General features: G+C 40.1%; 1 protein-coding gene and 1 long non-coding RNA gene across 4 annotated transcripts; both read left to right on the top strand.

The window, feature by feature from the left end:
• Positions 1-56,895: 56,895 nt before the first annotated feature.
• On the top strand, positions 56,896-60,553 carry LOC122029487. 3 transcript variants are annotated; one of them, XR_006125081.1, is made up of 4 exons: positions 56,896-59,061; positions 59,308-59,419; positions 59,675-59,897; positions 60,142-60,553. It is a non-coding gene; the product is annotated as an uncharacterized LOC122029487 (long non-coding RNA). The 3 variants fall into 3 exon arrangements; XR_006125080.1 differs by having other exon boundaries at positions 59,224-59,419; positions 59,675-60,553; XR_006125079.1 differs by having other exon boundaries at positions 56,899-59,061; positions 59,675-60,553.
• Positions 60,554-65,237: 4,684 nt separating this feature from the next.
• LOC122029986 (pumilio homolog 2-like) lies at positions 65,238-70,295 on the top strand. Its single transcript, XM_042589132.1, has 4 exons — positions 65,238-65,720; positions 68,813-69,454; positions 69,749-69,923; positions 70,027-70,295. The coding sequence occupies exons 2-4, from the start codon at positions 69,299-69,301 to the stop codon at positions 70,062-70,064; spliced, it is 369 nt and encodes a 122-aa protein (XP_042445066.1). The 5' UTR covers positions 65,238-65,720; positions 68,813-69,298; the 3' UTR covers positions 70,065-70,295.
• The last annotated feature ends 1,794 nt before the right edge of the window (positions 70,296-72,089 follow it).

Below are 72,089 nucleotides of genomic sequence, written 5' to 3'. Positions count from 1 at the left end.
ATTGTCAGTCGATTGAAAAATCTGTCCGCTCAGGAAAATGAACAAAGAAGTAATTATCTCTCCAATGCTTATTGGAGGACAACATTTTATCAAAGAAGACTAAGCCCACTCGGGCTTAGAAGAGGAAAATCCTCAGCTCGAATAACTTAGGGTAATAAAAATAATGGAAGAGCCAAGGAGTTAAAGGAATGTTGTGTAGGTGGAACAGGACAACGACCCCGCACAACAGCCGAAAGGAGTTTGACACTAATTGAATACGAGAAATATGAAAATATTTATAGATCGTGAAAAAAAGGATGAACAAGGAATCATAGATTGGCAATAAACTAGTCCTTAAAGAAACATAAAAAATCTGGTGGAGGTGCGTGTGACCGATCGTACGCGGAAGGAATGGCAATTTCATGGTCAGGTGAAAACTCATAGATGGATTTCAAGCTTTCAATATCGTCCCCGTCGAACCTAGACTCAGTGAAAGTATACTAGAGCCCATGGACAGGGACAGGAGGCTGCGAGGAGTTGGCCATTGAAAACAGAGGCGAGGAGGAACAATGAATAGATTCAAATGAGAAAAAGTAAAGGAGTTTACAGGAAAGATTGTCGAAGAAGAAGAAGAACCGAGGCACCACGGAGATAGCTCGAAGATGAAAGTGTGAGGAAGGAAGAAGACGATAATGCACGCGAGTTTATAAGCCTCGAGGCTGATCAACCTGAGCCGTCCGATCCAGGGTTGTGAAAAACTAGGAGACAATCTAGCCATTGAATTCAAAAAGGCACTTGTAGTATCGCCAGTGGGTATACGCCTGTCACGTCAAACATGCAGCGACAGAGAGGACACGTGGTGTCCAATCATCGAGAGTCATTAACGAGGCTTAATTAAAAGGTATGGCCGCATGCTCGTCCATAATGATCGAAGATTTGCATTGTCTTCAAGAAATATGGATGACGTCAAGACGTTCAGCCAAGGAGGCACAAGGAATGAAGAAAATTCGCCAAGTGTAGTCGCTTATCGTCTCGACCGGGCACAGATAACGAATTATCATATAGTCGAGCGGCCGAGGCACAATTCTCTTCGAAAGGCGTGGTTCGAGCAGCAGTTACGAGCTCATCTTGGCGATACGTATCCAAACGGTGAAATAGTGGAAGCCACCAAAGACTCTACTAGTCTATTCAGTCAGAGTTGTAGCCTCCTTCAACTAGACTTAAGGGGGATACTTGTGATGCAGCGATAGAGGGAGGCCCACTTGGCACGGGATTAACTGCCAAGGTGGAGGTCAAAGTCAGGGGGTTAACGCCTAGGTGTCAAAGGGTCGAACGGAGGATAATTGTAACGGGCGGTTGGGTCAATCAGGGCCCGACTGGCGAGAGACATGCCCGAGCATACCACCTATCTAGATCGAGATGATATATAAGATAGTTGATGCTCAATACAAAATAGTAGGACACCAAAGGAGACCGAATAGCTTGTCTGAACGTAGGAGGGCATATTACTACATAGTCACGCACGGAAGAGCAACTGAGGTCGGCAGAGTGAAGGGATCCTGGCCGAGTGACTACCCCTCTCGGCCAAGCAATGGGACCTAATCAAGGACGGACCAGAGTCCCAACCGAGTGGCTATCCCACTCAGCCAAGTAATGGGACCACTGCAGTATCTCTTGACATCCTTTTGAGAGATAGTGTCGCTGACACGAGGCATGATCGATAGGCAGATCGTACCATGGAAGCTTCTACTGTCTTATCAGGGATATACATGCCCTGTTAAGGTATGGTGTCAAAGGAACTTTCCTGACAAGTCCTTTCATAGGATGTATCGGAGAACGCACCCATGCCTCAAGAAGCATGCACGTTGCCCACCATGGCTCCATATAAAGGGGGCCATCACCGGTGGAGGTACGCGTGACTACTGTTTGGTGCTAGTTCTACTATTGCTCCACTTCTTCTACAAGTTCCAGTAACTGACTTGAGCATCAGAGAGCCAATGCTAGGGACCCCTTTCCTGGCTCAGCACTGACATTACTTGTTTGGCATAGCGAAGTGAGGTCTACACCCGGTCAGCGAAGCCGCCACGTCCCCAGCTTTCCACCTCCCCACTTTCGGACAGGATCAGTGATCAAATATGGACAACAAAAGATAATATTTTCAAATTTATTATATTCACTACTACGATTATTATTATTATAATTGAATGTCATATTTAATATTTTCATTATTAGTTAGACAATTTATATAAATAAGCTTTTGGCTTCATCAATAACATCTTCCAGAAATAATTTTTTTCTATTTTCTTTATTTCTATCACGATATCAGAGCTATGATCCATTATACCTATTTCTTTCCGCCTGTTCCTCAACGTTCATTTCTCCCCTTGAATCCTTGAATCCCTCTTTTACTAATTCTCTTCTTTCAATTTTTTTTTCTCTTTTATTTTTTCTCCTCCACATTGCTTTTTCTTTCTTTATCTTTTTCTTTTCTTTTCTCTATCTTTTTTCCTTCCTCTGTTTTTCACTTCCATGTTTTTTTCTTTTTCTCTCCTCCTTTCTGTGTTTCTTTTCCTTTTTTTTCCTTCCCCTATTTTTCACTTTGACATTTCTTTTTCTTTTTCTTTTTCTCTCCTCCTTTCCGCGTTTCTTTTCTTTTTCTTTTTTTCCCTCTGCCACTTTCTTTCCTCTGTCGTCGACACCAAACAATAAGGGGTTTTATCACCACCCCTTCTCCGGTCGTCTAGCTCCATAGATGAGTTGCCCCATCAGTTACCTTCCTCCTCCAATAAGATTGTTGGATTTTTCGAGCGGCAAAAACCGCTTTTTGCGTTGCGAAAACCCCGAAACCCAGCAACCAGATTCGTGCGAAAAAATAAAATTTGCGTAAAACTTCGAGTACGAGTTTCTAACCTAGATCTAAACTAGATCTACAAAGGAGAAGAGCTTTACCCTTGATGTGATGCCCTTCGCTTAATCCCGCTCGTCCAAGGTTTGCCGAATCTCGAGAGTATCAAAGTAGATACTCCTCTATGTGTATCCACACAAGCAAGAGATGGAGAAACCAAAAAAAAAGGTGTGCTAGCACCTTTGAATGGTTCGGCCAAGGTGGAGGAGAGGGAGAGAAGAAAGAGCTTGAGGAAGAAAATGAGAGTTACACTAACACATTCAACACCCTTGAATGTGGTCGGCCACTAAAGGAGGAGTTTTATACTCCATGGGATATCAAGAGTCACAACTCTTGATCTCCCTCATGAGGTGGCACACACACATAAGCAACCATGATGATGTGGAGCATCAACATTGGTCCACTCTTTGCCAACTCGCCAATGAGATGGCAAATGGTCAAGTCAAACTTGACTCTTCATCTTCTTCTCAAGTCAAGTCAAACTTAAACACTTTTCTCCCATGGTTGATCAAATCTAACCATTGGTTCAAGTCAATTTAAATTTAATGAATCTCTATTCATTGAATTAAATTGACTCAATGAGTCTAAGTCCAAATTAGACTCATCTAACACATGAACCAAATTGAGTCCAACTCAATTAGCCTAATTTGGATTACTCTTAATCCAATTTGGTTCATCATATGGACATAATCCTTTAGGTTCATCAAATGAACCTAATCTCCATCTAATTGCCCTTTGTGTGTGACCCTATAGGTTCTTATAACATTGGCAATGCTCCTAACCCCATTTAGAAGCATAAGTAATGAGCGGTATCTAGCAACACATCATTACTACCCAAGTTATAAGAATGTTGAGATCCAACATCACCTTGTGACTACTAATTGTGACTCTTCACAATATATGACAAGTGTCCTTCTATCCTTGACATCTAGATTGATCAATATGAGGCATAGACCGTGTCATCCTCTAATCAATCTAAATCTTGAATCCCAAGTAGACTCACTTAATCAAATGAGCTCAACATCTCATATTGACTCATTTGGGCATGGTCATGCACTTAGTGGTCTCACTCTATCAAGAATATCGATGTCTCTCCCGTCATATTGGAGGGATAGATCTCATCTACATCACTCACATCCCTCCGCATAATTTATTACATACCCAGTAATCGCCTTTATAGTCCACCCAGTTACGGGTGACGTTTGACGAAGCTAAAGTATGTAACTCCTTATGTAGGGAACCATAGTGACTTCAGGTCCAAGGACTAATAGTCATACTAGTAGCCACATGAGAAAGTATATGACACACATATAACGATCCATGATACTTTCTCAGGGCGGGTCATTCAGTATACATTCTCCAATGCATACCCATGTGTCAACTTGATATCTCCATATCCATGACTTGTGAGATCAAGTCATCGAGTTGACCTACATTCTAGTCTCGTCGTATTAACATTGTCCCTGAATGTTAATACTTGACTAGGATGATTAAGTGTAGTATTCCCTATTGTTAGCTAGAGCCCTAGAGCCAATCATTTGATGATTGTATATTGGACTTATTATATCATATTCTATATATAAATAAAGGCATTTGGATTTTGGTTATTATACTTACTTGTATTGGTGCCAAATAAACTAAGTATAATAACGTCCTTGAGTAGAAGGTTCTTACCTATATCAATCGGTTAGCTGAACCGATAGTGAGATGATATAGGGAACACTACTCTTAATCATTCCTAGTCGAGTATTAACATTCAGGGACAATGTTAATGCAATAAGACTAGCAAGTAGGTCAACTCGATGACTTGATCTCACAAGTCATGGATATAGAGATATCAAGTTGACACATGAGTATGCATTAGAGAATGTATACTGAATGACCCGCCATGAGAAAGTATCATGGATCATTATATGAGTGTCATATACTTTCTCATGTGACTATTAGTATGACTACTAGTCCTTAGACCTGAAGTCACCATGGATCCCTACATAAGGAGTTATGTACTTTTGTTTCGTCAAACGTCACCGGTAACTGGGTGGACTATAAAGGCGATTACTGGGTATGTAACGAATTATGCAGAGGGATGTGAGTGATGTAGATGGGATCTATCCCTCCTATATGACGGGAGAGACATCAGTATTCTTGATAGAGTGAGACCACGAAGTGCATGGCCATGCCCAAATGAGTCAATATAGGATATTGAGCTCATTTGATTTAGTGAGTCTACTTGGAGTTCAAGATTTAGATTGGTCAGAGGATGACACGGTCTATGCCTCACATTGACCATTCTAGATGTCTAGGATAGAAGGACACTTGTCATATATTGTGAGGAGTCACAATTAGTAGTCACAAGGTGATGTCGGATCTCGACATTCTTGTAACTTGGGTAGTAATGATGTATTGCTAGATACCGCTCATTACTTATGCTTCTAAATGAGTTTAGGGGCATTGCCAACGTTACAAGAACCTATTGGGTCACACACAAAGAACAAGTGGATGGAGATTAGGTTCATATGATGAACCAAAAAGGATTAGATTCATTTGATGAATCAAATTGGATTAAGAGTAATCCTAATTGGGCTAATTGAGTTGGACTCAATTTGATTCATGTGTTCAATGAGTCTAATTTAGATTATGACTCATTGAATCAATTTAATTAAATGAATTAGATTCATTATATTAAATTTGTTTGAATCAAGTGGTTGGATTAGATCAACCATTAGAGAGATTAAGTCAAGTTTGACTTGACTTGAGAGGAAGAGTAAGAGTCAAGTTTGACTTGACCCTTTTGCTACATCATTAGTGAGTTGGTAAGATGTGGACCAATCATAAAGTGCCACATCATCAAGAGAATGCCACCTAATGGAAGTTACATTCTCTCCTTTGCTTTAATGTGGCCGGCCACATTAATGAAGGGGGTTACACTTGGTGTGGCCGGCCACTAAGGGAGTAAAGAAAATTGATTTTCATTCAAGGTGAGAATTGATTCCATCTTCTCCAAGCTCTCTTCCTCAAGCTCTCCCTCTCCTCTTCTCTTGACCAAAAGTTTTCAAGCAAGAAAGAAGGAGAATGTGTTTGAGTTTCATGAAGAAAAGGTAGAGTGATTGTCACATAGAATTCTCTTATCTATCTTTTCTTTTCCCAAATCCTTCCCGAGAGCCCTAGAAAGTGCTAGCACACTTGGGGTACTCTTTTCTCCATCCTTGAGTGTTAGAGAACACCTCTTGTTCGTGTGGATATCACTAGAGAGTTGTCTACGTTGACAACTTCGAGATCCGGTGTACCGTTGGACGAGCGGGATTTGCGAGGGCACGCTTCAAAGGTATAAATGTTTTTCCTTTGTAGATCTACTGTAGATTGTAGTTTGAAACTCGTATTCGTGTTTTTGAAATTTTTCTTCGCACGAGATCCAATGGCTAGGGTGATTCGGGGTTTCCGCGACGCGAAAACGCGGTTTTCGCGGCCCGAAAACCCCAACAGTGGTATCAGAGCCACGTGCGAAGCGAGTACGAGTTTAGATTCATATTTTTATGAAAAATATAGATCTGTAAACATTCTGTGAATTTTCTAATTTTTATGATTTTATGGGTATTTTTCTCGTAGAAGCGAAGCACAAGTGTTTTTACACTTGTAGGCTTCGACTACCGCAATGTTTCGACCCAAATTGTTTTGGGACAGTGGACTTAGGCGCTATAGGATCGCTTAGAAGCAACTCGCGATGGTTAGATCGTATGTAGGGGTACTGCCCCTAACCCCGCAAGGGGATTTGCTCCGCGATTGCGCCAAAATCGCTAATCGAGACGCCGGGAAAATTTACTCATAAAATCTGTAAAATTATGAAAAATTACAGAAAAATTATGAAAATATATAATTTTGAATTATATATTATTTTTGTGATAGTCATGGCCCAAAGACCCAATTCTATTGGACAATTGTGTTGTAATTCATAATACGGCCTGCGTGCCGTTATGTGATGTGCGTGCTTGTACTTTTTTTTTTTCTCGCGACCTGCGCGTCGTGCCTTTCTTTTATTCTGGTTGTAAATTAGATTTAGACTCGAATGTAACTCGAGTTTCAAAATTGTAATGTTTAAAAATTGGAGCTGTGGAAGGTCCACTCGAGACGGAGTTACGAGGAAGGCGCGAGCAGCACAAGGTGGTCAAAAGGAAGGCGCTTGAGAAGTTGACCTTAGGTTGACCATCCGATCTTCTCATTGGCTTGAGAAGATCGTAGTAGGGCCATGACTAATCATAAAATTTAATTAATTACTTATATGTATGTGATGCATGTTTAATTAAGTAGTTAATTAGTGCCTAGCGATTAGATTAGATCTAAATCGTGCACATGATGCACCCTTCGATTAGATTGGATCTATCGAGTATATGATACGCATCATCGTTTAGATTAGATCTAAAACGCGTCAACTCGTAATGCCTACCATGCCGTGATACCTACCACTACCTCGATCGCATGCTATTGTTGAATCTGCCAAAGCAGAGCAACACATACTATCTTGGTAGGGTACGGAGGGACAATCTTGGTCCTGCCTATCAACGCATGGGTGAGTACAACTCAATTAGATTGAGTATTCCTAGTTAACTCGGTTGGATCGAGTAAAACTATAGGCATTCTTCCAACAGTTGGAAAGATAGGTCAAAATCACATATATATTAACTCTCGGATGTATTAGCCAAAGCTAACTTGAGTTTTAATATAAATGCGGATATTGATCCTATAAACAAGAGTTGCATAGAGATGTAATTGGTAATCGTTACCTACCAATCATACTAAATCTTGGGCGTATTAGCCAAAGCTAACTCAAGGGTTAGTATGATGTGGATCTTGTCCCACGTAAATTATAGAATTCAGTGGGAGCATCATTTAGTTAAAGGCCTAATTAAATGATTAAGAATATGATACTTATTTCTGCATTTATTTCTGTTGTAGAATTGTCATGACGTCAAACACGAACATCTTCTCTCTGCATTCTGTCCTTAAGAAGGACAAGCTCAACGGATCAAATTTCCTGGACTGGTACAGGAACCTGAGAATAGTTCTCACCCAAGAACGTAAACTGTACATTCTGGAGCAGCCCATTCTGGAGGCTCGCGAGCTGATCGAGATGCTTACAAGAAGCATCAAGATGACGCATTAGATGTGTCATGTCTTATGCTCGCAACCATGAACTCAGAGCTTCAGAAGCAACATGAGTTGATGAGCGCTTACGATATGGTTGAACATCTTTGTCACCTATATCAAGGACAAGCAAGGCACTGGAAGAGGAACTCCAAAGAATACCTGGAAGATCTTAAGAAGAAGAGAAATAAGATTTCTAGTTCAGGTATACATGTTATAGAAGTCAACCTCTCTATTTCTTCATCGTGGGTATTAGATACCGGATGTGCTTCGAACATTTGTACTAATGTACAAGCGCTGAGAAATAACAGGGCATTGACGAAGAGTGAGATAGACCTACGAGTAGGCAATGGAGCACGGGTTGCTGCTGTTGCTGTAGGGACTTACTTTCTATCTCTGCCCTCTGGGCTTGTACTAGAGTTAGTCGATTGTTGTTATGTGCCTGCATTAACTAAGAACATTATATCAGTTTCTTGTTTGGACAAGAAAGGTTTCTCGTTTACTATAAAGAACAAATGTTGTTCCGTCTATTTAAACGATATGTTATATTGTAGTGCACCTCTGATAAACGGACTCTATATTCTAGACCTTGAGAGCCCTATCTATAACATAAATACCAAGAGGTTCAAGTCAAATGACCTGAACCAAACCTATATCTGGCACTGTCGCTTAGGTCATATAAATGACAAGCGCTTATCCCAGCTCCATAAGGATGGTTTGCTGGACTCATTTGATTTTGAATCATATGAGATACGCGAGTCATGCCTACGAGGCAAGATGACCAAGACTCCCTTTAGTGGGCATAGCGAAAGAGCGACTGATTTGTTAGGACTTATACATAGTGATGTATGTGGCCCTTTCAATGTCGCTGCTAGAGGAGGTTATAGGTACTTCATCACATTTACTGATGACTTCAGTAGATATGGTTATGTGTACTTGATGACACATAAGTCAGAATCCTTTGAAAAGTTCAAAGAATTCAAGAATGAAGTACAAAACCAGCTTGGCAAGAGTATTAAGATACTTCGATCAGATCGAGGTGGAGAATACCTTAGCCATGAGTTTCGTGATTACCTAGCTGAGTGTGGGATTCTATCCCAACTCACTCCTCCTGGAACACCACAGTGGAATGGTGTATCCGAAAGGAGGAATCGTACCCTATTAGATATGGTACGATCGATGATGAGTCACACAGATCTTCCAACATACCTTTGGGGCTATGCTCTAGACACGGCAGCTTTTATACTCAACCGAGTTCCATCAAAGGTCGTGATAAAGACACCATATAGGATATGGACTGGGAGAGATGCCCAGGTGTCTTTTATGAGGATTTGGGGTTGTGAGGCTTACGTACGACATCAAGTCCCAGACAAATTAGGACCCAAATCTGACAAGTGCTATTTCATTGGATATCCCAAGGAAACTAAGGGATATTACTTCTACATTCCCATTCAGCACAAGGTAGTTGTGGCAAAGACTGGGGTCTTTCTAGAAAGGGACTTTGTTTCTAGAAAGACTAGTGGGAGCACGTTCGATCTTGAAGAAGTTCAAGATGCAGATCTTAGCACTGTTGCCTCGATGGAAGTTGAACTGGAACCACAAAGTGTTGTGGATGATGTTGTTCCACAAAGAGTTGAGGAACAACAACCAGTTCAAGTAGACATACCTCTTCGCAGGTCTGATAGGGTACGTCGTCAGCCTGAGAGATACTCATTTCTCTTGTCTGACCATGATGACGTTGTGCTCATAGAGGATGAGCCTACCACCTATCAGGAAGCTGTGATGAGACCAGATTCCGAGAAATTGCTAGAAGTCATGAGATCCGAAATGGATTCCATGTACACCAACCAAGTATGGACTTTGGTTGATCCACCTGAAGGGGTAAAACCCATTGGGTGTAAGTGGGTCTTTAAGAGAAAGACTGACATGGATGGACTTATCTATAAGGGCCGCTTGGTAGCTAAAGGTTTCAAGCAGATTCATGGTATTGATTATGATGAAACCTTTTCTCCAGTAGCGATGTTTAAGTCCATTCGGATCATGCTTGCTATTGCAGCTTACCACGATTACGAGATCTTGCAGATGGACGTCAAAACCGCGTTTCTGAATGGAAACATACTCGAGGATGTGTACATGACACAACCTGAGGGTTTTGTCGATCCACAACATACTAGCAGAGTATGCAAGCTGCATAGGTCCATTTATGGACTAAAGCAAGCTTCTCGGAGCTGGAATCTTCGATTCGATGATGCAATCAAACAGTTTGGTTTCATCAAGAATGAAGATGAGCCTTGTGTCTACAAGAAGGTTGTAGGGGATATAGTTGTCTTCCTCATATTGTATGTGAATGACATACTACTCATTGGGAAGGACATCCCTATGCTTCAGTCTGTCAAGACCTGGCTAGGGAGTTGCTTCTCAATGAAGGACTTAGGTGAAGCATCTCGGATTTTAGGGATACAGATCTATAGAGATAGATCTAAGAGATTGTTGGAAAGTACATATATTGATAAGGTACTCCTTGGTTTGCCATGCAGAACTCAAGAAGGGATTTCTGAGATGTCACATGGCGTGAGTCTTCGAAGACTCAAGGTCCCTCTTCTAGAGAGGAGAGACCGCATGGATCAGATTCCTTATGCCTCGACCATAGGATCGATCATGTCGCCATGCTATGTACTCGACCTGATGTCTCGTACGCTTTGAGTATTACGACGGATACGGTCGGATCCGGTGAAAGTCCTTTGGATAGCGGTCAAGAATATTCTTAAGTACTTAAGAAGGACTAAAGAATATTTCTTGATATATGGAGGCAATGATGAGCTAGGTGTAAAGGGTTACGGTGATGCTAGCTTCCAGACCGTCAGGATGATTATAGATTGCGATCGGGGTTCGTATTTTGCATTAATGGTGGTCTTGTGGTGGAAGAGTTGAAGCAAAACACGATGTGATTCTCTGACGAGGCGAGTATATTCTTGCATCGAGGCGGCAAAAGCGATTTGGATCCATGAAGTTCATCAGAACTTGGGGTGGTTCTAACATTCTTGACCCATTGAGCTCTATTGTGACAACAATGGAGCTATAGCTGAAGGCCCGATCACACAGCGGACCAAACACATACTACGACGCTTCCATCTCATTCGAGAGATTATCGAGAGAGGAGATGTGAAGATTTACAGAGTACCTACAGAGGCTAACATCGCAGATCCCTTGACCAAGACTTTGGCACAGAGGAAGCATGATGGTCACACTAGGTCATTTGGGCTTAGAGCCTACACTGATTGGCACTAGTGCTAGTGGGAGATTGTTAGCTAGAGCCCTAGAGCCAATCATTTGATGATTGTATATTGGACTTATTGTATCATATTCTATATATAAATAAAGGCATTTGGATTTTGGTTATTATACTTACTTGTATTGGTGCCAAATAAACTAAGTATAATAACGTCCTTGAGTAGAAGGTTCTTACCTATATCAATCGGTTAGCTGAACCGATAGTGAGATGATATAGGGAACACTACTCTTAATCATTCCTAGTCGAGTATTAACATTCAGGGATAATGTTAATGCAATAAGACTAGCATGTAGGTCAACTCGATGACTTGATCTCACAAGTCATGGATATAGAGATATCAAGTTGACACATGGGTATGCATTAGAGAATGTATACTGAATGACCCGCCATGAGAAAGTATCATGGATCGTTATATGAGTGTCATATACTTTCTCATGTGACTATTAGTATGACTACTAGTCCTTAGACCTGAAGTCACCATGGATCCCTACATAAGGAGTTATGTACTTTAGTTTCGTCAAACGTCACCCGTAATTGGGTGGACTATAAAGGCGATTACTGGGTATGTAACGAATTATGCAGAGGGATGTGAGTGATGTAGATGGGATCTCTCCCTCCTATATGACGGGAGAGACATCAGTATTCTTGATAGAGTGAGACCACGAAGTGCATGACCATGCCCAAATGAGTCAATATAGGATATTGAGCTCATTTGATTTAGTGAGTCTACTTGGAGTTCAAGATTTAGATTAGTCAGAGGATGACACGGTCTATGCCTCACATTGACCAATCTAGATGTCTAGGATAGAAGGACACTTGTCATATATTGTGAGGAGTCACAATTAGTAGTCACAAGGTGATGTCGGATCTCGACATTCTTGTAACTTGGGTAGTAATGATGTATTGCTAGATACCGCTCATTACTTATGCTTCTAAATGAGTTTAGGGGCATTGCCAACGTTACAAGAACCTATTGGGTCACACACAAAGAACAAGTGGATGGAGATTAGGTTCATATGATGAACCAAAAAGGATTAGATTCATTTGATGAATCAAATTGGATTAAGAGTAATCCTAATTGGGCTAATTGAGTTGGACTCAATTTGATTCATGTGTTCAATGAGTCTAATTTAGATTATGACTCATTGAATCAATTTAATTAAATGAATTAGATTCATTATATTAAATTGGTTTGAATCAAATGGTTGGATTAGATCAACCATTAGAGAGATTAAGTCAAGTTTGACTTGACTTTAGAGGAAGAGTAAGAGTCAAGTTTGACTTGACCCTTTTGCTACATCATTAGTGAGTTGGTAAGATGTGGACCAATCATAAAGTGCCACATCGTCAAGAGAATGCCACCTAATGGAAGTTACATTCTCTCCTTTTCTTTAATGTGGTCGGCCACATTAATGAAGGGGGTTACACTTGGTGTGGCCGGCCACTAAGGGAGTAAAGAAAATTGATTTTCATTCAAGGTGAGAATTGATTCCATCTTCTCCAAGCTCTCTTCCTCAAGCTCTCCCTCTCCTCTTCTCTTGACCGAAAGTTTTCAAGCAAGAAAGAAGGAGAATGTGTTTGAGTTTCATGAAGAAAAGGTAGAGTGATTGTCACATAGAATTCTCTTATCTATCTTTTCTTTTCCCAAATCCTACCCCAGAGCCCTAGAAAGTGCTAGCACACTTGGGGTACTCTTTTCTCCATCCTTGAGTGTTAGAGAACACCTCTTGTTCGTGTGGATATCACTAGAGAGTTGTCTACGTTGACAACTTCGAGATCCGGTGTACCGTTGGACGAGCGGGATTTGCAAGGGCACGCTTCAAAGGTATAAATGTTTTTCCTTTGTAGATCTACTGTAGATCGTAGTTTGAAACTCATATTCATGTTTTCGAAATTTTTCTTCACACGAGATCGAATGGCTAGGGTGATTCGGGGTTTCCGCGACGTGAAAACGCGGTTTTCGCGGCCCGAAAAACCCAACACCTATATCATCTCACTATCGATTCAACCAATCGATTGATATAGGTAAGAACCTTCTACTCAAGGACGCTATTATACTTAGTTATTTGGCACCAATACAAGTAAGTATAATAACCAAAAACAAATGTCTTTATTTATATACAAGAATATGATACAACGAGTCCATATAGCAATCATCAAATGATTGGCTCTAGGGCTCTAACTGACAATCTCCCACTAGCACTAGTGTCAATCAGTATAGGCTCTAAGGCCCAATGACCTAGTGTGATCATCATGCTTTCTCTATGCCAAAGCCTTGGTCAAGGGATTTACGATGTTAGCCTCAGTGGGTACTCTGCAAATCTTCACATCTCCTCTATCAATGATCTCTCGAATGAGATGGAAGCGCCGTAGTATGTGTTTGGTCCGCTGGTGTGAGCGAGGTTCCTTGGCCTGTGCTATTGCTCCATTGTTGTCACAATAAAGCTCTATGGGATCAACTATGTTAGGAACCACCCCAAGCTCAGTAATGAACTTACGGATCCAAACTGCCTCCTTTGCTGCTTCTGATGCAGCAATATACTCGGCCTCTGTTGTAGAATCAGCTACTGTGTCCTGTTTCAAACTCTTCCAACTCACAGCACCACCATTTATGCAAAACACGAACCCTGACTGCGATCGATAATCATCCTGATCAGTTTGGAAGCTGGCATCACTATAACCCTTTACAGCTAGCTCATCATCGCCTCCATATATCAAGAAATATTCTTTAGTCTTTCTCAAGTACTTAAGAATATTCTTGACCGCTATCCAGTGACTTTCACCTAGATCTGACTGGTATCTGCTCGTCATGCTCAAAGCATACGAGACATCAGGACGAGTACATAGCATGGCGTACATGATAGATCCTATGGTCGAAGCATAAGGGATCTGACCCATGCGGTCTCTCTCCTCTCTAGAAGAGGGACCTTGAGTCTTCGAAAGACTCACACCATGTGACATCGGCAGAAATCCCTTCTTGGAGTTCTGCATGGCAAACAGAAGTAATACCTTGTCAATGTATGTACTCTGACTTAGTCCAAGCAATCTCTTAGATCTATCTCTATAGATTTGTATGCCAAGAATGCGGGTGTTGGGTTTTTCGGGCCACGAAAACCGCGTTTTCGCGTCGCGGAACCCCCGAAAGCTCCAGCCACCGAATCCGTGCAAAGAAAAATCTTTCGAAAAATATGAGTACGAGTTTCAAAACTTCGATCTACAGTAGATCTACAAAGGGGAAACCTTTTATACCTTCGATGCATGCCCTTTTCGTATCTCGCTCGTCCAACGGCTTGCCGGATCTCAAGATTGTCAACGTAGACAATCCTCTACACGTATCCACACGAACACACTAGATGGAGAAGGACCAAACAAGGTGTGCTAGCACCTAGGGTGTTCGGCCAACTTAGGAGAAGGAGAGCAAGAAGAGAGAGCTCAAGGAAGAAGATGATGGAATGAATGAGAAATAATTCACAAAATGAAACTTATTCCTCCCATTCATGCGGCCGGCCACATTAAGAGCATGTGTAACTCCCATGGAATGCCAAGAGTCACAACTCTTGGTAACTCCCATGAGGTGTCATCCCACTTAAGCAACCATGATGATGTGGAGCGTCATCATTGGCCCACTCAATGCCAACTCACCAATGAGGTGGCATAAAGTCAAGTCAAACTTAACTCTTCATCTTCCTCCCAAGTCAAGTCAAACTTGACTTAATCTCTCTCATGGTTGATCTAATCCAACCATTTAATTCAAGCTAATTTAATATAATGAATCTAATTCATTTAATTAAATTGATTCAATGAGTCATAATCTAAATTAGACTCATTGAACACATGAATCAACTTGAGTCTAACTCAATTAGCCCAATTAGGATTACTCTTAATCCAATTTGATTCATCAAATGAATCTAATCCTCTTGGTTCATCATATGAACCTAATCTCCATCTAATTGTCCTTAGTGTGTGACCCTATAGGTTCTTGTAACGTTGGCAATGCCCCTAAACCCATTTAGGAGTATAAGTAATGAGCGGTATCTAGCAACACATCATTACTACTCAATGTTACAAGAATGTTGAGATCCAACATCACCTTGTGACTACTAATTGTGACTCCTCACAATATATGACAAGTGTCCTTCTATCCTAGACATCTAGATTGATCAATGTGAGGCATAGACCGTGTCATCCTCTGATCAATCTAAATCTTGAACTCCAAGTAGACTCACTAAATCAAATGAGCTAAATATCTCATATTGACTCATTTGGGCATGGCCATGCACTTCGTGGTCTAACTCTATCAAGAATATTGATGTCTCTCCCATCATATAGGAGGGATAGATCCCATCTACATCACTCACATCCCTCTACATAATTCGTTACATACCCAGTAATCGCCTTTATAGTCCACCCAGTTACGGGTGACGTTTAACGAAATCAAAGTACATAACTCCTTATGGAGGGAACCATGGTGACTTCAGGTCTAAGGACTAATAGTCATACTAATAGCCACATGAGAAAGTATATGACACTCATATAACGATCCATGATACTTTCTCATGGCGGGTCATTCAGTATACATTCTCCAATGCATACCCATGTGCCAACTTGATATCTCTATATCCATGACTTATGAGATCAAGTCATCGAGTTGACCTACATGCTAGTCTTATTACATTAACATTGTCCCTGAATGCCAATACTCGACTAGGAATGATTAAGAATAGTGTTCCCTATATCATCTCACTATCGGTTCAACTAACCGATTGATATAGGTGAGAACCTTCTACTCAAGGGCGCTATTATACTTAGTTTATTTGGCACCAATACAAGTAAGTATAATAACCAAAACAAATGCCTTTATTTATATATAAGAATATGATACAATAAGTCCATAATACAATCATCAAATGATTGGCTCTAGGGCTCTAACTAACAGCAGGATGCTTCACCTAAGTCCTTCATTGAGAAACAAGTCCCTAGCCAAGTCTTGACAGACTGCAGTAAAGGGATGTCTTTCCCAATGAGTAGTATGTCATCCACATACAATATAAGGAAGACAACTGTGCTCCCAACAACCTTCTTGTAGACACAAAGTTCATCTTCATTCTTGATGAAACCAAACTGTTTAATTGCATCATCGAATCGAAGATTCCAGCTCCGAGAAGCTTGCTTTAGTCCATAAATGGACCTATGCAGCTTGCATATTCTGCCAGTATGCTGTGGATCTACAAAACCCTCAGGTTGTATCATATACACATCCTCGAGCAGGTTTCCATTCAGAAATATGGTTTTGACATCCATCTGCCAGATCTGATAATCGTGGTACGCTGCAATAGCAAGCATGATCCGAATGGACTTAAACATCGCTATTTGAGAAAAGATTTCATCATAGTCAATACCATGAATTTGCTTGAAACCTTTAGCTACCAAGCAACCCTTATAAATAATTCCATCTATGTCAGTCTTTCTCTTAAAGACTCACTTACACCCAATGGGTTTGACCCCTTCAGGTGGATCAACCAAAGTCCATACTTGGTTAGTGTACATGGATTCCATCTCGGATCTCATGGCCTCTAGCCATTTCTCAGAATCTGGTCTCATCACAGCTTCCTGATAGGAGGTAGGCTCATCCTCAATGAGCACAATGTCATCATGGTCAGACAAGAGAAATGAATATCTCTCAGGCTGACGATGTACCCTATCAGACCTGCAAAGAGGTAGGTCTACTTGAACTGGTTGTTGTTCCTCAACTCCTTGTGGAACAACATCATCCACAACACTTTGTGGTTCCAGTTCAACTTCCATCGAGGCTTCAGTGTTATGGTTCACATCTTGAACTTCTTCAAGATCGAACGTACTCCCACTAGTCTTTCTAGAAACAAAGTCCCTTTCTAGAAATACCCCGGTCTTAGCCACAGCTACCTTATGTTGGCTGGGAATGTAGAAGTAATATCTCTTCGTTTCCTTGGGATATCCAATGAAATAGCACTTGTCAGATTTGGGTCCCAGTTTGTCCGAGACTTGATGTCTAACGTAAGCCTCACAACCCCAAATCCTCATAAAAGACACTTGGGCATCTCTCCCAGTCAATATCCTATATGGTGTCTTTATTACAGCCTTGGATGGAAGTCGGTTGAGTATGAAGGTTGTTGTGTCTAGAGCATAGCCCCAAAGATACATAGGAAGATCTGTGTGACTCATCATAGACCGTACCATATCTAATAAGGTACGATTCCTCCTTTCGGATACACCATTCCACTGTGGTGTTCCAGGAGGAGTGAGTTGGGATAGGATCTCACACTCAGCTAGATAGTCACGAAACTCATGGCTAAGGTATTCTCCACCTCGATCTGATCAAAGTATCTTAATACTCTTGCCAAGCTGGTTTTGTACTTCATTCTTGAATTCTTTGAACTTTTCAAAGGATTCTGACTTATGTGTCATCAGGTACACATAACCATATCTACTGAAGTCATCAGTAAATGTAATGAAGTACCTATAACCACCTCTAGCAGTGACATTGAAAGGGCCACATGCATCACTATGTATAAGACCTAACAAGTCAGTCGCTCTCTCACTGTGCCCTCTAAAGGGAGTCTTGGTCATCTTGCCTAGAAGGCATGACTCGCATGTCTCATATGATTCAAAATCAAATGAGTCCAGCAAACCATCTTTATGAAGTTGGGATAAGCGTTTGTCATTTATATGACCTAAGCGACAGTGTCAGAGATAGGTTTGGTTCATGTCATTTGACTTGAATCACTTGGTACTTATGTTATAGATAGGGTTCTCAAGGTCTAGAATATAGAGTCTGTTCATCAGAGGTGCACTACAATAGAACATATCATTTAAATAAACTGAACAACATTTGTTCTTTATTATAAATGAAAAACCTTTCTTGTCCAAACAAGAAACTGAAATTATGTTCTTAGTTAAAGCAGGCACACAACAACATTCATCTAATTCTAATACAAGCCCAGAAGGTAGAGATAGATGATAAGTTCCTACAGCAACAGCAGCAACCCGTGTTCCATTGCCTATGCATAGGTCCACCTCGCCCTTCGTCAATGCCCTGCTATTTCTCAACGCCTGCACATTAGTACAAATGTGAGAAGCACATCCGGTATCTAATACCCATGATGAAGAAATAGATAGATTGACTTCTATAACATATATACCTGAAGTGGAAGTCTCACTTCTCTTCTTCTTAAGATCTTCCAGGTAGATTTTGCAGTTCCTCTTCCAGTGCCCAGTCTGACCGCAGTGGAAGCAGGTAGCATCCTTGGCGACCCCTTCTTTGGGTTTCAGTGCCTTGCCTTTGCCCTTGGCTTGGGACTTTCCCTTACCTTTAGGCTTGCCCTTGCCTTTTCCCTTTTATACCATTAAAATGGAGTTGGCCTTAACCTTCTTAAGGTTGATCTCAGCAGTTCTCAACATACTCAAAAGCTCAGGCAGTGGTTTGTCAATTTTATTCATGTTGTAGTTCATGACGAATTGACTGTAGCTCTCTGGCAAGGATTGCAAGACCAAATCAGTGGCCAGCTCTTGGCCAAGGGGGAATCCCAACCTCTGTAGGTTTTTTTTGTACCCAATCATCTTGAGTACATATAGACCTACGGGAGTCCCGTCTTGCATCTTACACTGAAATAGTGCCTTAGAGATCTTGAATCTCTCATGCCTAGCTTATCCTTGATATAGTTGACGAAGATGTTCAACCATATCATAAGCTCCCATCAACTCGTGTTGCTTCTGAAGCTCAGAGTTCATGGTCGCGAGCATGAGACAGGACACATCTAATGCGTCATCCTGATGCTTCTTATAAGCATCACGGTCAGCTCGCGTAGCAGTGGCAGGAGGTGCCTCAGGAATGGGCTGCTCCAGGACGTACAGTTTTTGTTCCTGTGTGAGAACTATTCTCAGGTTCCTGTACCAGTCCAAGAAGTTAGCTCCATTGAGCTTGTCCTTATCGAAGACAGAACGCAGGGAGAAGGAGTTCGTGTTTGACGACATGATAATCTACAATAGAAAAATGCAGAAAATAAATATCATATTCCAATTAATCATCTAATTAGGCCTTTAATTAAATGATGCTCCCACTGAATTCTATAATTCATGTGGGTCAAGATCCACATCATACTACGCCTTGAGTTAGCTTTGTCTAAATCGCCCAAGACTTAGTATGATCGGTAGGTAACTAATTACCAATTACATCTCTATGCAACTCTTGTATATATGATCAAGATCCGCATTTATATTAAAGCTCGAGTTAGCTTTGGCTAATACGCCCAAGAGTTAATATAAACGTGATTTTGTCCCATCTTCCAACTATTGGATAAATGCCTACAGTTAAACTTGATTTAACTAGTTGTACTCAATCTAATTGAGTTTTACTCACGCATGCATTGATAGGCGGGACCAAGATTGTCCCTCCATACCCTACCAAGATAATATGTGTTTCTCTGCTTTGGCATATTCAACAACAACATGTGATCGAGGTAGTGATAGGTATCACGGCATGGTAGGCATTTTTGAGTTGACACGATTGAGATCTAATCTAATCGACGATGTGTATCATATAATCGATTTAGATCTAATCTAATCATGGAGGTGCATCATGTGCGTGACTTAGATCTAATCTAATCGTTAAGGCACTAATTAATTACTAATCTAGCATGCATCACATATACACACACAAGAAATTAATTAATTTTGTGATTATTCATGGCCCTACTACGATCTTCTCAAGCTAATGAGAAGATCGGATGGTCAACCTAAGGTCAACAGCTTCTCAAGCTCCTTCTTTTGACCACCTTGTGTTGCTCGCACCCTCCTCGTAACTCCGTCTCGAGTGAACCTTCCACCGCCTCATTTTGTACATTACAAAAGGTGAAACTCGAGTTACATTTGAGTCTAAACTATTTACAACAGTAATAAATAAATAGAAAGTCACGATGCGCAGGTCGCGTATCAAATATACAACATGCACAATCACATGACGATACGCAGGCCGTATTATGAATTACAACACAATATCCAATCAAATTGGGGTCTTTTGGGCCATGATCATCACAAAATAATACACAATTCTAAATTATGTAATTTCTATAAATTTCTATAAATTTTCCCACAATGTTTACAATCTTATGAGTAAAAATTCCCAGCGGTCCCGTTTAGCGATTTTCGGGCACAATCGCAGAACGAAGCCCCTTGCAGGGTTAAGGGCAGCACCCCTACCAGTGATATAACCATCGCGAGTGTTCCTTAGCGATCCTACAGCGCCTTAGCCCGCTGTCCCAAAACGATTTGGGGCGAAACATTGCCGTTTCGGAAAAATTTTCTCGGTAGTCGAAGCCTACAAGTGTCTAAACTCTTGTGCTTCGCTTCTACGAGAAAAATACCCATAAAATCTATAAAATTAGTAAATTTACAGAATATTACAGAACTGATATGTTTCATAAAAATACAAACAAAAACTCGTACGCGCTTCGCACGTGCTCTGATACCACTGTTGGGTTTTTCGAGCCGCAAAAACCGCTTTTTGCATTGCGGAAACCCCAAAACCCAGCCACCGGATCCGTGCGAAGAAATAAAATTTGCATAAAACTTTGAGTACGAGTTTCTAACCTAGATCTAAACTAGATCTACAAAGGAGAAGAGCTTTACCCTTGATGTGATGCCCTTCGCTTAATCCCGCTCATCCAAGGTTCTCCGGATCTCGAGAGTATCAAAGTAGATACTCCTCTATGTGTATCCACACAAGCAAGAGATGGAGAAACCAAACAAAAAGGTGTGCTAGCACCTTTGAATGGTTCGGCCAAGGTGGAGGAGAGGGAGAGAAGAGAGAGCTTGAGGAAGAAGATGAGAGTTACACTAACACATTCAACACCCTTGAATGTGGCCGACCACTAAAGGAGGAGTTTTATACTCCATGGGATATCAAGAGTCACAACTCTTGATCTCCCTCATGAGGTGGCACACACACATAAGCAACCATGATGATGTGGAGCATCATCATTGGTCCACTCTTTGCCAACTCACCAATGAGGTGGTAAATGGTCAAGTCAAACTTGACTCTTCATCTTCCTCTCAAGTCAAGTCAAACTTAACCACTTTTCTCCCATGGTTGATCAAATCTAACCATTGGTTCAAGTCAATTTTAATTTAATGAATCTCTATTCATTGAATTAAATTGACTCAATGAGTCTAAGTCCAAATTAGACTCATCTAACACATGAACCAAATTGAGTCCAACTCAATTAGCCTAATTTGGATTACTCTTAATCTAATTTGGTTCATCACATGAACCTAATCCTTTAGGTTCATCAAATGAACCTAATCTTCATCTAATTGCCCTTTGTGTGTGACCCTATAGGTTCTTATAACATTGGCAATGCTCCTAAACCCATTTAGAAGCATAAGTAATGAGCGGTATCTAACAACACATCATTACTATCCAAGTTATAAGAATGTTGAGATCCAACTGTTGGTTAGTACTAGGAAAACGTACCGGTTCCACTGTATAAAATTTTTTTATACAAATGTCGAATCTTTCCTTAAATAATCTATTGTGTTCTTTAGAAGTTAAATTAGGAATAGCAGACAGAACTTAACATCATTGATTCCAAATTTAACTTATTTGTTCTTAATGGTTTATGATCCGGTGGTAAGGTCGGGGGGCCCTCATGAGGGAAAGGTCAACGACACGTGGAGGTCAACAGTCAAATGGGGGTCAACCCCATGGGCTCGACGAGCGGGCGGGACATGTCGATCACTAGACAATGACCTTCATCCGAGAGAACAACCATCTGGCCGAGAGTCCAGATTTCCAATGAAGAGGATCATATGGCCGAGCGGATAGTCTGCTCGGCCGCGGTGGAAGGCAAGAGTAAAGGCCGAGCGGCCTGCCCGCTCGGCCAGGGTGCCAGGCTATGAGAGCCGAGCAGGCGACGACCCTGAACCTTCCCGGACGGACGCCCACCTACGCCAGATCAAAGGCGAATGTTCTGGCTGAGCGGCTTGATGGTTGATTCGGGAAGAGGAAGTCAAAAAGTGTGGGACAGTGGGGACGTCATCTTAGTAACCCCTGTTGCTGACAACAAGCATGTTCGAGGACCAGGCCATACTCAGTATCGTGCGACAAAGGGTTCTGTTGTCCCATCAAGGAGACGCTCAGACTGTAGCAGTATGGCGTTAGACATGCTCTTCTGACAAGCCCATGCTGCGGTATGGTATAGGACACGTGTACACCTCAGTTTGTGTGCACCAAACTCCCATAGCTCTATATAAGAGCCCTTAGACTTCACCGGAGGTATGAGATCGTCAATCCTTGGAGCCACTTCCTTGGAACCCCTTCCCGGCCCGATTTCTTTGCAGGTTCGCCGGAGCTCCGTACGTCCAGTTGGGGATTTACGTCAGCAACGCGGAGAGCGCCACGTGCCCAGCGTCCGTTGATTTAGCGTTCGGAAAGGATCAATTTGGCGCCGTTTGTGGGAACGCTCCTGTATCCGATCGGAAGTAATGGACGAGGCTGGACGACCGCACTCGGTGATGCTCTCCACCGAGAAGCTCGACGCTTTGATCGAGACAAGAGCCGCTAAGCTTGTGGAACAGAGACAAAAGTCGCAAGCCGAGAGGGTTGAACAGCAAGCAACATCAGCATCAGGGGGCCGAGCGGAAACACCTCATGCCACGGTTCCATTTCATCGGGCCTTATTCCACACGCCCCCTGAAGCCGCAGCAGTGAACCGTGATCGAGGATCTTCGTCAGATGAAATACCAATACGGGACAATAGAAAAGGCAAGGCCCCCCGAGCGGACGCTTCTCCCGAGCGGATCAATCGGCAATTCTCAGAGGCCATTCTACGAGACCCTCTGCCAAAGCACTATGTGCCCCCGGCGATCGGTGAATACAATGGAACCACCGACCCGGATGATCATTTGGGCAAGTTCGACAACACGGCTACCCTTCATCAATACACAGATGGGGTGAAGTGTCGGGTTTTTCTAACCATCCTCTCGGAATCGGCTCAACGGTGGTTTCGGAAACTGCCGGACGGATCTATCTCAAGTTTCAAAGACTTCCGAACGACCTTCCTCCACCATTTTGCAAGCAGTCGGCGCTACCAGAAGACTAGCGTGAGCTTATTCGCCATCAAGCAAGAGCCCAAAGAGTCGCTCAGAGCTTATATCCAGCGATTCAACCAGGTGGCCATGGACATTCCAACGGTCACCTCCGAGACAATGATGAACGCATTTACGCAAGGCCTCATGGACGGGGACTTCTTCCGCTCGCTCATTCGGAAGTCGCCCCGAGACTACGACCATATGCTGCACCGGGCCAACGAATACATCAATGTGGAGGAAGCTCAAGCAGCCCGAAGGAAGGAAACTCCAACCGAGCGGGCTCCCATTGCCGAGCGGAAGCCGCACACGGCTCATCAACCACCCCGAGGACCGCGAGCTGAAGCAGCTCGCCCCCTGCAACATGCAAGATCCCACGCCATTCAAGAAGTGTCTGCCGAGCGGCCCAAGCCTAAAAAGAAATGGACGCCTATGTTCTGCTCATTCCACCGGACGGACACGCATAACACCAGAGATTGCCGGAGTCTTCCTCTAATCGCCCACCCTGTTCCCCGGAGTGGCGGTCGTCGATCGCCATCATCCGACAGGTGACAGAGACCTCGTGAAGCCGATCGGACGATACCCGATAGGCGGCAAAGGCAGACTCCCGAGCGGCATCATACTCCAAGGCGTGAAGACAATCCCCGGATGTCTAGGGAGCGGCCTAGACCGTCCGCTTGGGAAGAAGAAAATAGAAACAACACTTCCCGAGGCAAAATCAACATTATAGCTGGTGGGCCGACCGGAGGAGACTCTAACCGAGAAAGGAAGGCTAGCGTCAGGCGGCTCCAGATCCATGCGGTCGGCTGCAGCCAAGAAAGGGCGAGCGGACCCGAAATCAGTTTCGGGCCCAAGGACTTGGAGGGAGTCAAAGTGCCACATGACGACGCTCTCCTCATCAAAGCGGTAATAGCCAACTACACTATTCACCGTGTTTTCATTGACACAGGAAGCTCGGTCAATATTATATTCAAAAAGGCCTTCAACCAATTACAAATTGATCGAGCCGAGCTGCTGCCCATGACAACCCCCCTCTATGGGTTTACGGGCAACAAAGTTCTGCCGGTCGGACAAATCCGGCTGGCCATTTCGCTGGGAGAGGAGCCGCTCAGAAGGACGCGGACTGCAAACTTCGTCGTGGTGGACTCTCCGTCGGCATATAACGTAATATTGGGGCGACCGGCTCTCAGTGAATTCCGAGCGGCCGTCTCCACTTTCCACCAGAAGGTCAAGTTCCCGGTCGAAGACAAAGTGGGAGAAGTACGAGGAGATCAACTGGCAGCTCGGCGATGCTACGTCGAGATGGTACGAGCAGAAGCCAATTCTGCTCGGAAGGCGCCCCGGATTGAGGTAAACGCCATAACTGAAAAACCTCCCTCTTTGGTGTATGAAGAAAAAGAGGAAGTACAGATCCATCCGACTCGATCGGAGGCCACCACATTCATTGCGGCCGATCTGGAGGCAAGCCAGAAAGAGGAAGTGGTCAAATGCCTACAGAGAAATTGTGATGTCTTCGTCTGGTCGACGCATGAGCTGCCCAGAATTTCACCGAGTATAGCACAGCACGAGCTCCACGTCCGACCGGACGCTCGGCCGATGAAGCAAAGGAAGAGGGACTTCAGCGCCGAACAAAATGCAATCATCCGAGTGGAGGTCGAGAAACTCCTGGAGGCCGACCACATACGCGAGGTCCAGTTCCCGAGCTGGTTGGCGAACGTGGTACTAGTCTCCAAGCCGGGCAACAAGTGGAGAGTGTGCATCGATTTTCGGGATCTTAACAAGGCGTGCCCAAAGGATTTTTATCCCCTGCCCCGGATCGATCAACTGGTGGACTCCATAGCCGGCTGCGAGTTGATATGCATGCTCGACGCTTATCAGGGCTACCATCAAGTGCCGCTCGCCCTAGAAGATCAAGAGAAGGTTAGCTTCGTTACAGCTGACGGCACGTACTGCTACAATGTGATGCCGTTCGGACTGAAGAATGCGTGAGCAACTTACCAGCGCTTGATGAACAAAGTGTTCAAGGAGCAGATAGGGCGAAATCTGGAAGTATATGTGGATGACATTCTCATCAAGTCGGTCCGAGCGGTCGATCTCTTTAAAGACATGGAGGAGACTTTCCGAACGCTGAGGAGGTATGGAGTTAAGCTGAACCCTCAGAAGTGTCTGTTCGGAGCAAAAGGCGGGCGTTTCTTGGGATACATAGTGACCGAGCGGGGCATCGAGGCAAATCCCAGCAAAGTGAAAGCACTACAAGATATGCCGCCCCCAAGAAATATGAGGGAAGTGCAGCACTTGACCGGTCAGATAACTGCTTTGTCTAGATTCATCTCCAAGACTGCCGACGGGAGCCTACCTTTTTTCAAAATCTTGCGCAAAGCCACTAAGTTTCACTGGGACGAAGAATGCGATCGGGCATTCGAAGATCTGAAAACATACTTGAACTCTCTACCTGTGCTAGCCAAGCCAGCTATGGGTGAGCCACTTTGTATCTATTTATCTTCAACTGAGCAAGCAGTCAGCTCGGCACTAGTAAGGGTGAGCGGAGAAGAACCTGTATATTTTCTAAGTCATATTTTAAAAGATGTTGAATCTCGCTACACTGGGCTCGAGAAGCTGGCTTTTGCTTTGGTCCTCGCCGCTCGGCGCCTCCGTCCCTATTTCTTGGCTCATACTATCATCGTCCGGAAGAATAGTCCATTGGGAAGAGTGCTGTTGAATCCAGAAGCGTCCGGGCGGCTCATCAAATGGACAACGGAGTTTAGCGAATTTGACATTCAATACCAGCCCCGTTCGGCGATAAAGGCACAGTCCTTGGCGGATTTTGTCACCGAAGTACAAAGGCCAGAACCCGAAGCCATGTGGAAAATATTTGTGGATGGATCGTCCACTCGGCTCGGAAGCGGGATTGGTATGTTATTGCTCTCTCCCAAAGGAGAAAAGATGCATATATCTGTCCGGCTGGATTACAGAGCCACAAACAACGAAGCAGAGTATGAAGCCCTCATAGCCGGGTTGCAGGCCGCCCGGCATGTGGGGGCCGGATGGGTGACGCTGCATTCAGACTCTCAGTTGGCCGCTCAGCAGCTCTTTGGTACTTTTGAGATTAACCACGCTCAGCTCAAACTCTACGCTGAAGCCTTCGAAAAGCTTAAAGCCAATTTCAGAGAAGTCATTATCCAGAAGATACCCCGAGCAGAAAATCAGGCGGCAGATGAGTTAGCCAAACTCGCAAGTTCAATAACGCCAGTCGTTATCCAGCAGCCAATTGAACAAGTATCTTTGGTGGCGCACATCAACCGGATGGAAGGCCTCGCGTTTCCGAGCGACTGGAGGACATCCATCATAGAGTTTCTGTACTCGGGTGCTACACCATCCGATCGGGAGGCTGCCCAGCTATTAAGAAGGAGAGCCGGTCGGTTAACGCTTATTGGAGACCAACTCTATAAGAAGGCTTTCTCCCGTTCGCTGTTGAAATGTGTGAGCTTGGAAGACGCGGCATATATCCTCCAAGAAGTACATCAAGGATCATGCGGAGGACATCCGGGCGGACGATCGCTGGCTAAGAAGATCCTGCTGGCCGGATACTTTTGGCCAACTCTGCAAGTAGACGCCGCTCGTACAGTCGCGACGTGCCTTTCCTGCCAGAAGTATCACAACTTCTCTCACCGACCGGCGGAGGAAATAAAAGCAGCTACCGTATCCTGTCCGTTCGACTAGTGGGGAATGGATATCGTGGGTCCATTTCCTATGGTGACCGGTCAGCGGAAGTTTTTGCTGGTGGTTGTCGACTATTTTTCCAAATGGGTGGAAGTCGAGCCGCTAGCCAAGATCACCGAGAAGATGGTCAAAAAATTTATTTGACAGCATATAATTTGCCGGTTCGGCATCCCTCGCCGGCTAGTATCAAATAACGGATGACAGTTCGTCGGGAAGCAACTCGAAGATTGGTGCAAAAGTTATGGCATTGAATAGCACTTCACTTCCGTGGCGTATCCTCAAAGCAACGGCCAAGCGGAAGTAACCAACAGAGAAATCCTTAGAATTCTTCGAGCCCGACTGGACCACATGGGAGGAAGCTGGGTGGACGAGCTGCCAGGCGTTTTATGAGCTATCCGCACGACCCCAAAGGAAGGAACGGGCGTCACGCCTTTCCATTTGGTGTACGGCGGCGAAGCGGTTATTCTGGTCGAAGTCGGCGTCGAGTCCATCTGGATCCAGAATTATGATGATAATAATAATGTCGAGCGGAGGAACATGGAGCTTGATCTGGTCGATGAAGAGCAGGCCAAGGCGTCCGTCCGGCTGATGGCGTACCGGCAACGGATGAAGCAAAACTACAACCGGCGCGTAATCCCCAGAGCATTTCAAGTTGGCGATCTTGTCTGGAAGAAAGTAAAGCCGGTCGGCGACATTGGCAAGTTGGAAGCTCCTTGGGCGGGCCCCTTCAAAGTCATCGAGAAGCTCCGTCGGGTGCTTATTATTTGGAGGATGAAGACGGACAACGGCTGGACAGACCATGGAGCGCGAATCATCTCCAGCCGTACCGAGCTGGATGAGAGGTGCGCTAAATGTAATTTTATATATGTTGTGGGTCGTCCAGGTCCTTGTAATGCAGGAAGCAAAATGATAAAAGGATGGCAAATAGCTTCGCCGAACGACAGTGTCAAAATTAGCCTTAAAGGTCGTCGAGCTCCGACGTTAAAAATCGAGAGACGAGCCGGCGTCTATAAATCTGCCGAGCGGAAGACCGTCGAGCTCCGACGTTAAAAATCGAGAGATGAGCCGACATTTATAAATCTTTCGAGCGGAAGACCGTCGAGCTCCGACGTTAAAAATCAAGAGACGAGCCGGCGTTTATAAATCTTCCGAGCGGAAGACCGTCAAGCTCCGACGTTAAAAATCGAGAGACGAGCCGGCGTCTATAAATCTGCCGAGCGGAAGACCATCGAGCTCTGACGTTAAAAATCGAGAGACGAGCCGGCGTCTATAAATCTTCCGAGCGGAAGACCGTCGAGCTCCGACGTTAAAAATCGAGAGACGAGCCGGCGTCTATAAATCTTCCGAGCGGAAGACCGTTGAGCTCCGACGTTAAAAATCGAGAGACGAGCCTGCGTCTATAAATCTTCTGAGCGGAAGACCGTCGAGCTCCGACGTTAAAAATCGAGAGACGAGCCGGCGTCTATAAATCTGCCGAGTGGAAGATCGTCGAGCTCCGACGTTAAAAATCGAGAGACGAGTCGGCGTCTATAAATCTTCCGAGCAGAAGACCGTCGAATTCCGACGTTAAAAATCGAGAGATGAGCCGGCGTCTATAAATCTTCCGAGCGGAAGACCATCGAGCTCCGACGTTAAAAATCGAGAGACGAACCGGCGTCTATAAACCTCCCAACCGGCAGTCCATCGAGCTCAGACGTTAAAAATCGAGAGACGAGCGGGCGTCTATAAATCTTCCGAGCGGAAGACCGTCGAACTCCGACGTTAAAAATCGAGAGACGAACCGGCGTCTATAAACCTCCCGACCGGCAGTCCGTTGAGCTCCGACGTTAAAAATCGAGAGACGAGCCGGCGTCTATAAATCTTTCGAGCGAAAGACCGTCGAGCTCCGACGTTAAAAATCAAGAGATGAGCCGGGGTCTATAAATCTTCCGAGCGGAAAACCGTCGAGCTCCGACGTTAAAAATCGATAGACGAACCGACGTCTATAAACCTCCCGGCCGGCAGTCCGTCGAGCTCCGACATTAAAAATCGAGAGACGAGCCGGCGTCTATAAATCTTCCGAGCGAAAGACCGTCGAGCTCCGACGTTAAAAATTGAGAGACGAACTGGCGTCTATAAACCTCCCGGCCGGCAGACCGTCGAGCTCCGACGTTAAAAGTCGAGCAATGAACCGTCGTTTATTAAGCCTCCGGACGGATAGCTGTTCGCATGGTACGACCCGGTCGTAAGCGCTGACCCATAACCGATCCTACTATTAAGGCAAGAATAAGGCCATCGTACGGCCAAGCGGCCCCCCTTATAAAGAATACTTAGCGTGAAAAAATTATTATGATCGAAGCAAAGGCTAAGGATGAATATTGGTCTAGCAAGCAAATAACAAGAAAAAACATAGTTCATTTACGCCGAACGGCGGCCAGACAAAAGTAGTAATAACAAGAATGTTCGCCCCGAACAACGGGCATACAAAAAGCGGTTCAAATACTCCTCACTCATCAAAATTAAAAAGGGCGTCAGGGATAGAGCCCATCATGACAACCAGATCTTCGGGGGGGATGGACAGCTCGAATGGTAGGTGGCGCTTAGTCTTCAAATAATCAACCGCCACCTTGATAGCCTCTTCAAAGGTTAGGGATAGCTTGTCGCTGATCTTTTCACCAAACTCGTCCGAGCGGACGAAAGCTTTTCGCACTTCAGCCGACCGGCCAGGCTCCCCGTCTTGATATTCTTTGAGCGTGGCTCGGGAAGCGTCAAGGGCAGCCTGGAGACCTTTCAAATCCCCTTCAAATTTAGCCCGATCAGCCGAGCGGCTCTCTCGTTCGGTGGACAAGAGGGTGCCCAACTCTTTGACACGTTGATCTAGTCCCCGATTCTCCACTTTCATAATATCCAGATCTGAGATGGCCTGAAGCTTCCGGTTAGTCGCAAGCTTTATATCGTGGTCGCGCTTCTTGACCACAGCTTCAAGACGAGTCACCTCAGCCGTCAGCTCGAAGGACTTTTGCTACTCGGATTCCAAAAGCTTTTTACTTTTCTCTAGCTCGGCGGATGAATGCCCTTGACGTTCCCCTGACAGTTTGAGCTTTTTCAGCTCATTTTCCAGCTCAACTAGGCGATTGCTAATTGCAATCTGTTCCACCCAGGTCTACATAGAAGGAGAGATGTCAAGGGATAATTAAAAAGGAACGCCAGGGGAGAAAGAACATACCCCGGTGGCCTGCTGCAGATTGTTGTCCCCCAACTGACTGGGAGTCATGAGCGCGACACGAATTCGGGCATCCTCCCAAACTTTGGCAAGAGGCCATGTTAGGGTAATTTGCTGCTCGGGGCTCGTGGATCGATCGGCCTCCAAAAGTTGTTCCTCGGATGGAAAGCGCAGAATGGTCGCCTCAAGCAAGCCAAGCTGGGAGGGTGTTCGATCCGAGGAGAGCTCCTCGATGGTCGCCGGAGCTCCTTCTTCTCGGTTGGGAGGAATACCACCCCGTTCAGAAAGCTGCTCACTAGAGGGGACCAATGGTGGCGTGGGGTCCGCCCGACGTCTCTTCCGGGTCCTTAGCGGAGCGTCATCAATAGGAAGAATCTCCTCCCCGACTGGGGCAAATGAAGTAGCGTCACCTGCAGCTTCATGTACGGGTGCTCGAGCGGCTGATATCTCGGGGGCAGACTGTGTCCCTTCAACCCCCGAGCTGGTTGGGACAAGCCCCCGCGCAGCAACCTCCTTTTCAGTAGCCACCTCAATCTCTGCGGCTCTCAGCTTCAGACGTTCGGTAGCCTTAGCGCGCCACATGATCTCAATTGCAGAAAAGAAAAATAAATCAGTTAGAGCAAAGGAGAAAGATAAAGATTAATCCTTACCCATGCTGCAGGGAATGTCAGCCCGAACGGGAGATAGGCCGAACAAGTACATTACTCCCTTAAGGAGTAACTTATCAATGTTGTATCATTGGCCGACCAGACGGTTAGCTGCATGGAGGTAGGCTGGATCACTCTTGTATCTGCCGAGCTCTGGTTGGGTAGGCACCGTGGTCTGTCACTTGGTTCGGAAAAGCGGCGGCTCGGGGAAACGCACATAGAAAAAGTATTCCTTCCAGTGCTTGTTGGAGCTCGGCATATTGCTAAAAAGAACAAAACCAATCCTAGTTTGGAAAATGAAGGTGCCCCACTCAGATTGTTTCGGATAGTAGAAGTAATGGAAGGTTTTGGGGTCCAGAGGGATGTCGTTCAGCTTGAAAAGAACTACCACCCCGCACAGCAGCCTAATGGAGTTCGGAACAAGTTGGCCGAGCGGGAGGCGGAAGTAATTACATACTTCCAAGATGAAGTGATGTATAGGAAACCGCAGGCCGGCCAAAAATTGATCCCAAAAAAAGCAAACAGTGCCGGACGGTGGGTTATTGGGCCGGTCGGAAGGAGTGGCTAATATTATTTCAAGGTTAGTGGGGAACTCATAAGTGCGAACGAGGCGAAGAGCATCTTCCTCGTCAAACCGGCTCTCCATGGTCATGTACCAAAGACCAGGAGCGCCGGTGGTCGGCTGGAAAGTGCTCGCCATGGTTGGGATTGAAGAGGATATCGAAGACAGGAAAGGGAAGAGAGAGCAAGCGGGGAAGGATGATGACAAGATGAAAAGGACAGTTAACGAAAAATGCAACGGAAAGATGAAGTGAAGGATGAAGGAGGCTTACGAGCAAGAGAATGATCGAAGGGGTTGCGAGGTCGCCGGAGAGCCGAAAAACGAGGTCGCCGGAGCAAAGAAAGCAGCAAGGCTTCTGAACGCGAGGGAGCATAAATGCGGCGGAGAGAAGAATCGAGAGCTTTATAGTGTTGGCCCCTAATGGCCTCAGCCGTCAGATTCAAGTCGCAAGAAACGAAGCTGTCATCAAGCCGTTCATTTCAAACGGAGGTTGTCCCATCGGAGGTAACGCCATCGTCGTACGTTGACGACTGCGGGAGCGCCACGTGTCAGCAGGACACAGGGCGCATTTAATGAACGCCCATTACCGCGCGCAGCGCGCGTGCTTGGCGTTAATGGAGAAGATTTGGCATGAATTCCGAGGGAATACCGAAAGCGTCAGCATTGACAATCCGTCCATTGGAAGAGCCGAACGGGCATAATGAAGAGTGTGAGCCGAGCGGATGAGCATTCCCGGGGTCGGCCTAGCGGCCGTTACTCAATCAGACCGGCAGTCCAGTCAGTCGGACTTTGACGCCTCCTTCGACTAGACTTGAGGGGGAGGCAAGTGATCCGGTGGTAAGGCCGGGGGGCCCTCATGAGGGAAAGGTCAACGACACGTGGAGGTCAACGATCAAAGGGGGGTTAACCCCATAGGCTCGACGAGCGAGCGGGACATGCCGATCACTAGGCAATAACCTTCATCCGAGAGAATAATCTTCTGGCCGAGAGTCCAGATTTCCAATGAAGAGGATCATATGGCCGAGCGGATAGTCTGCTCGGTCGCGGTGGAAGGCAAGAGTAAAGGCCGAGCGGCCTGCCCGCTCGGCCAGGGTGCCAGGCTATGAGAGCCGAGCAAGCGACGACCCTGAACCTTCCCGGATGGACGACCACCTACGCCAGATCAAAGGCGAATGTTCTGGCTGAGCAGCTTGATGGTTGATCCGGGAAGAGGAAGTCAAAAAGTGTGGGACAGTGGGGACGTCATCTTAGTAACCCCTGTTGCTGACAACAGGCATGTTCGACGACCAGGCCATACTCAGTATCGTGCGACAAAGGGTTCTGTTGTCCCATCAAGGAGACGCTCAGATTGTAGCAGTATGGCGTTAGACATGCTCTTCTGACAAGCCCATGCTGCGGTATGGTATAGGACACGTGTACACCTCGGTTTGTGTGCACCAAACTCCCATAGCTCTGTATAAGAGCCCTTAGATTTCACCGGAGGTATGAGATCGTCAATCCTTGGAGCCACTTTCTTGTTTTTCCCTCACCTGACTTGAGCGTCGGAGGATCATCGCCGGGAACCCCTTCTCGGCCCGATTTCTTTGTAGGTTCGCCGGAGCTCCGTACGTCCAGTTGGGGATTTACGTCAGCAACGCGGAGAGCATCACGTGCCCAGCGTTCGTTGATTCAGTGTTCGGACAGGATCAGTTTAGATTTGAATCGCAAGCGAAACTTAACACTATTGATTCAAATCTACCTAAGTTATTAATTCCATAAATATTAATTTCCAAAATTGGCTTCCAGGATTGCATGGCGAGGCACATGGCCTTCTTGGATATTGGAGCAACCACCACCGCCTAGGCAAAGCCTTTTAAGGAAAGCTAATATTTATTTCCTTAAATAACTCTAGGTTAACCAAAAAAAACAATCGAATCACAAATTCGAAAAAGAAGAAAACACAAACTCGAAAAATAATTTCGAATCACTAGATCTAATTGCCTCTTGTATTTAGAATTCTTACAAAGAAAATAACTAGTATGATGCGGAAGAAAATTACTAGTTATACCTTCTCTTTGTAAGCTAATGACCTCGAGATCTTCTGCCGTATTCCTCGTCTCGCTTTAGACGTCGTGTGGGCGACGATCCTCCAAGATGAACACCACCCAAAAGAGCTTCTCCTCCTTGCAATATTCGGCCACCACCACCACAATAGAAAAGAGAGCAAAGGGAGAAGAGAGGGAGAGAGGGGTCGGCCGCCAAGAGAGTCTCCAAGCCAAAGAATAAGAGTTGTATCTCATGAAGTCTCCTCACCCCTTCTTTTATATTACTTGCCCAAGGCAAATAAGGAAAAACTTTTTACAAAAATAAAATCATCCAAGAGTTTTTCCTTTTCCCTTTTAATTTTTCCTTTTCTTTCCTCTTGATTGAATCATTCACCAAAATTAATTTTTGTGATGATTTTATATTTTTTATTATGGCCGGCCCCTTGCTTGGGCACCAAGCAAGGTGGTCGGCCACCTCATCAAGAGGAAAAGGAATTATTTTTTTATAAAATTTTACAAGAAAAACTCTTATAAAATTTTACAAGCTCTCTTTCCTAAAGTAGGAGTTAAAAAAGGAAAGTTTCTAAAAATTAAAACCATGTTTTAAAATTTAAAAACTCTCTTATAAAATTTTCTTTTTTAACATGATGAAAGAAAATTTTAATTTTAAAACTTATCTCCCTTTTTTTTCTAAAACCATGAGGATGGTTAAAAAGGAAAGTTTTAAAACTTTTAAAACTCTCTATTAAAACATGTGGCCTAAATTCAAATAAGGAAAGCTTTAAAAATTAAAATCTCTCTTTTAAAACTTATAGTTTTCTATAAAAAGAAGATTTTAAAAATTCAAAACAACCCTCCTATTTGAATTAATATTGGTCGGCCCCTATAAACTTGGTCACCAAGCAATAGGGTCGGCCCCTATAAGAGGATGTGGTCAGCCATTGCTTGGTCACCAAGCAATGGTCCGACCCCATTCTTGGACATCAAGAAGAGCCTTACATTTGGATGGACTTGAGGCTTTTAATGAGGCTACGACAGGGACCTAGAGGAGAAATTGGTTTTGGCCTTCTGATGAGCTTGAGTATCCTGTGCTCACCCCGAACACACAACTTAAGTTCATCGATAATAACTCATTCCACTAGAGAGTTATTATCGCACTACCGCAACAATCTCAAATTATATTATGGGCTCCTTCTTATCATGAGTGTGTTAGTCTCCCTGTGTTTAAGATTACGAATGCTCACTAATTAAGTAAGTTACTGACAACTCACTTAATTAATATCTATCTCCGAGAGTAGTACCACTCAACTTCATTGTCATGTCGGACTAAGTCCACCTGCAGGGTTTAACATGGCAATCTTTATAAGTTCCTCTTGGGGACATTCTCAACCTAGATAACTAGGACACAGATTCCTTCTATAATTAACAACACACACTATAAGTAGTACCATTTCCCAACTTATCGAGTCTATTGATTTATCAAGCTAAATCTCACCCTTTGATAAGTTAAAGAAATAAATACTAAATATATGTGCTTGTTATTATATTAGGATTAAGAGCACACACTTCCATAATAACTAAGGTCTAGTTATTTTATAAAGCCAATACAAAAAGAACTTACCTAAATAATCCTACTCAATACACTTAAAGTGTATCAGTGTAATTTATTAGTCAAGATAAACTAATACTTAATTACACTACGACTATTCTGATGGTTTGTTCCTTTCCATCTTAGTCGTGAGCAACTTGTTTATAATTTATAGAGAACCGACAACATGATCTTCTGAGTGTGACACCACACTCCATGTTGTCTACTATATAAATTAATTGAACAATTACATTTAACAAATAAATGCAGATATTGACCAATGTGATTCTTTTATTTTAACAAATAAATGTTTACAAAAGCTAGACTTTTAGTATATACTCTAACAATCTCCCACTTATACTAAAAGACTAAGTTGTCATATCTGTTACCATACATCTGATTCCCATCCCCTCCACATGTCGATCAAATGCTTTCGCTGGAAGGGCCTTAGTGAAAGGATCTGTCAGATTATCTACTGATGCAATCTTGGCGACGACAACTTCTCCTCGCTTGACGATGTCTCGTATCAGGTAGTACTTGCGCTCTATATGTTTACTTGCCTTATGGGCTCGTGGTTCCTTCGAGTTTGCAACTGCACCACTATTGTCACAATAAATTGTGATGATCTTGGCTAAACCAGGAATCACATCTAAGTCCATTAGAAAGTTCCTGAGCTATACAGCTTCTTTGGCTGCCTCAGAAGCTGCCACATACTCAGCTTCCATGGTTGAGTCCGAGACGCATTTCTGCTTAACACTCCTCCATGCAATGACTCCACCTCCTAGAGTAAACACATAGCCTGACGTAGACTTTCTATTGTCCCTATCTGATTGGAAATCTGAATCTGTGTAACCCACAGGGAGCAAATCGTCTGCTTGGTAGACTAGCATATAATCTCTAGTCCTTCTTAGGTACTTTAAAATATGCTTTAAAGCAGTCCAAATGTCCTTGTCCAGGGTTACTCTGATATCTACTAACCATGCCCACGATAAAACAGATATCAGGTCTCGTACACAGCATTGCATACATAAAGGCTTCCTACAGCCGAAGCATAAGGAACTGCCTTCATATCCTCCATCTCCTTTGATGTCTTCGGAGACATCTCTTTAGATAAGGCTACTCCATGCCTAAAAGGTAAGAAACTTTTCTTGGAGTTTTGCATGCTAAAACGAACAAGGATCGTATCTATAGATAAAGCTTGAGATAGACACAACATTCTTTTCTTGCGATCTCTTATAACTTTGATCCCAAGAATGTGTGCATATTCTCCTAAGTCCTTCATATCAAATTGTTTGGACAACCATACCCTTACGTCCAATAATACCTTGACATTATTGCCAATTAACAAAATATCATCTACGTATAGTACAAGAAATACCACCACGTTTCCGTTACATTTCTTGTATACACAAGACTCATCCTGACACTGAATAAATCCATATGACTGGATTACTTCATTAAACCGGATGTTCCAAGATCTTGAAGCTTGCTTCAGTCCATAAATGGATCAATTGAGCTTACACACTAGATGCTCTTTGCCCTTTTCAATGAAACCTTCTGGTTGCTTCATATGGATGTTTTCTTCAAGACTTCCGTTAAGGAATACTGTCTTGACATCCATTTGCCAAATCTCATAATCCATATGAGCGGTAATAGATAAGAGTATCCAGATAGACTTAGCTACCGGTGAAAAAGTCTCCTCATAATCGATTCCCTCTTTCTAAGTATACCCTTTCGCAACAAGCCTTGCTTTGAAGGTTTCTACCTTCTCATTTATCCCTCTTTTTCTTTTATAGATCCACTTGCATCCAATGGCTTTTACACCATCAGGTGGTTCTACAAGCTCCCAGACCTTATTAGAATACATAGATTCTATTTCGAAATTCATTGTCTTTTGCCAAGATACTGCATCTATATCTTGGAGTGCTTCATCATATGTCCGAGGATCAGGTTCATGTTTACCCAGGATCAAGTCCGAAGACTCTCCCAAAAACATGAATCTCTCAGGCTGCCTTACAACCCTCCCACTACGACGAGGCACCGTCTGTGGTTGTATATCATGTGTGACACGTGTTGCAGTCTCTTATGGTACTTCATCTTGTACTGTTGGTACTGAAGTAGACGTGTCCTCTCTAAGTTCTTCTAGAACAATTTTGCTACTGGGCTTGTGATCCATTATATAGTCTTCTTCTAAAAATTGGGCATTGGTGCTAACAATGACCTTCTGGTCTTTAGGACTATAAAATAAACCACCTTTCGTTCCTCTGGGATAACCCACAAACACACAAACTTCTGTACAAGATTCTAACTTATCAGCATCTGATTTCAGCACATGTGTTGGACTACCCCAAATCCAAATATGTCTTAGACTGGGCTTCCACCCATTCCACAATTCTGTGGGAGTAGAAGATACTGATTTAGAAGGTACTAAGTTCAGAATGTGCGCTTCTGTTTCCAGAGCGTATCCCCAAAACGAATTTGGTAATTCTGAATAACTCATCATCGATCTAACCATCTCTATAAGAGTCATATTCCTTCACTCTGCCACACCATTCTGTTGGGGTGTACCAGGTGCAGACTGTTGGTTGCTACTCAGAAAAACCCAATGTCTCCTGTTGGTTGCTACTCGGAAAAACCCAATGGCTCCACTGTACAAAAATTTTGTACGTGATCTAAACCTTTCCTAGCTACCATGTGTTCTTTTAAGTTAAACTTGTATCTCCTGCGGAACTTAACACGTTTGATTCAAAGTTTAACTTATATGTTCTTTTAGGTTTAGATTTGGATCTCCTGCGGAACTTAACATGTTTGATCCAAATCACCTAGGTTATAAATTCAATTAAATATTAGTTTCCAAAATTGGCTTCCAGTACTGCATGGCGAGGCACTTGGCCTTCTTGGATATGGGAGCAACCACCACAGACTAGACAAAGCCTTTTAAGGAAAGTTAATATTTAATTTCCTTATATAACTCTAGGTTAACCAAAAGGAACAATCAAATCACAAGGAAAAAAAAAAAGAACACAACATCGAAATTAAATTCGAAAAACAAGAATTGAATGCCTCTTGTATTTGGTATTTATACAAAGAAAAATTAATTAGTATGATGCGAAAATTAAATACTAGTTATACCTCTTCCTTGTATGCTAAAAATCTCGAGATCTTCTGTCGTATCCCTCGCCTCCTCTTAGACGTCGTGTGGGCGACGATCCTCCAAGACGAACACCACCCGGAAAGCTTCTCCTCCTTCTCTAGAATTCGGCCACCACCACCACAAAGGAGCAAAAGAGAGCAAAGGGAAGAGAGGGAGAGGGGCCGGCCAATTGATGATCTCCAACAACACAATATCAATTGTTATGTTTTCCAAGGCCTCCCCTTCCCCCCTTTTTATATTAGTTCCCCAACGGAAAATTATGGAAAGAGTTTTATAAAAAATTAGACTCATTCCTATTTCCTTTTAATTTTTTCTTTTTCTTTCCTTTTAATTAATCAATCCTAGATTGATTTATTAATTAAACAACTATTTGTTGATGTTTAATTATTTGACCGGCCCCTTGCTTGGGCACCAAGCAAGGTGGCCGGCCACTTATAAAAGAAAGAAAAAAAATTTATAAAATTTAAAAGAAGAAAACTTCTAATAAAATTTTACAAACTCTCTTTTTTTTCTAATGTGGATATTAAAAGGAAAGTTTTAAAATTTAAAACCAAGTTTTAAAATTTAAAACATCTCTAATAATATTTCTTTTTAAAAGAAAGTTTTATAAATTTTACAACTCTCTTTTAAAACCTTGTGGCCAAATTTAAATTAGGAAAATTTTATAAATTTTTAAAATCTCTCTTTTTATAAATTGTAAATATCTGAGGAAATTTAAAAATTCAAAAACAACCTTCCTAAATTAAATATTGCGGTCGGCCCCCTTGCCCAAGGCAAGGGTCAGCTTTTACCCATTTCTTATGATACTTAATCTCCTCTGGGGTAGAGTCACCGTCAGGTGCATCAGGGCAAACCTCAGTCAGTACAAACTTATAGCTTTCAGCAGTAAGGACAATGTCCAGGTTTCTTTTCCAATCTATGTAGTTGGGTCCAGTAAGTTTATTCTCTTTCAGTATAATGGCTAGTGGGTTGAAAGTCATCCTAAGAATCACAAAAATAACTTTGGTCAGGACTCTAAATTTAGAATAATATTGATTTCTCAAACAATACTATTTTAAAATAACCAACACCTCAAAACACTGTGAATTTTGTATGCCACGATAGTGTGGACGTATACAAATTCAACATTTGTAAAAGGAGAGTGTAACCCATTAATTTTATTATCTTGTCAACCTAACTTTTTGACAAATAAAATTAATAGTTAGTTTCCTTCGGTCACACAAATAATAGTAGTGACTCCGATGGGGAGGATACTATTAGACGTGCCTAAGTGTATACCATTACTTGACACTAAGTCCATTAATAAAATTGTGCCCCTTCCGATAAGGAAGATCACACGCTCTTGATTAATTTCCTATAGTCATCCAAAATGGAAGTTTGATTCTAGTGATCCGCAAACAAACTCATCTGATATGGAGGAAGGCACTCAGAGCCAACGCGCAAGTTTGTTTGCATCACTTACAAACCAGTAATGGAGACTGTGGAATTTACTAAAATAAATCCCTCTCCCACTTAGTTATTTAGAGTGAGGAATTTTAAACTATCCTAGCATACATCAAATGCATACACACACATCACAGTAAATAAAAAAACAATAAATATGGAAATTATTTTCCAACTATTATGGCATTTTTCTGTTACTGTCCTCCATGTGCACCAACCCTAGTTGCTGCCATCTTCAGCCACCGCCATCGGGTCGAGTTGTCGCATCTATCTTGCCTCTTATTCCGCTGCACCTCTAGTGCTCCATAAGTACCACGCCTCGCAAGAATCCGATCTGCGACAAAAATAGAATTTTACATATATCGATCCTATATTCCACGAGGGAATGTACATGTAATCTAGATCGAAAATAAAATTCTAAAATCCTAGGGCTAATACAGCTCCTGCTGTATTAGTTACATACAATCATGCACACACAAAATATTGCCCTTGATATGTCCAAGGGTCCAATCACACACAACATCAATAAGTCATAATAGTTGGAGTCTGCAACCAAAGAGTTAGCACATCCTACTACTATCCTGCCTAAATTATGTATGACATGTGCATAACCTATTTGAATTCTAAACACACAGAGGCAAACCCTAGCTCTGATACCAATTGTTGGTTAGTCCTAGGAAAATATACCGGTTCCACTGTACAAAAAAATTTTGTACAAGTGTCGAACCTTTCCTTAAATAACCTATTGTGTTCATTAGAAGTTAAATTAGGAATAGCAGATAGAACTTAACATCATTGATTCCAAATTTAACTTATCTGTTCTTAATGGTTTAGATTTGAATCGCAAGCGGAACTTAACACTATTGATTCAAATCTACCTAAGTTATTAATTCCATAAATATTAATTTCCAAAATTGGCTTCCAGGACTGCATGGCGAGGCACATGACCTTCTTGGATATGGGAGCAACCACCGCCGCCTAGGCTGTAAAAACGCCCACCCTTCTTTCCCAAGGGCGACGCTACGATCTTATACTACTTACGTACATGCTTTAGTTATACTATAACAGTGAAAATTTTTAAATCATTCCTTTTATTTAAATAAGCATGATATCACATATTCTGATTAGTTCGAATGTGCATATATTGATCATATAACTAAAAATATTAATTTGTCTGAATCGTTCTTGCCGAGCCACCACCACACACATCACTATCTGCTCCTCCTGCTGCTCCGTCGTTCCGAATATCCGTCCCCCATATCTGCGGTACAAGGAAAGTAAGCTATGAGCACTCATGGCTCAGTAAGTTCCTTTCCTACTCACTAAAACCGAATTCATATCATTGCATATCAATATCATGCGAGGTATCATAAGCATACGACATACAAGGGTATCATATTCATATTCATATCATAATATCACATGACATTATATCTAATCATCAGATAATTCAAGCACATATGTAGGCAATGCATCATGAATTTGAAAACTTATACTTATAAGTACTTGAAATTAATATCATCATTAGAGGAGATCCCGGTTTATACCACATACATAATGCGCGCGCTTCATAGGTAGGTCCAAGGTAGCAAGTCTTGAACCCTACCATGCATACATACTAGGCCCGAGTCTTACTCCATCGACCTAGGGCATTCAGAGGCCCATTACTGACGAGGCCCGAGTCTTACTCCATCGACCCCGGGGCGTTTACGGAGCCCACCCTTGGTACAAACCATACAAAAATAACTTATCATGCATAACTATCATATCATGTCCCTAACAATCTTTCATGCATTTCCTTTTTCATTTCTTTTCATTATGTATAGCATTTCCTATGCTATAACATATCATTACGTAACATAATTTCATTTCTTCTCATTATGTATAGCATTTCCTATGCTATAACATATCATGGCATATTACGTAACATAATTTCATTTCTTTTCATTATGTATAGCATTTCCTATGCTATAATATATCATGGCATATTACGTAACATAATTTCATTTCTTCTCATTATGTATAGCATTTCCTATGCTATAACATATCATGGCATATTACGTAACATAATTTCATTTCTTCTCATTATGTATAGCATTTCCTATGCTATAACATATCATGGCATATTACATAACATAATTTCATTTCTTCTCATTATGTATAGCATTTCCTATGCTATAACATATCATAGCATATTACATAACATAATTTCATTTCTTCTCATTATGTATAGCATTTCCTATGCTATAACATATCATGGCATATTACATAACATAATTTCATTTCTTCTCATTATGTATAGCATTTCCTAGGTTTCTTTCCCTTTTTCTTTTATTTTCCTTCATGGCTGAAATCTACCAGTCCTTAAGCTAGGTTTCTTAAGTGGCCTAAAGCATGGAAAGCCTAAGTAAATATCATGGCAAAAGTTACTAAGAACATCATACACAAAATTGGATCATAAACAAGCTAGGACTCTTGTGATCTTACATGTCTTATATCATGTAACTAATTTTCTACATTCCAATTAAACATGAGAGCATTAATCAACTTTCATATCATAATATCACAGAGGTCTTGAGCATATTAATATTTTTGTTTAGGCTAATCTAAGCTATCCCTTTTATCATGGCCGAAAAACCCTAAAAAGAGTTCATGAGTTTCTAGCAATGTGAACACCCTTTAAGAAACTTTATATCCTATCATAGGAGCATGTTTATTTAAATTTTTTTTTGAAGGTCTTTCTAACCCTTAACCTTTATGGTCCGAAGCATACAAGTGAGTTTTCTTTTGGTTCCAATTAATTTCCAAGCAGGAAAACTATAGAAAGGTCCTTAGCATTTCATAGAAGGAACCTTGCACTAGTTTGGTTAGACAATAATCTTCCTAGCCTCTTTAAAATATAAATCCTAGGGTTAGATACTCCTCTGATCATACATCATATCAGTATAAAATCATGGAAAAGAATCCTTCTACATAGCATAGAAAATCTTATCATGAAATGAGGTCTTGTTTAAATCATCTTAGATTTGAAAACCTTTTCTTTAGCCGAATTTTCTTAAATTCTTTCCTAGGTTTTCTAATCCTTATAAATCCGAAAATCACATAAAAGCCTTGTACCACAGGTGAGGGGAAGCTTACCTTCTTTGCTTAAGTTTCCTAGAGTTGAGAACTTGCTTGTGGACCTTTCTTCCTTGCTTGCTTTGCTCGGCACCAATGGAGGAAGAAGTGGCTAGGTCTTTTGGTGGAGAGGAGGAGGAAGAAGAGGAGGCTTCTTCCTCTTATGTTGCTCGGCAACAAAAAGAAAGAAAGAAAAGAGGGAGTGTCTCGGCACCTCTAGGAGAAGAGGAGGAGAGTGAGTTGAGGATGAAGCCACCCCTCCATGCCTATTTATACTAAAATGAGGGGAGGAAAACTTGACTTGATTCATCCTCCTTATTTATTTCTCCTCTTTAATGATAAGAATATTCTAGAAAAATGCTTCTTGAGTTCTCTCTTTTCTTTCCTTTAATTTCTCTCTTTTCTTTCCTTTAATTAAAATTCCTATCTCTCCTCTTACAATATCCTCTCCTATCACACTTGGTTAACATATGCATGCATCCACAAGAGAACCAAGGATCAAAACTTGGTTATGTATATTTTTACTTCTTTTTACTTCCTTTTCCTTTTAAGTAAAAAGAATCCTTTCTTATTCTTAACTACTTAGTCCTTTCTCTCCTTATCAATAATTCTCCTATCCCCTTTGATATCCTATACATGTTCCTTACAAGAGGTCCAAGGTTCAATCCTATTTCTCTTCTAACATATTATTGATATTCTTTTGTACATAATAATTCATATATCACCATATTATGCATTATGCATAAATATTTCATACACATATATATTATCTCATATTCCTTCCTTTTGTTTACATTAATTCCATGTATTATAAATATAGATGATTTATATTCTCAACTTTATTTTCTTTCATAAAGTTTTAATCATCTAAATCCTTCCCATCTTAATATTCAACTTAGAATATTTACACCTTCTTTTCACTACCTTCAAAGTCTCATTATCCTTACTTTCTTATCTAGGCTTTCTAGGGGTGTTACATAGGCAAAATCTTTTAAAGAAAGCTAATATTTATTTCCTTAAATAACTCTAGGTTAACCAAAAAAAACAATCGAATCACAAATTCGAAAAAGAATAAAACACAAACTCAAAAAATAAATTCGAAAGACTAGATCTAATTGCCTCTTGTATTTAGAATTCTTACAAAGAAAATAACTAGTATGATGCGGAAGAAAATTACTAGTTATACCTTCTCTTTGTAAGCTAATGACCTCGAGATCTTCTGCCGTATTCCTCGCCTCGCCTTGGACGTTGTGTGGGCGATGATCCTCCAAGATGAACACCACCCAAAAGAGCTTCTCCTCCTTGTAATATTCGGCCACCACCACCACAATAGAAAAGAGAGCAAAGGGAGAAGAGAGGGAGAGAGGGGCCGACCACCAAGAGAGTCTCCAAGCCAAAGAATAAGAGTTGTATCTCATGAAGCCCCCTCACCCCTTCTTTTATATTACTTGCCCAAGGCAAATAAGGAAAATTTTTTTACAAAAATAAAATCATCCAAGAGTTTTTCCTTTTTCCTTTTAATTTTTCCTTTTCTTTTCTCTTCATTGAATCAATCACCAAAATTAATTTTTTTGATGATTTTATATTTTTTATTATGGCCAGCCCCTTGCTTGGGCACCAAGCAAGGTGGTCGACCACCTCATCAAGAGGAAAAGGAATTATTTTTTTATAAAATTTTACAAGAAAAACTCTTATAAAATTTTACAAGCTCTCTTTCCTAAAGTAGGAGTTAAAAAAGGAAAGTTTCTAAAAATTAAAACCATGTTTTAAAAATTTAAAAACTCTCTTATAAAATTTCCTTTTTTAACATGATTATAGAAAATTTTAATTTTAAAACTTATCTTCCTTTTTTTTCTAAAACCATGAGTATGGTTAAAAAAGGAAAGTTTTAAAACTCTCTATTAAAACATGTGGCCTAAATTCAAATAAGGAAAGTTTTAAAAATTAAAATCTTGCTTTTAAAACTTATAGTTTTCTACAAAGAGAATATTTTAAAAATTCAAAACAACCCTCCTATTTGAATTAATATTGGTCGGCCCCTACAAACTTGGTCACCAAGCAATAGGGTCGGCCCCTATAAGAGGATGTGGCCGGCCATTGCTTGGTCACCAAGCAATGGTCCGACCCCATTCTTGGACATCAAGAAGAGCCTTACATTTGGATGGACTTGAGGCTTTTAATGAGGCTACGACAGGGACCTAGAGGAGAAATTGGTTTTGGCCTTCTGATGAGCTTGAGTATCCTGTGCTCACCCCGAACACACAACTTAAGTTCATCGATAATAACTCATTCCACTAGAGAGTTATTATCGCACTACCGCACCAATCTCAAATTATATTATGGGCTCCTTCTTATCATGAGTGTGTTAGTCTCCCTGTGTTTAAGATTACGAATGCCCACTAATTAAGTAAGTTACTGACAACTCACTTAATTAATATCTATCTCCGAGAGTAGTACCACTCAACTTCATTGTCATGTCGGACTAAGTCCACCTGCAGGGTTTAACATGACAATCCTTATGAGCTCCTCTTGGGGGCATTCTCAACCTAGATAACTAGGACACAGATTCTTCTATAATTAACAACACACACTATAAGTAGTACCATTTCCCAACTTATCGGGCCTATTGATTTATCGAGCTAAATTTCACCCTTTGATAAGTTAAAGAAATAAATACTAAATATATGTGCTTGTTATTATATTAGGATTAAGAGCACACACTTCCATAATAACTAAGGTCTAGTTCTTTTATAAAGCCAATACAAAAAGAACTTACCTAAATAATCCTACTCAATACACTTAAAGTGTATCAGTGTAATTTATTAGTCAAGATAAACTAATACTTAATTACACTACGACTATTCTGATGGTTTGTTCTTTTCCATCTTAGTCGTGAGCAACTTGTTTATAATTTATAGAGAACCGACAACATGATCTTCTGAGTGTGACACCACACTCCATGTTGTCTACTATATAAATTAATTGAACAATTATATTTAACAAATAAATGCATATATTGACCAATGTGATTCTTTTATTTTAATAAATAAATGTTTACAAAAGCTAGGCTTTTACTATACACTCTAACAAATTGGGGTCTTTTGGGCCATGACCATCACAAAATAATACACAATTCTAAATTATGTAATTTCTATAAATTTCTATAAATTTTCCCAAAATTTTTACAATTTTATGAGTAAAAATTCCCGATGGTCTCGTTTAGCGATTTTCGGGCGCAATCGCGGAACGAAGCCCCTTGCAGGGTTAGGGGCAGCACCCCTACCCGTGATATAACCATCGCGAGTGTTCCTTAGCGATCCTACAGCGCCTTAGCCCGCTGTCCCAAAACGATTTGGGGGCGAAACCTTGCCGTTTTGGAAAAAATTTCTCGGTAGTCAAAGCCTACAAGTGTCTAAACTCTTGTGCTTCGCTTCTACGAGAAAAATACCCATAAAATCTATAAAAATAGTAAATTTACAGAATATTACAGAACTGATATTTTTCATAAAAATATAAACAAAAACTCGTATGCGCTTCGCACGTGCTCTGATACCACTGTTGAGTTTTTCGGGCCGTAAAAACCGCTTTTTGCGTTGCGGAAACCCCGAAACCCAGCCATCGGATCCGTGCGAAGAAATAAAATTTGCGTAAAACTTTGAGTATGAGTTTCTAACCTAGATCTAAACTAGATCTATAAAGGAGAAGAGCTTTACCCTTGATGCGATGCCCTTCGCTTAATCCCGCTCGTCCAAGGTTCGCCGGATCTCGAGAGTATCAAAGTAGATACTCCTCTATGTGTATCCACACAAGCAAGAGATGGAGAAACCAAACAAAAAGGTGTGCTAGCACCTTTGAATGGTTCGGCCAAGGTGGAGGAGATGGAGAGAAGAGAGAGCTTGAGGAAGAAGATGAGAGTTACACTAACACATTCAACACCCTTGAATGTGGTCGGCCACTAAAGGAGGAGTTTTATACTCCATGGGATATCAAGAGTCACAACTCTTGATCTCCCTCATGAGGTGGCACACACACATAAGCAACCATGATGATGTGGAGCATCATCATTGGTCCACTTTTTGCCAACTCACCAATGAGGTGGCAAATGGTCAAGTCAAACTTGACTCTTCATCTTCCTCTCAAGTCAAGTCAAACTTAACCACTTTTCTCCAATGGTTGATCAAATCTAACCATTGGTTCAAGTCAATTTTAATTTAATGAATCTCTATTCATTGAATTAAATTGACTCAATGAGTCTAAGTCCAAATTAGACTCATCTAACACATGAACCAAATTGAGTCCAACTCAATTAGCCTAATTTGGATTACTCTTAATCCAATTTGGTTCATCACATGGACATAATTTTTTAGGTTCATCAAATGAACCTAATCTCCATCTAATTTCCCTTTATGTGTGACCCTATAGGTTCTTATAACATTGGCAATGCTCCTAAACTCATTTAGAAGCATAAGTAATTAGCGGTATCTGGCAACACATCATTACTACCCAAGTTATAAGAATGTTGAGATCCAACATCACCTTGTGACTACTAATTGTGACTCTTCACAGTATATGACAAGTGTCCTTCTATCATTGACATCTAGATTGATCAATATGAGACATAGACCGTGTCATCCTCTAATCAATCTAAATATTTAATCCCAAGTAGACTCACTTAATCAAATGAGCTCAACATCTCATATTGACTCATTTGGGCATGGTCATGCACTTAGTGGTCTCACTCTATCAAGAATATCGATGTCTCTCCCGTCATATAGGAGGGATAGATCTCATCTACATCACTCACACCCCTCCGCATAATTTGTTACATACCCAGTAATCGCCTTTATAGTCCACCCAGTTACGGGTGACGTTTGACGAAGCTAAAGTATGTAACTCCTTATGTAGGGAACCATGGTGACTTCAGGTCCAAGGACTAATAGTCATACTAATAGCCACATGAGAAAGTATATGACACTCATATAACGATCCATGATACTTTCTCATGGCGGGTCATTCAGTATACATTCTCCAATGCATACTCATGTGTCAACATGATATCTCCATATCCATGACTTGTGAGATCAAGTCATCGAGTTGTCCTACATGCTAGACTCGTCGTATTAACATTGTCCCTGAATGTTAATACTTGACTAGGAATGATTAAGAGTAGTGTTCCCTATATCATCTCACTATCGATTCAACCAATCGATTGATATAGGTAAGAACCTTCTACTCGAGAACGCTATTATACTTAGTTATTTGGCACCAATACAAGTAAGTATAATAATCAAAAACAAATGTCTTTATTTATATACAAGAATATGATACAACGAGTCCATACAACAATCATCAAATGATTGGCTCTAGGGCTCTAACTAACAAAGATATAGGCCTCAGGCGTCAATCATCACTGCCCAGCATCTCTAGAAACTGCTGGACGGTTTTTGCCGCCACCCAACCAAGAAGTTGTGATCTCCTTGTGTCGTCGGACAGCAAGTTTCCAATAGCTGAAAATTCTTCCAGCAAGCCACAATAGCAAATAAGGTCTATTACTGTCAAAGGATGAGTTATTTTATTTTCGATGTCAAATACTCAAGACATTATGGTGACTAAAAGCAAAGTTTAGATTGATGTCAAATTTATCACATCGTTGGTCATACTGGTATTCATTGCTTTAGAAGATTTGATTAGTCTTATAGTCGGAGAAGATGTCAAATTTGTCTCAAAGTTGGACATATTGATATTCAATGTTCTAAAATATTTGACTCAAATTTTGCTGGTGGTATTGCAACATTAGGACAACCAACTATTTCACAAAAATAACCTACATCTTTAAATCGACCACCACCTTCTTGGCAATCTACAACTCAGTCATGTCATTCTAAAGTATTCTCACTTTCTATCTCTCCTAATATAGTTTCAACGACTCCCGAGAGCCTAGGATGGCATCCGAATTCTAGAGCAACTCATCATGTTACACCAGAGTATGATATTCTCACGGACGCTTCACCTTATCATGGACCTGATATGATGTCAATAGGTAATGGCTCAGGTTTGCAAATTACTCACCTTTGAAACACATCCTTTCACTCATGTAGTTGAATTTTTTGTATGCGTAACACTCTTCATGTTCCTTCTATCACCAAAAATTTACTTTTTGTGCGTCAATTTGCTCTTGATAATAATATGTTCTTTGAATTTCATCCTCATCATTGTCTCATGAAGAATCCCACAATAGGAACTATTTTACGCTGAGGAAGCATTAAAGATGACCTCTATCATCTTCAACCCACCTATACTAATACTTTTGTTGGAAAACGCATTGATAAATTCTCTTGGCATGCATGTCTTGGTCATCTATCTCTACGTCTTGTTCAAAATATCATGAATCAGTATGGTTTACCAATTTTTTTTAGCCTCTTCATCTCATCTATGTGAAGCTTGCATGAAAGCAAAGTCTCATAACTTACCTTCTGTGTCTTCTACTCGCACCTTTAGTTTTTCTTTAGAAATTATTTACTCTGATATATGGGGTCCTACTCATATTCTATCTAATTAAGGTTTTCTTTATTATGTTATTTTTATTGATAATTTTAGCAAGTTTACTTAGATTTTTTCTTATGAAACGAAAGTCTGATCTCTTTGATATTTTTTGTCATTTTCAAAATCATGTTGAACATTTTTTTGATCGTAAAATACTCTCTCTTCATTCTAATTGAGAAGGAGAGTATCAAGCCCTTCATCATCATCATCTACCTCCTCAGGCATCCTTCATCGAGTCTCTTGTCCCCACACTCCTGAACAAAATAGATCCGTTGAGAGGAAACATCATCATATAATTGAAACTGTCTTAGCTCTTCTTAATCATGCCTTAGTTCTGCTTAAATTTTAGGATGATGTTGTCCAAACCTCAATATACCTTATCAATCATTTGCCCACTCCACTACTTCAAAACAAAAACCCCTTGGAAAGACTTTATAATCACTCTCCGGATTACTCATTCTTCTGTATCTTTGGTTGTGTATATTATCCTTGGTTGCGACCTTACTCTAAACATAAGTTAAACCCTCAGTTTCAACAATGTATTTTCCTTAGTTATAGTAATTTGCATCATGAGTATCATTGTCTACATATATCAACTAGGCGAATATATATTTCTTGTCATATTACTTTTGATGAGTCTCTCTTTCTATTTGCAATTGATCCCTCGAATACTCCCTCAGATAATCAAGGCACTTTTCTGATTGCCCCTAATAGTATATTAGAACTATCACAGGTTGCTCTAACAAGACATACTCAAAGTACAAGGGAAGATGGAATTTTGGGCTCTGCTTCATCCCCACCAAATCTTGCAGGCTCAACATCTAGCAATGTTCTGCTCTCTAGTCGTGATTCCCATCAATCTAACCACTCATTTCCGAGTAGTTCTGATGATGGTACTCCTCAACGTATACTTCCTCGAAGAGAGATTTATGCTCAATGTCCACCAGTTTCCACCCGTTATCCTCTTCCACGGGCTCTAATTACTTCTTTAAGTTTTGTTAAACCAACTAGCTTTACACAGGTAGTTAAAGACCTAAATCAGAGTGTTGCGATGGCTATAGAGTTTGATGCTCTTCTCCGTAATGAAACATAGACCTTTGTTCCTCGTACTTCATCTATGAATATTGTGGGTTCTAAATTACCGAATTAAGTATCAAGCAAATGGATCCATTGAACGCTACAAAGCTCACCTTGTTGCAAAAGACTTTAGTCAACAACTAGGTATTGACTTCAATGATACTTTCAGTATGATTGTTAAAATTACAACTATCATATTGTTACTGTCTATAGCTATTAGCTCCAATTGTCGATACAATAATTAGATGTTTCTAATGTTTTCCTTCATGATCAACTTGAAGAAACTATTTTTATGGAACAACCACTAGGTTTCATCCATCAACAACTTTTAACACATGTTTGTAAACTTCAGAAATCTTTACATGGTCTTCGACAAGCACCTCATGCATGGTTTCATTGTCTATCTAATTGGCTTCACATTCAGGATTTTTCTAGATCAAAATCTGACTCTTTGCTATTCTATAAATGTAATGAAAATTTTACCATATTTTTTCTAATTTATGTGGATGATATTTTAATAACTGGTAGTGATCAAGAAGACATCAGTTCTTTCTTCCATCTTCTTAATCAAGAGTTTTTTATTTGGGACCTCGGCAAGGCTCATTTTTTCCTTGGCATTGAGTTTCTTCCACATGCTGAAGGTTGTCTTTTCTCTTAGAGCAAATATATCACTGGACTTCTTAAATGAGCTACAATGGATAGCGCATGTACTATCTCCACACCAATCATTGAAGGAGGTTTTAATGCTCCTTCTTCCTCTCCTATAATGACTGACCCCCAGATCTATCGAAGTATTATTGGTGCCTTACAATATGCCACAATTACACGACCTAACATTAATTTTACAATTAATCATGCCTGTCAATTTATGCATTCTCCAACTGAGTACCATTAGAAAGGTGTTAAGAGAATTCTTTGTTATTATAAAGGCACGATTTTATATGGTCTTCTTTTATATCTGTTGGTCCCCGTTGGTGTTTTGATGTGATCAACCAAGTTGATTAGGTCCTGCTTTGTATTTGATCCCTGTGTCTAAGTATGCAGGAGCTTAGGAGCGCAGGAAGTCGAGCGGAAGACGCAGCTAGCAAGAAGGACGTCACGGGAAGGGAGTCGACGGGTTCGGTGCGTCCGAAGGATGAGAGAGCTGCAGAAGAGTACTCCAGTGGACGAGAAGAATGTGCACGACGTTCGAGGGATGAGAAGCCGGACGGAAGCCTGCTCTAGGAGAAGGCCGGAAATTGGGTTCGGGTGAGCCCTATTTCGGTTGACCGGAATCACCCAAAAGAATAGAACTTCAGAAGCCAAAGCAAAGAAGCAAGCAAGATGGAAAAAGCTGCCAGCCAGCTTGGAGGCACCTCCATCAGGCTTGGAGGCGCCTCCAGCTTGAAGGTGCCTTCAATGCATGTTGGAGGCGCCTTGGACCTGGCAGAAGTGAAGGTTGAGCTGTTTGGATAAAGTTTTATCCCCTCTCTCGTTGGAGGCACCTTGGACCTTGTTGGAGGCGCCTTGGACCCTCGGGATAGACTTTCCAGGAGCTATATAAAGGCCCCTAGAGGTAGGAAATATTCAACAACTCAAGCAATCAACTCTATAGTCATTCCTAGCAACTAATGAGCGTTTTAAGTGTGTAAAAAGGCTTCTCCACCTACAGTGAAGGAGACTCTGCTAGTGCGATCTTCGACTGCCTTGGATTAACAACTGTCTTGGTTGTAACCAAGTTAAAATTCTGTCTCTTTTTATTTCTGCTTTTTATTTTTATTATAGTTGCTTTATTTTTGAGTTGAAAGATCCGAGGAGGGTAGTTTTAATTTGTGCAGGCAATTCACCCCCTCTTGTCGGCCTCCGTTGCACCTACAATTGGTATTAGAGCCAGACCGCAGAAGAACTAACCGCCGACTAAAGCACAACGATCAAGATGATGGCTGGAGCGAATATTCATCCCCCGAAGTTCGACGGAGACTTCGCGATGTGGAAACGCCGGATGGAGGTATTCTTTAAAACCGACTTCGATATTTTACTAACTATAAAATATGGTTTTGAAGTTCCGAAAGACAAAGAAGAGCATCAGTGGAGCAAGAAGGAGCAGGCTGAATTTGTTGCCAACAGAAAGGCAGAATTCCACCTGCTGAGCGTGCTGCCACCACAAGAGGTAAGTCGAATCGGAAGCTACTCCTCTGCGAAAGACCTCTGGGAAAATTTCCTGGAGCTTCACGAAGGTACCTCGGAAGATAAGCTAGCGAGGCACGACATCCTCTGGACCCAGTTAACAAACCTTCGGATGAACAACGGTGAGAAGGTAGCGCAACTCCAAGCAAGGATCAAAGAGCTGATCACGCAACTAACCAATCTTGGAGAAGAAGTAACGAATCGGGACTCAATCCGGTACGTGCTCAACGCCTTCCCTAGAACTCAAGAATGGGCATCCTTAGTAGATGCGTACTACATCTCTAAGGACTTCGAGGTAAGTACTCTAGAAAATCTATTTCAACTTTTGAACTTCACGAATCTCGAATTGCAGAGCCCATTGGAGTAGAAAAGATAAGTCAGAACATTGCTTTGAAGGCAAGAGCAAACAGTTCTGACTCCGAAGCCTCGATTGATGAAAACGAGGCTGCATTAATGGTAAGACGATTTAATAAGTTTTTTAAATCTAACAAATTTAGATCGCAGAAGCATGAGAAAAAAAGGAGAACGGTTCGTTGCTACAACTGCAACGAAGAAGGGCACATCAAGGATGATTGCCCGAAATTAAAGAGCAAGCAGAAAGAAAAGGTCAAGTACAAGAAGCCAGAATCCTCCAAGCACAAGAACTTGAAGGCCACTTGGTCAGATTCATCGTCTTCCGAATCAGACATCGAAGCCTTCTCGGGGTTAGCGCTAATGGCTAACCATCAGATAGAAGAAGAGTCAAGATCAGAGATGAGCATAGATGAAGGGGGAGGAGCATCATCAGCAGAAAGCGACGATGAAGGGGGAGCGTCACCGAGTCAGGTAAGTCAGGTAGCAATCTAAACCCGACTCAGTCTTTTCGCTTTATTAAGTCTCTTTCTAAAGACCTATTCAAATTAGAAAAAGAAAATGCTGAATTAAAATTGAAATTAGCAAAAGCATGTCCACTTGAGATGTACGATAATCTAAAATCAGAAAATGATAATCTAAAATTAGAAATTAAAATTTTTAAAACTGATGCATGCTTAAATAGATTTCCAAAATCAAAAGTTAGAATTTATGAAAAATTGAATTGGTACATTAGAAACCATCAGGGTCAACTTAGAAGAGTGCCCAAGAACTATGTACCCCCTAAATTTTTGAATAACCCTGTAGCAAGGAACCTCTATTGGGTTCCGAAATCTATGCTAAATTAATTTATTTAATTAAAAGCTTACAGTGAGAAAATTAAAATTTGAGTTTCTTTATGGAAGCTTTGTCTAAGGAAGTGGTTGTTACTCCAATAACTAAGAAGGTCTAGTATCTCGCCACGACCTGGAAGCCGAAATATCGAAATAAAAATGTTTAATTAACTTTCTGATAAAAGCATTAAAATTAGAATTAAATAATGCTTTGAAAAGTTTTTAAACATTTCCTTAGAAATTCATTTTTTTAAAAAAAAAGTCTCTTGAAAGCTTTACTTAGAATTTTTTTTAATTCTAAAAATCAATTTTTTGACTTAGAAATTATTTTGAAAATTCAAACAAATCATTTTAGTTAGAATTCTTTTGTCACTTAGAAATTTTACTTAGAATTTTTTTAAATTCCAAAATTTTCATTTTACTTAGAAATTTTTTTTTGAAATTTCTATTTTTGAAAATTCTATAAATTCAGTTTACTTAGACATTTTTTCATCTTAAATTAGAAATTTTTCTAACTTAAAATTTTTTGCTAAAATTTTTTTTCTGTTACCCCATTTTTGTTGTGATAAAAGGGGGAGAGAGAGGTACAAGTTTAGAGAAGTACATGTTTAGGGGGAGAGAATTTTTTAAAACTAAAAATATATTTTCTGATTAACTCTTAATTTAGTAGTTGCAATTTTATTTATTGCAAACTGATGCTTAATATGTTAGTTTAGTAATTTTCTTTTAAAATTACTTTTCTGTCTATTTTAACCCTAACTTGAACTTGGGTTGATGCACATCAAAAAGGGGGAGATTGTTGGTCCCCGTGGGTGTTTTGATGTGATCAACCAGGTTGGTTAGGTCCTGCTTTGTGTTTGATCCCTGTGTCTAAGTGTGCAGGAGTTTAGGAGCGCAGGAAGTCGAGCGGAAGACGCAACTAGCGAGAAGGACGACACGGGAAGGGAGTCGACAGACTCGGTACGTCCGAAGGATGAGAGAGCTGTGGAAGAGTACTCCGGTGGACTAGAAGAACGTGCGTAGCGTTTGAGGGACGAGAAGCCAGACGGAAGCCTGCTTAAGGAGAAGATCGGAAATTGGGTTTGGGTGAGCCCTATTTCGGTTGGCCGGAATCATCCAAAAGAACAGAACTTCGGAAGACGAAGCAAAGAAGCAAACAAGCTGGAAAAAGCTGCCAGCCAGCTTGGAGGTGCCTCCATCAGGCTTGGAGGCGCCTCCAACTTGAAGGCACCTTCAATGCCTGTTGGAGGCGCCTCGGACCTGGCAGAAGTGAATGTTGAGCTGTTTGGATAAAGTTTTATCCCCTCTCTTGTTGGAGGCGCCTTGGACCTTCGGGATAGACTTTCCAAGAACTATATAAAGGCCCCTGGAGTTAGGAAATATTCAACAACTCAAGCAATCAACTCTGTAGTCATTCCTAGCAACTAATGAGCATTTTAAGTGTGTAAAAAGGCTTCTCCTCCTACAGTGAAGGAGACTCTGCTAGTGCGATCTTTGACTGCCTTGGATTAACAACCATCTTGGTTGTAACCAAGTTAAAATTCTGTCTCTTTTTATTTCTGCTTTTTATTTTTATTATAGTTGCTTTATTTTTGAGTTGAAAGATCCGAGGAGGGTAGTTTAAATTTGTGCAGGCAATTCACCCCCCCCTCTTGTCGGCCTCCGCTGCACCTACAATATCGTCAGTCCTCACTAGAGTTGAATGCCTATAGTGATGCAGATTGGGTCGGATCTCCTAAAGACAAACATTTGATTAGTGGATTTACAATATTTCTTGGCTCTCAAAGAAGTAACATACAGTCTCTCTCTCTAGCAAAGCTATCGCTAATGTGACATCCGAAATTATTTGGCTATAATCTCTTCTTTCAAAATTACATTTTTCTCCTTTCGCTACACCCCAAAATTTGGTGTGATAATATAGGAGCAACTTATCTTGCGGCAAATCCAGTCTTTCATACTCATACCAAGCATGAGGAGATTGATCTTCATTTTATTCGAGAACGTGCGACGACTCAACAACTTTTTGTTTCTTCAGTCTCTACAAAAGATCAATTATTGATATATTACCAAGTCATTATCTAGACAACATTTTACCAAGTTAGCAATTAAACTCAACGTTCGGGCACTCCCATTGAGTTTGTCGGGGGTAATGACAATAAAGAAAGTAGTTATGAAAAATAATCTTGAATGGATTTCAATCAATCAAGATTTATCATATTTGACATCATGATCAAATATTGACAGCAAAAAATAATATTTATAAATTGATTATATTCACTACTATAATTATTATTATTATTATGATTGTATGCTATATTTAATATTTTCATTATTAATTAGACAATTTATATAAATAAACCTTTGGCTTTATCAATAAGATCATTCAAAAATAGTTATTCTTTATTTTCTTTATTTCTATCAGTTCATTCCCTTAAAATTACTTAAGGCCCATCATATCCTAGAAGTGGTTAGGATTTAGAAATATAGAAGTGGATAAATTAGATATGAAAAAAATTGAAAAGAAAAAGAGGAGCATGACCATAAACAAATGCTACTGGAAAAGCAATATGAAATCAAGACTCAATGTGGCAAATGACAATAGATCTTGTGTTTTCATTTTAGGTAATAGAGTTTGTGTATTTTATGTTCACACACTATTAATATCTCATAACATAGACTTAACTTAAAATAAATCAATTTTTTACTTTACAAGTTCTTGTTAATATGGGGATTATTTGGATATATTCTTTCACACTACAAGAAAATTGGGCTTTTACAACACTTAAAAGACAACGCTTTTTTTAAAAAGCGTTGTCGTTTTTTTTTAACAACGCTTTTAGTGAAAAGCGTTGTCTATTTCTTTATTTTCTTACTAATAGACAATATTTTTTTAAAAACTATTATCATTTAGTGATTTTTATGGATCAACGATAACACTTCTTGAAAAACGTTGTCTATTATCATTTTTTTTAGTGTTGTCTATTGTTAAGTTCTCGTCTAAATTAAATCTAGAATGATACAAACCGTTGGATCTAAGTATAGGTTTCACTCACACGCACCCACCTATCTTCCGAAAACCTCCCGAACCCCTCTCACAACTTCGATCATCTCTCGCCTTCTCCATCACTGCCGGCGTCCCTCATTCTCTTCCTCTACCCGATTGGGAGAGGACAGGCTCCCTCTTCCGCCTCCATCTCATCTACAGCCGACGCTAACGCACACAATAGGAGCTTCATCCCAGAATCCGCAGGCCATCTCATCTCCTCTACCATCTTCCTCGCCGTTAACGGCAAGGTCTTCTCACAGAGCTTCCAGATCTGAAAGCCATCTCACGGTGCCTTCATCTTTAGCCCACAGCTTCTTCCAATTGGGAGAGGCGCCACCACCGAACTCTACATCACCCTCTCCTGATTAGTAGAGGTTTCTTCGCCACCACTAGTTTCCTTCCACCTCTCCATTTCGGATTTGAAGAGTAAAGCTTCATCACTAGCCAGCAACCCCTCTCCTCTTCGGATTTGAAGAGGAGAGTTCATCCATCCTTCAACAACCCCTTTATCTTCAGATTCGAAGAGAAGATTTCATTCTCCATCGACGAGCAGCCATCCACTTCGTCCACAGCCTTCGCTGGTAGATTGGCCGTCAGAGAAGCTCCATCCAGCAGCCCCCTCTCCACTTCGAATTCGAAGAGGAGAGTTCTATTCCGATCCATGCCTATGACATTGGGTTATTTCTATATATGTTGAATTGTGTTATTCTTGTTGATTGTTGAATTGTAACGTAGCTATTCTCCCATGTTTAGAATTGCATGTAATTTTGCTTAATTGAATTCTCGCTCGTTATGTGTTTGATGAAATGCCTCTTTCATTAGTTAGTTTATAAACTTGCATCTTCTTTGGTTTGAATTCTTGTGATGATTAGTTAGTTGAATGTTTTAGGTTAGATTAGATTAGGTTAGTTGAATTTTGACAAATTTATTCATGTGGAAGTTTATTTCTAATATTTCCTAAATTTTTGAATACTCAAAAATAGATTGAAGAGGAATGAAAATGCTCAAAAATAGATGTGGGGAATGTTCTCGACGAGGTCACATTTTGACACTCAAGTCAAAAAAATGAACATTAGGGACTTAGTGCATACCTAAACTTCATTGGCCGTGGTGCCTTTCATTGGCTAGATTGTCCAATTTTCAACTGCTGAAAGTGTTGGACTTCATCGGACAGTCTTAACAAGTATCTGTTTCATGTTGGTTGGAGCACAACTAAAAATGATGGTTCTGCTGTGCCATCTAGGTTATCAATGGTTTGTTTTTTTCATTGCTTATGTGTGATTTTGGTCAAGAGTTCTGATATTTGTGTTCGAGAGAGGATTTTGAACATTATTTCTGACCAAAATACTCTAGTCATCAAGCTGTACACAGTGAGTTCTTCTTATATCCACATAGATTTACATGGTCCAAATATACCTATTGACGTGCAAACATAGTCTATTTCTTGAAGCTTGATCTCTTCATATATATATGCCTCTTGCATGGAATAATGTTTTTAGATATTCATATGTAAATTTTCTTGTCATTACATATCATAGCAACCAATGCTGATGCACAAGAAGTCAAAAACAATTTCATTTTATCAAATTGGACTTATAAAAGAAATAGGGATCTATGGCTGCATCAATTTTCGACCTTTTAGTTAGCTTGCTAGATTTGAAGTCCTCAATTGTTTTTTCCCAGAATCTACCAATAATTTGAGGAGCAGATCTAGTGGAACAAATCAAACTGCACTCTTTGTTTAGCAATTGTTTCCTCGATCTTACTTAGCAGATCTAGTGGAATGAATTATGCTTCCCTCTTGGTTTAACAATTGTTTCCTTGATCTTACTATTCTTGGATCGGTTGGACCGACTAGAGGGGGTGAATAGCCCTGTAAAGTAGTATTATGAATCTTCTCTTGCTTGTCATGAACCAGTTGACAATTGCCACTCTTTTGAATACTCATTATACTGATCTCTCATATGTTAGGGAAACTAAGCATTGGCCTCCGAGCTTAATCGATTCTTTGTAGCATTTCATCACACTTTCCTAACAAGCTCCAATATCTTGCTTGGTTGATAAATGGTGATGCATTAAGTCTTTTTCAATGCAGATGTTAATGGGTCAGAAACAAATTTTGTGTATCACTTCTAAAGGACATCATATCACAGGTAAATTCTAAAGGATACGTATGATATGCTTGTTTAAGTTGATTACATATGATTTTTCTTTTTCATTGCAAGTAACTTTTATGTGAGATATAAATTTTCAGTAATATATATATTTTGCATTGCTGATAACACACATGCCAAACATACAATTTTTACTTTAAGCCTCTTCTCAAGTGCAACGAGAAAGCCACATATAAACATAGCTAAGTGATGCTCAAAATTGCTTGCATGATGCTCTTTGAGGAGACATTGATAAGCGAAGAGGAGGATTAAGAAGCACTACTTGATCAGAATATGGAGGATTAAGATGCAGAATATAGAAAAATAAAAGTCCATGGCTGCATATATCAAGAGAGAGGTTCGTCATCATTTATCTCCATTCTCTTAGAAAATTACATGGGCCTAATAACTTTTCTTTTTTGTTAAAATTTGTTTGAAAGCGGAGAGTTCTCAAATAAATCTAATAACTTTGAGTGATTGGTAAGGATGTTGGATATGTATCTGTGAGAAAAAAGAGTTCTTTAATGAATCCAAACTAACGTGTTGCTTAAGTATTTTTACCATAATCTTTTTGATCTTTCACCGATCTATGTTTGTTTTCTTTGATACACAGGTTTGTTCTGCCTTGGTGCAACTTATAGAAGTTCGACCATCATTCCTAGAGATATGTAAAAAAAATTATTTGGTTTTTAGATGGATTTGTTCATATTTCTATTGATTGCCCATATTGGTTGTGTGTTTTTGTCATTCTATCTTAGACGAACATCACAATGGGAAGATGTTGTGGAATTCTAAAATAGTAGCATCAACATTTCTGCTAGCACAACCATGACATGGTAGCACATAGTGAAATGTGGATGTTGATTATATAAGATATTGTACATTAAGCCATGAATTTGTTCTCCTTTTTTGGTTTATTAGTTATGTTGTGTTGTTTATTGATTTAATGCTAAGTAAATTGTTTTGATTCCTACTTCAGAATCTAAGAGTTTATAGAATCTACTAGAGATATTGTTGTTGTTCCATTTTTGTGGGTCATCAAGACTAACTTACACTTTGTCTTGAATCTTTCATGTGCAGTGCCTTTTCAGATATTTTAAAGGTGAATGGAGGTATTCAAAAACTCCAGCTAAATAGCTTGGGTATGGATGATTACTGGAGCAACAACTACATACTATGTGGCACTGCATCCGAACCTCAGGGGTGTGACTGGGAAGTACTTCGACGAAGAACTATCAAGAAGGCTTTGGGATTTAAGTGAGGATATGGTTAAAGTCAATGAGTAAAGAACATTCAAGTCAAGAGGATAAGTAGCATCTATAAAGATCCTTTAAGTTCATGCAATAAGATGTAGATGATATAAGTAGTTTTCAGTGTCTCCTAATTAAAATTTCTTTGTATGCAAGTAATTATGCTTGTTATAAAGTGTATGGATGATAATTTATATATTTATCTTGGTTGTTTATTTAATAATATGTCGTTGATTGAAGTAGATTCATTTTCATTTATCTTTTATTTGTCTTTGGTATTAAAAGATCATAATTTAAAACCTCTTGGATAATGTTTTTTTGTGTTGTGAAACTGTTGTCTTTGCTAAAGAGGACAACGCTTTTTATGCGTTGTCTTTAAAAAAGACAACGCTTTTTATGCGTTGTCTTTAAAAAAGACAACGCTTTTTATGCATTGTCTTTGTAGAAAACAACAACGCTTTTAAAGAGTTGCAAAAGCGTTGTCTTTTCTACAAACGACAACGCTTTTAAAGCGTTGTCTTTGAACAGACTTTTAACAACAGTGCTTTTAACAACGCTTTTTCAGCCACATAGACAACGCTTTTAAAGCGTTGTCTATTAGCTTTTTTCTTGTAGTGTCATATGGAAATTAATGATAACGAGGTTGAGGGTGCTATACAAACGACTTAAACGGTGGAAGTCAATTTCTTGCATTGACAACATCACATTCGTAAAATGAGAGTGTTCCAATCTATGTAAGCAAAGCAACTCTAAATGAGACTTTAGATGTTGAAATTGCAAATACAACAGGTGGAAAGAAAAAAAATATATATCTATTGCATGAGATCATATTGAGAAAAAGCTGATTGGAGGAAAATGGAAAGTGGTTTGTAATGATTGTAAGAAGACCTTAAGTGGTGAAACTAAGAATAACACCAAGAATCTACTTGACCATATAAAAACATGCTTGCACAAAAAATAGAAGACCGTAAAATAATAACTATTGCAGCCAACAAAAATCCAATGATGGGATAACACAACTTGGAACATACCATTTCAACCAAGATCACGTGAGGACAAAGCTTGCAAATATGATTATATTGTATGAGTACCTGTTATCTATGGTTGATCATGTGGGATTTAGAAGATACTCTCATGCCTTACAACCAATATGTGAAGTTGTTTCCTAAAACACAATCAAGAATGACATCATAAAGATATTTGACTTTGAAAGGAATAAAACAATGGAATTGTTAGACTTAAATGCTAGTCGGATATTGTTGACAACTGATATGTGGACGTTAAGTAATTAGAAAAGAGGATTCATGGTCATCACTTCACACTTCATCGATGTTTCATGGAAATTACAAATTCAGCTTGTCCAATAAAATTTTCTCTCTTTAACTTTATACTTATATTTATCATTAATAATATTACTATTCTCATTTAAATTTACTATATTTCTTTTTTACTAGGTTTATATATGTGTCATGTCCACATATTATTGAGGTCCTCGCAAATGTCGTTGTTGATTGCCTCTTGGATTGGTACTTGGATCATAAATTATCTACTTTAACAGTTAATAATTGCACAACTAATGATGCTATGACTGAGCTTATTCTAGACAAGCTTCCTCCGAGTTCACTTATCTTAGAAGGAAAATTATTTCACATGTGGTGTTGTGCCAATATTTTGAATTTAGTTGTGAGGGATGGGCTAGAATTAATCATTGATAGTATTGAAACAATTCATTATAGTGTCACATTTTGGACATCAAAGCCAAAAAGAGATGAAAAATTTATTGGAATAGCTTGACAATTGAAGGTTCCAAGCACAAAAAACTAGAACTTGATTGCAAAATATGATGGAACTCTACATATTTAATACTTAACACTTCATTAGCATATGAAGTTGTGTTTGCTCGTTTGAAACAACATGAGACTTTATATAAAAGAGTTCCCACACAAGAAGATGTTAGTGCAGGGAGCACCAGACGATCAAACCTGTGTTTTGATAATAGCAAAGTATTCAAAGTTAAGTTATCTTATTGTCTAGCAAGTATGACTGAGCTTGCAGGAAAATCCTAAGTTGTCTTAGGTAAAAGTAAATTCTAGGTAGGTGGAAAATCCTAGCTGTGGTTAGGCAAGAAGTCCTAATTCGAGAGACTGAGCAAAGTCTTAGTGGATCGAGGATTTTGGGTGAAATCCTAGAGTCAAGGACTCTAGGTGAACATCTTGGGGGTTGCGGACACCAAGTGAAAGTCTGGACGGGTTTAGGATCGGACGTCTAGCATGAAATCCTGATGGATTGGACACTAAGGAAAAGTCCATACAGTCTAGCAAAAGGTAAACTCTCCTGAGAGGAGTAGGTGAGGATGAGTTCCCCAAGGAAGGAACAGTAGGCATCAATCCGACCTAGAGTTTTAGCAAAACTCAAAGTTAGGACCGGACAGTTCGAAGACTATCAAAGTGACATTTTATACTGTTTGTCTATTATTCTAACTCTATTTTACATGAAACTAACATTTTGCAGGTTGAAATTTGAGGCCTTGATCAGTCAACCGAACCTCCGGATCGGTTGACCTAACCCCAGAGTACATATCAGTTCATGGACAAGCTTCGACTAAGGGATTGGTTGACTGAACCTTGGGTTCAGTTAACCGAACAGTGGATAAGCAGTGACTTGATCGGACCGGGTTGATCAGACCAAATAAGCTAGCTAGGATAGGGGGATCGGTTGACCAAATGGCGGGATCGATGAACCAAACGAAGGCTTTATTTGAAGCGGCAGAATATGGATGGGAAGTGGGGCAGATTTAGAAGGTTTGGTCGACCGATCAGGGGGATCCATCGACCAATCAGCGTCGAGCCAAACCTGATCCTGAGATCAATGGATTTGGATCAGGCTCAACTTGGCTATAAAAGGAGGCCTCGACCAAGCACTTCGACAATAACATTCGGAACATTTATTGCTCTCGCGCGCTGCTCCAAAGATAAGTCTACGAAGCTGTAATGCTGCTCCAAAAATCGAAAGCTCGCATCTCTAACTCTCTAAAGTCATCGATATAATTGTTTATAGTACTTTAATTACATTAGTATTGTACTTCATCTCTGTACTTGAATTTCTGAAAATATAGTGATTACCCAAAGAAAGCACTCTCATGTGCGGGCCTTGGAGTAGGAGTCGCCACAGGTTCCGAACCAAGTAAATCTTGATGTGTATGTGGTTGTCTATTTCTTTATTTCCACTATGTATTCTGTGTTTTTCAAAAAATGAACATGAAAGCCACGAGTGCTATTCACCCCACCCCCCTCCTAGCACGTCTCGATCCTACAGAAGATTGGTCAAAAGTGAGAGAGATTTCTTCTAAATTGGACATGTTTTATGATGCCACATAGTTATTTTTAGAGGTCGAGTATCGCACTATAAATCTTTTCTTCTCAACTATTTGTGATATTAAGTTGGCAATTGGTTATTGACTTCTCTTGGATGCTAATGTGGTAAAAACAATGGCAACAAATATGAAAGTGAAGTTTGACAAGTATTGGGATGTGATGAATTGTGTATTGGCAATTGGGAGTATTTTAGATCCTAAGTACAAGATGGAGACAATTCAATTCTATTATCCTCTTGTTTATGGTGATATGTCTTCATATGAGATTGAAAAACTAAAGAAAAAGTTATGTGACTTGGTTGAAGAGTATGAGAAGAAATCCAAATAGTCATAGGAAGTGAAAGATTCATGATCTTCTTCTTCTTTAAGACCACCTCCTAAGCGTAGCAGTTATGCTGATAAATTTGAGATGTTCATGGATTCTAATACTAGTAATGAACATGAGAAGTCAGACTTGGATTACTATTTAGAAGAGTCTCTTTTGCCAAGAACAAGTGAGTTTGATATCTTATGTTGATGGAAGACAAATGAGATCAAATATCCCATTTTGCATAATATTGCTAAAACTATAGAGGCTTTGATGTGTGCTCAAAATTAATTATGGAGTGAAATTCAAGATGTGAAATAGTTTTCAAATAAAATTATTTCTAATACTTTATTTATTATTTTTTATTATAATATTTGTTATTTATTTTATCTTAGTAGATTCTACAACTTCAAATGATCAAAAGTTTGACAATGATTCTGATAATAGATGTAAGTTATTTTTTGTTATTATATTAAAGTGTTTTAATTTTAATTAATTTTTTTCTATATGTCTTATTATTTTGTAGGAGCCCAAGTCACGCTTAGGTACTAATAGTAACTCTGTAGAAGAAACTCCATAGAGTGATGGATGCGGTGAGGTGACATAATGGAGAAGAAAGTGATTTGATGGTGATGATGATAATGATGGAATTTTATGTTTTGTATTTATTAAACCATAGACTATTAATGCTATTATATATGCATTGGAGTTTTGTATTAAGATTCTTATGAAAAGTTTTGAAAATTATTTTTTTCTGCCAAGTCAATGCGGGAATGAGGATTTAATCCCCATGGATTTGGAGATTAAGATTCCCTGATTAGATGGGGTGAGGATTGGAACAGAGATGAGGATGAAGATAAAATTTAGGGATAGGGATAGGAATAGTATACCTGTCCCACTTCGTTCCATTACCATCCCTAAGTCCTCCCCAAGCTTTTTGTTTTCTCCAACTTTCACAAAGCTTGAACATAATAGATTTCGGTGTTCTTAATGTGATATGTTGGTTCGGAGGCTTAGTGGAATCTATTTATGCTTAAGTTTGACTTAATTGTTTTTAAATATTTTTTCTTCATTTTAATGTTTTTAAAAATCAATTGACTTTTGTTAACATTTATATATTACTGTTTTTAAAAATCAATTGACTTTTGTTAACATTTATATATATAATATGATATATATATATATATATATATATATAAAAAAGCTCACCTACGATAAAAGCTCACCTACGATGATTTCTTGTGGTTTGGTGTGGCAGAGGTGAGCTGGAGGGTGACATGGAATGCGTGAGAGAGAAAAAACGTGTCAAAAACGTCGCACCTCCTCCATCTCTCAAAAAGCCTTAGTTGCAGACAGCAACATCTTCTCATCGCCGCACCTCCTTCTCTCGCCTACAAACACCTTCTCCCCGCCGCACCTCCCTCTCTCGCCTATGAACGCCTTCGCTGAGAGAGACGATCTCTGTCGCCCGGAGCTTTCTCAAGCCTCGACCTCCCTCTCTCGCTCGCCTCTCTCACCTTAGTTCGAAGTCGTCGCCTCTCTCACCTCAGTTCGAAGCTATCACCTCTCTCGCCTCAGTTCGAAGCTGTCGCCTCCCTCTAAACCGACGAGAGCCCTAGCTTCTCTCTCCCCACCGTCCCCTCCCTCTCAACCGACAAGAGCCCTAACTTCTCTCTCCCCATGGCTGGGTTCCTCTCCGCCACGAAGCCTCACAAGTGCCCTTCACGAGGTACTTTGTTTGCTCTGATTTGGGTTTCGCCTCAGTACCTTAATCTGAGTTGGTTTCACAATGGCATGATTTCACCTTCGTTGTCTTCCTTTTTTTTATTGGTATTGGCTGATGATAAGGAAAAATAGAAGTTTTTTGAGTGAAGATTACTCATGCCTTTGTGCTTATGCATGCTATTTTAGCAGTTTGAGATTCTAATTTGGGCATTATAATTTTAGTTTATATGCTTTGCTAACTACTCTATCTTCTAAACCGTAATAATGTTTTCAGATAAAGTTTAGAACTATTTCTGATTTGTTGGCCTAACTATTGAATTTATGTCATTCTCTTTTTATTTCCTGATATTGAATTCATAATAACAATGACATAACCAAGCCTTTAGAATCTACTTATTTTGACTAATTTGTTTAGTTTTGTGGATTTTAATCTGTTATTCTGCTTTAGAAAACTATTAAAGTTTAGTGTTTATGTCAAGTTAATTGGAATAGTTGTTGTTTATTTATCCACTTATATATCTATTGTCAAATATAATGCGAGGGCACCCAGAAATGGAAGAAAATAGAGTTGATGACCAGGAATTCATTTCCCAAGTTACAGATGATCGAAAGCCAAAAAATTGGAATGAAATTCCCATCACTAGAGGATGCATATTCGTTCTATAACCAATATGCACGAGAAGCCGAATTTAGTTCAAGGAATAGCATGAGCAAGAAAAACAAGATGACAAATAAAGTGACATGGAAACAAATTGTATGCTTTAAAAAATGACATACAAATCTAATGTGGAACAATAAACATCCAAACCCTAATCAACCAATAAGGGAAAGAGCACGTCGCACAATTAGAATGAGTTGTATGTCAAATATTACATTTGTCAAGAAACAGACGGGGCCTGCTTGGGTTGTATACTTCATAGAAACCCATAATCATCCGCTCTCGACTCCATCAAAGGTGCATTTGCTACGCTTACATCGTAGTGTTTCGGTAGCCAAGAAAATATTGACAAAATAATTTTTAGAGGTCAATGTACCAACTTGTCAACAAATGCGTTTATTGGAGATAGAGTATGGAGGCCCTGAGAGGGTAGGTTGCACAGAAAAAGATATTAAAAACTTTGAGAGAAATCTTAGGGATAAACAAAAGGGTATTGATGCAGAAACACTGATCGAGTTTTTTACATTTGAATAAGAAAAGAATTAAGCTTTTTTCTTTGATTACGAGACTGATTCAGATAAAAGATTTACTATGTGTTTTTGGGTTGATCATGTATCAAGAAGGGCATACAGTGTATTTATTGATGTAATTGTATTTGATATGACATATAACACCAACAGATATGACTTGATTTTGACACCATTTGTAGGAGTTAATCATTATCATCAGATAATTCTTTTTAGTTGTGGGTTTTAGTGATGAGAAAATTGAATTTTTTGTTTGGTTGCTTATAAAGTTCTTAGAAGTCATGCTTAAAGGTGAACCAATTATTATCATCACTTATCAGGATCCTGCTATGACAAAAGCTATTGCACAGGTTTTCCCTCAAACAGTGCATCAATATTGTTTATGGCACATATTGAACAAATTCTCATATAAATTAGATCCTTTGACTTTTTGAAACCACTATCACAGCATAAAGAATGTTATCGTAAATTCTGCAACATCTGATGATTTTGAGAAGTCATGGGAAGAGATTATCAAGTGTGATAACTTAGAGAAAAATGATTGATTGTCCTTGATATATGAATTATGACACAGATGGGTGCCAATATATTTTAGTTATATATTTTCTGCAAAAATGTCAAGTAGTCAAAGATCTGAAGGCTCACATGTATTTTTCAAGAAATATATCTCAAATAAGAACTCATTAATGAATTTCATCACCCGTTTTAATAGAGCATTGAGACACCAAAGATACAATGAGTTAGTTGCGAACCCTATTGATATGCATAAGCATCCTAAGGTTAAGACAACCTGACCAATGGAAACTCAAATGGTTAAGTTGTACATAAAAAAAAATGGTTGGAGTTTCAAAGTGAAATGACCGAGAGTCATAGTTATTATGTGCATCAGACATTTACAGGAGTTGTCTCAGCGGTTTACCATATGATGAAATTTCAAAATTCTTCTTATTCAAAATCAAGAGTGCTCACGCATGATAAACAAAAAGACTACATATCGTGTAGCTGCACGAAATTTGAGTTTGAGGGCATTCCATGTAGACATATATTAGTTTTTTTCATATCAACCAAGTGTCTCATTTATATGATACGTATATACTCAAACGATGGACACGGGATGCAAAAGTAGGAGTAATATATGCTTTAGGAGAACAAAATGTCATTGATGATCTAGATTTAGAAAGGTATTTGATGCCGAGGCACCAAGGTTATCCAATAAAGCTTCAATGTTAGTTTATGATGCATCTTTGACTAATGAGAGGACAACCTTTTTGGATGAACAATTCAATTGTATTTACAATAAAATTCAAGAGATGTCCTTTAATACAACATGCAGTGATAGAAGTCAAAGAAAGAAATCCATTGATGAGAGCCTTGGTATTATTGATCCTTCTATAGTAAGAACTAATGAATGTGGGAAGAGATTAAAATCATCAAAGGTAAAATCAACATCAAATTCCAAGCTTTGTCATGGATGCGAACATCGAGGAGTGTCACATGACAAGCATAACTGCCCCAATTTGCAACAAGGAAATATGTTAATTCAATTTTTTTTATTATTATATTTTTTCTTGCAAATAAATTTACTTTATTATATTTTATATATGACAATTTGCCAATTATCAGATCAATTGAAAATAATAATCATATCAGTCTTGACGACACATATGAACCTGATTTGGGATATATAACTGGTACTATCAAAGTTTTAATTTGTAAAATTATAGTGATTTATTGTTTATTGAGAAAATGAAATTAATAAATTATCCTTATTGTTACAGATTCTAATACTATGTGCTAGGATGTTGTAATTATCTATGATTGGTATTCATCTATTTCCTTTGTTTGTATGTTTAAGGTTAAATATTTATATCCTTGTTGTTTGTATTTAACTTGATATATGTTTTCTTTCAGTGAATCCAGTGTTAGAGAAGATTTGCCTTAACTTTGGTTTCGATTTGGTCTATTCTCTTTGCTCCAGTGTTAGAGAAGCTTTCACTCAACGAGAATTAGCCATCAAATATATTGTAATCGAAGACTTAGTTTTGATGTCAAAGATTGGTCTGATTTCTTGTTTTTAGTTTACTGAGATTAGAAATAGAGTAATTGGAAATAGCAAAGACGGGTCTGATTTCTTTTTTTTTGTTTGTTTGATTATATTGTAATCCAAGAATTCCGGTTATTGGTCTTGTGTTTTGATGTCATATGCTGTCTTGATCTTGTATTTTGATGTCATATTGTAATCCAATTTCGATGGGTAGTACCTGAAGTTCATTTAGGTACTAGCATGAGAAAATTGAACTCTTCTTCTAGCATTGACAATAGCATTGGCGGCACATCCTTCATACATGTTGACAATGTTGCCACTGTAATCCTCATACTTCTGCTTTACTCATCCATATGGTTGTCGTGTTATACAGGTTCAGTTTTTTATTTTTGATTCGCTGTCATACTAGTATATGTGAATGCGTATTTTACTTTTATTTTTTTCTTCTATTGTCTCACAGAGTGCTGGAGCATTGTGACAATCCTAATACTCAACAGAGATTGTCATGGGTGAGATTTTACATTCTGTTTCCATGCATTTCTTCGAACTATTGTAATTGGATATATTGCCTTTGGTCTATTGTGTTTCCCTCTGCCTTTGTTTATCTATTTAAGGTTTATCGGCTCGTTGTGTAAGGAAACCCAAGGAGTGTTTCAAGAAATACTATCATCTTATTGTGAATTTAACTTTATCGGTTTCGTCAAACTAAATTCATTGCCGTGACGTTCTGGAATTGCTAGGACAGTGATACAGTCGCTTCACTGAAACCTGTTTGAATGTTTTCCCCACTTGTTCAATGGCAGGCCATGATGAAAGATCAATTTGGTAACTACGTCGTACAGAAAGTGTTAGAGACGTGCGACGATCAGCAGCAGGAGCTGATCCTCTCGCGAATCAAGGTCGCCTTGAATGCACTTAAAAAATACACTTACGGGAAGCATATCGTTGCTCGTGTTGAGAAGCTTGTTGCCGCCGGAGGTGAGTCTGTCAGTTTCTTCTCAAACAAGTCCATGACTCATACAACTCATTCTTATTTGTTCTCCTTAATAAAACTAAACGAGTTTCTGAATTTTTTCTGCAGAGAGGAGGATCAGGCTCCAGACGTCCTTTCCCTCGTAGGACGGCGACACACCGACGAAGTTGTACAGCTAACTTAGGCTAGTTTTAGCTCACTCTTTTATCTAGAAATAAGATCAATGTTGCTCGAATGGAATCCATCCTGTACACTTTGACGTTGACTCTGGTTGACTTCGGAAATCACTGGAGTAACCTTTTCCTGATTGACTTTCTGTCTGAAGTCAATCGCAATAAGTATTGTTTGATTATATTTTCACACAGAGAGATGTAAAATAATGCCAATCTGATACACAATCATCTATATTAAAATACATCCTTTATTGTAACTGATTGGACCAAACGATACCTGCAAAACATCACGATCAAGGATCGATCAAGAAGCTGCATCCTTTCAAGAAATACATCCTTTATTTCTCATTACATTGATTAAAATACATCACACAGAAAAGAATTGTACACATTTAAGGGTCTTCTTCAACTTATTTCGATATGCAAATGGTGCATCGTTTTATTTTACAAACTCGACGTGAATTCATACGAGATTCTTGTAATAAATTTGTGAAGCTCAGTCATATTGATCGATACAAATAATAAGCTCAACTTATCAATTAGTACACAATTGAACAACTCAAGTTGCATCTTTACAATTCATTTGAAACATGCATAAAAAACTGATGGAAAACTTGTTTTGGGAATTTTTCCGAGAATTAGCAAACATTACAAAGAGTCAAATTTAGCTTCTGCTCAAATTTAAAAGATTTAAAAGAAATTAAACTTTGACGGAAACAAAAATTATATTTATGTTTGAGATTATTTAAAATTTGAGCAGAAGATAAATTTGACTCTTTATAATCTACAAGTTTGTTATGTAGATGAAAAGCAGAAGTATGAGGAACATCATTATCATACCATAATTATAATACCAACATTATTCAGCATTATTTAACGTTGTCAATACCAACTAGTAAATCAAGTTTGCATCCATAATTATAAACATTTAGCCAGTTACACTACAACACCAGCATTACTTAACACTAACTAATAAGATGAACTAACAACACAATCAAGATTACAGCTAAGAGAATCAAGTTCACCATCACTAATATCCAAATGAATTTCGGTACATGAATTATTCTTAGATTATGTCCATGAGAAGCATTGTGTTCACTTTCAATATTATTAGATGAACTAGTATCAGTCGTCACCCACTTTTGTTATCTATATTTCTCACACCTGTAATACTGTCTTCCAGGATTCTTGGTTGATCTAAAAACACACACCATTGTTCTTTGTCCGTAGTCCCTACATGTTATAGGTTGAAATCTCGTATTGTCGATGCTGCTATAACTTAATGATGTCATGAAATAGCAACCTAATAATCAAATTTCTATTACTTAGATTAAAATAAAAAATTTACAACATTATCTAGAAACAAGTTTGATCAATGCCCAATCTGTAAGATAAGTAGATATTCCCTAATTAATGTAGCAATCACAATAACATATGAAGTATTTGAAATCCTCATGATATTCTCAACTAGTATTTGAAATCCTCATGATATTCTCAACTCTAGAGTACAGTTGAATATGTTAGGCCATAGATTATTGTCGTTCATCTTAATTTGTGGACTTACATTGCTCTATTCTCTTTCTTATAAGGCTACAGCCTCTAAGTAAAATGGATTAAATAGCTACTTTTCAAGTCATGATCATTGTAAGTTTCACACTGATTTTCACACTAATGTAGTTACTAACATTAGAAACTTAAACAACCACTGATTTTCACCTCTAAGGGGAACTTGAACAACCACTAACATCTTTGAAATCCAAATCAAGGGAAAACAATGAAGATGAAATCATGCCATTGTGAAACCAACTCAGATTAAGGTACTGAGGTAAAACCCAAATCAAAGTAAACAAAGTATCTCGCGAAGGGTGTCTGTGAGGCTTCATAGCGACGAGGAACCCAGGCGCGGGGAGAGAGAAGCTAGGGCTCTCGTCGGTTGAGAGGGAGGCGATGACTTCGAACTGAGGTGAGAGAGGCGACGACTTCGAACTAATGCGAGAG

The sequence above is a fragment of the Zingiber officinale genome, chromosome 10B (assembly GCF_018446385.1).
Source record: "Zingiber officinale cultivar Zhangliang chromosome 10B, Zo_v1.1, whole genome shotgun sequence".
Classification (NCBI taxonomy): domain Eukaryota; kingdom Viridiplantae; phylum Streptophyta; class Magnoliopsida; order Zingiberales; family Zingiberaceae; genus Zingiber; species Zingiber officinale.
This window is presented reverse-complemented; position numbering and strand designations above follow the sequence as displayed.

Bases quoted from the DNA above. Each gene is read 5' to 3' on its own strand.
- LOC122029986 (XM_042589132.1), top strand. From the start codon at position 69,299: ATGGTTGTCGTGTTATACAGGTTCAGTTTTTTATTTTTGATTCGCTGT. The intron at 69,455-69,748 runs GTGAGATTTTAC...GTTCAATGGCAG, and splicing joins CTCAACAGAGATTGTCATGG to GCCATGATGAAAGATCAATT. The intron at 69,924-70,026 runs GTGAGTCTGTCA...TTTTTTCTGCAG, and splicing joins GAAGCTTGTTGCCGCCGGAG to AGAGGAGGATCAGGCTCCAG.